General features: G+C 37.6%; 1 protein-coding gene across 3 annotated transcripts; it reads right to left on the bottom strand.

The window, feature by feature from the left end:
* Positions 1 to 1,973: 1,973 nt before the first annotated feature.
* On the bottom strand, positions 1,974 to 41,602 carry UPRT (uracil phosphoribosyltransferase homolog). Of its 3 annotated transcripts, none has more exons than XM_032251316.1 (7): positions 41,028 to 41,602; positions 19,836 to 19,878; positions 16,928 to 16,997; positions 15,802 to 15,864; positions 13,492 to 13,653; positions 12,395 to 12,543; positions 1,974 to 3,178 (listed from the first exon to the last, which is right to left on the bottom strand). In XM_032251316.1, exons 1-6 carry the CDS (start codon positions 41,411 to 41,413, stop codon positions 12,422 to 12,424), a joined length of 846 nt encoding a protein of 281 aa, XP_032107207.1. In that variant the 5' UTR covers positions 41,414 to 41,602; the 3' UTR covers positions 1,974 to 3,178; positions 12,395 to 12,421. The 3 variants fall into 3 exon arrangements, with proteins under 3 accessions (XP_032107207.1, XP_032107206.1, XP_032107208.1); XM_032251315.1 differs by having other exon boundaries at positions 12,445 to 12,543; positions 41,028 to 41,600; XM_032251317.1 differs by having other exon boundaries at positions 12,445 to 12,543; positions 41,270 to 41,597.
* Between the last annotated feature and the right edge of the window lie 20,196 nt (positions 41,603 to 61,798).

Here is a 61,798-nt window from a genome sequence, read left to right as displayed (position 1 = left end):
AAAAAAAAAAAAAAAAAAAAAAAAAAAAAAAAAAAAAAAAAAAAAAACCAGTAAAGTTGCCTTAGAAGGAGCAGACAAAAAAAGGGAAAGTCAGGAAAGTAGAAGACTTGAACAACACTATCAACCAACTTAACCTAATTGACATTCACAGAACACTCTATCCAAAAACAGCAGGATAAAACACACTTTTCAAGAACACATGGAAGATTTACCAAAAGATACTATATTCTGGGCCATAAAACAAGTCTCAATAAATTTTAAAGGATTCAAAGAAGAAGTATATTTTGTCACCACAATGGGATTAAATTAGGAAGCAATAACAGAAAGAAATCTGGAAAATCTTGTATTTGGAAATTAATTGGCATGCTTCTAAATAACCCTGGGACAAAGAAGAAATGAAATGAGAAATGAGCAAGTATTGTGATGTAAATGAAAATGAAACATACTATAACAAAACTTGTGAGGTACAGCTAAATCAATATTTATAGGAAAACATAACATTAAATGCTTCTATTATAAAAAAAAAAATGTCTGAAATCAAAATGTGGTCTCCAAAACATCAGCATTAGCATATCATGGGAAGCTGTTAGAAATGTAAATCCTTGGACCCTAACAGAGACCTACTGAATCAGAAGCTCTAAGGGTGGAGCCCAGCAATCTGTGGCCCTCTAGGTGATTCTGATGCACATCCAAGTTTTGAGAACCACTGCATATACTACTGGAGTGTTGTTTTCATTGTGCTAGGGTGTGTTCCCCAGTAAGGAATATACACAGTTTATACTGCTCTGAAGTTCAGATCACTTAAAAACAACAGAGGATTGTTGAAATCTCTGACTAAAACTTATATTTGTTTCTCCTTTTCAGTTCTATCAGTTTTTCTTTATGTGTTTTCAAGCTTTGTTGTTAGGAGCAAAACTTTTAGGACTGTTATGTTCTCTTGATAAGTTGACTCTTTATCATGAAACATTCCATTTTTCCCTGTTATTATTTTGAAGAGTCTGTTTTGAATAGTCTTATTTTGAATAGTATGTTAATCTTGTGTTAAATTTAGAATATTTAGAAAATGCCCAACGCTTGAAGAGTCCTGCAAGTGTTTAACCCTACAAATAATGCCTCATTTGCTATAAAGACCTAAATTTCAAAAGCCACAGGTATAATTTTCTTGAAATCTAAATAGGAATAGAAGAGAAACATCGGGGGGACTATGACTTCATTGCATACTTTCTACTGTTCATTCTAGGCCTTTCATGTGGGAACCAAATGTAGTCAACTAACTCTCTATCAAGGAACAAAGACATGTTAAACCTAAATGACTAGTAATACAAAAATAATTTGCTTAAAATATGGTTTTATATCTACGCTTGAATATAAATTGTCTGACGTCTTCGAAAGTCACCTTAAATGAAATACTGAAGCCCTAACATAAGCACTAATTTAAAAGCACTAACTCCTATAGTGGTAGGCATCATCTTTTCAACTAGCTCGATGCACTAATCTCAAGCGTATCTGTTCTTCATCTAAATTTGCTGGTTCATATCTGTCCTGGGAGGGGGAGTTGGAACTTTTGGCTTTAACGGGCTTTAGTTATAGCTTCTACTAGTCAGGAGTAAACAAAATCCACACTGTATTACGATAATTAACTGACAAGTATAGAAGAGAATTTCAGTAACAACTTGAAAGCAACATTTGCCATGGAAGAACTGTAATATGGGTAATCTACCTATTAATCTCAATTTATTATATGACAGTCTTCAAAAATAAAGGGAAAAATATACTGAAATTCTTCTAGTATTCTAGTCTCCAAAGAAAAAATATAACCCAATCTACACCAGGCTTCCTTCCTCTCCCCTAATCTTTGGTGATTTCATTGGCTTTGGTTTTTTCTAAGACATTTCCTTCTGTGCTTTTGAACAGAGGCCCACAACATGGCCTATAGGGCCATGGGAGCATAATTAATCAAGTACTCAGCTAGCCACCACTATTAAAATGTTTTAATCTCAACGTAAAATGAGATCAGAGTTTTACAAGAGATTTCAGAACACGAACATTGATTTCCAAAATTGTTTCTCTCCCTTTCAGAAGCATAAAGATGAACATACACAAATCTTAGGAGTTTTTATAAAAAGCATGGTATTTTTTCTATTTTAATACATCTACCATTGACAAACATGCAAAATAACTAATTCCAAATCAAAGGTCTCTAGCAGAAACATCCAAATTAAAAATGAAGCATTTAAATTTACTTGATGGCCATGAAATTCAGCAAGAAACCACCCTTTCTCCTACACTTCAGAAAAACCACCAATTCCTTCCTGGAGTATTGATGGCATCAACAGTGCTTGGCTCTCTCTCCCTTGTCAGCATCCAGACATACCTGGTTCAATCTTGTAAATTAATGTTATAGTTCCAGTTACCGAAAATGCCCCACCATCTTCTTCACTGCATTTCAGCTTAGCAAGGCACCTACCGACAATGCACAGCTTGGGAAATGAGCAATGAAGAACATAATGGCCTGAGAGTTACCCATACATCCTAGGTCTGCCAATTGAGTTAGAACATTAATAGGAATGTAAAATTCCAGGAGACATTCATTTATTCTCCTCTCCAAGTTACTAGAATAAACAGTATCAGAAAGAAAACAGTAGAAGAATGTGGCAATAGCCACATATATGAAATCTTACTAGAGCTAAAACCAAACTAAACAAAATGCAAAATACAATGGGACAAAGAACTGGCTCCCATTTGAGTTTTACTTGTGGCTTCAAGCAACCTCCAAACTAAGAGGCTCATAAATTAGGAAATAATTTTAATGCTCTGAGGGCTCAGTAATTTATATTAGGGTATTATTAAAATTTATGTTTTATAAGAATTGCATGTACTTCATTATTGAATTTGGTGCTAACAGTAAAGAAATAACTAAATGAGATATAACCTCCAATATACCCACTTCTAAAACTAAAAAGCATTTTAACACATTTTTTTCTGGCACCCTCAACTGAATCAGTAAAACAAATAGAAAATCAAAACATGATTGTAATATTACACGAGATAATTCATTTTACTTCAATAACTTAGTCTGTTCCAAAGTATTTCTGTCCAAAATGTGTAGGTGCAACAGGATGAACTTCAGTAGTTAAAATTGTGATCTCTGGAAACTCCTGAATGATTGATTTGGCACCTTCAAAAAAAAAAAAGAAAAGTTATTATGGTAGAATGTTTTGGTAATACCATTTGTAATTCAGGAATTTTGAAATTATTGTCACTAGGTCTAAAATTGACAGAAGACAGAGAGCAATGATCTTTGGATACCTAATCAGACTTGGTTAATCTCTTCCTCTTTATAAAGTCTGAAAAGCTTTGACAGTAGTCAGACTATGTCCTCTCCATCTCATTAATAAATTATTAGAATTATTATTTTATGCTCAAACTGAAAAATACAGTTATAGCAACTTTTCCCATGAAGAGTTTTTTTATTTTATTTTAAAGGTGACTGTAATAGAGTGAATATAGTCCTTTTTAAAATGAGGATCACAGGCCAGGCAGAGTGTCTGAAGCCTGTAATCCTAGAACTTTATAAGGCTGAGGCAGGAGGATCACTCAAGGTCAGGAGCTTGAGACCAGCCTGGGCCACAAAGCAACACTCTATCTCTATTAAAAAAAAATAAAGAGGATCACATATAAGATGATGGTTTCCCAACTGAAACTCTATGAAACAAGCGCAATGTTTCAAAGTGTCCTTGTTTTTCACAGAAAAAGCTGGAGTTGTCAGAGCATGCCAGCTTTTTAGAAGTTAGGACTCTAACTTCTGGAGAGGGGAATAGGTAGGGAAAGGAAACAAGGACTAGAATCTTCACTGTAGAGTAATTTGGCCTAAGAAGAAATATGAAAATATGTAAATGACTCACAATAACTGAATGGTTAAATAACATATAGTCAAAGGATATGATGTAACTGTTAAATCATGATTTTGGGAAATATTGAATGGCATCAAAAATACACATGGTAAATGTAAAAAAAGCACTAAAAATAACAGCATTAGAATCATGTAAAATGTTATCAACAAGCTTAGATATAACCGATACAAATGGTGAGTATTTTAATTACCCTGTCAAATTAAAAAGCCAAGCAAAGCTGCCACAGAATAAGATTTTTCAGCTAAAATGTCAAAGAATAGTACACCAGTCTCATGTATACTATTGGAATTTAAAAGAGTGCTTTTCTATTCCCAAAGGCAAAATTTTTTTAAATTATTGGATTCTCTCAATGTTGTCAATGCCACCTGCATTATACATATAAATGATAACTAAGCAAATCACCCTTTGTTACCAGCAACATTTGAATTACAAGTAATATTTGGTTATGAAACAGCAAAGTAGTCAAACAGGCCATAATTCCTATACAATAACAGACCAAAATAAGCTTTCCCAACTAAATATACTGTTGCCTCTTCAGAACTGGCTAAGATTTAGAAATTTTGAAATGAGAAAACACTTGACTAAAGAAGTCATATATTGACCTTTTTAAAAATTATGAATCAAATACAAATTCATTGTAGAACATTTGAAAAATACCAATTTAAAGCTTAAAAATAAAACAAAAAGCACTTAGAATCCCACCAGCCTAAGATAACAACTATTAATACTGTATGTGCATTTTGAAACCAGAATTCAAAAAACATTGTGTGTCTGTCTAGCCTCTCATGCTAAGAAAAGATTTATTAGGTACCATATTAAATCCAACTCTGATATTGTAATTAAAATAGTCATAATTTTTACTGATCGTCTCTAAACTTGGTGATAACACTTTATAATATTCTAATGCTGTTATTTTAATACTGCTTTTTCCAATTGTCATGTACATTTTTGATGCCATTCAGTATTTTCCAAAAACATGATTTAACAGTTACATAATAGTACATCCTTTGAATATATATTATTTATTTAACTATTTCCTTATTCTGAGTCATTTGTATGCTTTCACATTTGTTCTTATATGAAATAACTCTATAATAAACATCCAGAGCTAATGATCCTAAATATATACACACTCAATACAGGAACACCCAGATACATAAGACTTATAAAGAGACTTAGACTCCCACACAATAATAGTGGAACACTTCAACATCAATATTAGACAGATCAATGAGACAGAAAATTAACAAGGATATCCAGGACTTGAACTCAGATCCAGAACAAGTAAACTAAATAAACATTTATAGAACTCTCCACTTTAAATACACAAAATATACACTCTTATCAGCACCACATCATGCCTACTTACAGGTTTAAATGAAATATTGGTTGGCTGCTTGTTTGTTATTTTCTTCCCTCATTTTTTTTCTGTCTCCATTATTAAGCACAATTATTGGTATACAAGAGGTTTTCAATACCCATTTTTAGACTGCATTCTAGCCTGAGCAATAAAGCAACACTTCCGTTCTCTCTCCCTCTTCTCTTCCTCTTTCTTTCTCTCCTTCATTTTTTTTCTTTCTTTCTTTTTTCTAAAATAATAAACATCCTAGAAGGTAAATTTCTACATGTACCTATAATTATTTTCTTAAACCACATTCCCAATTGTTCTATAATGTATGGCACAAAAAAAAAAAAAAAAAAAAAACCTAGAATCTTAAGTTTTCCATTCCTTCTGGCAATGGAAAACACACAGTCTCACTGCCCTTTGAGCAGAAGGCTAACTTTAAAAACTTCTGCTTTTTGCTTCACACTGCAAAGGTTACTTGAGTAAGACTACAGGGCTAGCTAGAACCTCATGTTTCTTGCTGTTTGGGAGCAGTTCTCAGGCTCAGATGGGGAGCCAAAGTGAATAGGAAAGCTTCCGTCATTTGAAGGCCAAACCAGGAAAAAAAACATAATTCTTTTTTTTTTAATTTAATATTTTCAAATATATATTTTATTGTACTTTAGGTTCTGGGGTACATGTGAAGAAAATGCAGGATTGCTGCATAGGTACCTACATGGCAATGTGGTTTGCTGCCTCCACCCCCATCACTTACATCTGGCATTTCTTCCCATGTTATCTCTCCCCAACTCCCTATCCACCACTATCCCTCCCCTAGTTCCCCCCAACTAGGGAACTAGAGGACCCCAGTGTGTGACGCTCCCCTCTCTGTGTCCATGTGTTCTCATTGTTCAACACCCACCCATGAGTGAGAACATGCGGTGTTTGATTTTCTGTTCTTGTGTCAGTTTGCTGAGAATGATGGTTTCCAGGTTCATCCATGTCCCTACAAAGGACATAAACTCGTCCTTTTTTATGGCTGCATAGTATTCCGTGGTGTATATGTGCCATATTTTCCCTGTCCAGGCTATCATCAATGGGCATTTGGGCTGGTTCCAAGTATTTGCCATTGTAAACAGTGCCACGATGAATATACGTGTGCATGTGTCTTTATAATAGAATGATTTGTAATCCTTTGGATACATACCAAGCAATGGGATTGCTGGGTCAAATGGAATTTCTATTTCTAGGTCCTTGAGAAATCGCCACACTGTCTTCTACAATGGTTGAACTAATTTACACTCCCAACAACAGTGTAAAACTGTTCCTATTTCTCCACATCCACTCAAGCATCTGTCTTCAGATTTTTTAATGATCGCCATTCTAAATGGTGTGAGATGGTATCTCAATGTGGTTTTGATTTGCATATCTCTAATGACCAGTGATGATGAACATTTTTTCATATGTTTGTTGGCCTCAACTATGTCATCTTTTGAAAAGTGTCTGTCCATAACCTTCACCCACTTTGGAATGGGTTTGTTTTTTTCTTGTAAATCTGTTTTATTTCTTTGTAGATTCTGGATATTAGCCCTTGTCTGATGGGTAGATAGCAAAAATTTTTTCCCATTCTGTTGGTTGCCAGTTCACTTTAATGACTGTTTATTTTGCTGTGCAGAAACTCTGGAGTTTAATTAGATCCCATTTGTCTATTTCGGCTTTTGTTGCCAATGCTTTTGATGTTTTAGTCATGAAGTCCTTCCCTATGCCTATGTCCTGAAAGGTTTTGCCTAGGTTTTCTTCTAGGGATTTTATAGTGTTAGGTCTTATGTTAAACACTTTAATTCATCTGGAGTTAATGTTAGTGTCAGGTGTCAGGAAGGGGTCCAGTTTCTGATTTCTTCACATGGCTGGCCAATTTTCCCAACACCATTTATTAAACAGTGAACCTTTTACTCATTGCATGTTTTTGTCAGGTTTGTCAAAGATCAGATGGTTATAGATGTGTGGCATTGCCTCCGAGGCCTCTGTTCTGTCCCATTGGTCTGTATCTATGTTTTGGTACCAGTACTATGCTGTTTTGATTACTGTAGCCTTGTAATATAGTTTGAAGTCAGGTAGCATGCTGCTTCCATCTTTGTTCTTCTTGCTTAGAATTGATTTGGCTATGTGGGCTCTTGTTTGGTTCCATATGCAGTTTAAGGTGCCTTTTTCTAGTTCTGTGAAGAGGGTCATAGGTAGCTTGATGGGGATAGCATTAAATATATAAATTACTTTGGGCAGCATGGCCATTTTCATGATATTGATTCTTCCTATCCATAAGCATGGAATGTTTTTTCATCTGCTTGTATCCTCTCGTATTTCATTGAGCAGTGGTTTGTAGTTCCCCTTGAAAATGTCCTTTACATCCTTTGATAGCTGTATTCTTAGGTATTTTATTCTCTTTGTAGCAACTGTGAATGGCAGTTTGTTCTTGATTTGGCTCTCTTTAAGTCTATTATTGGTGTATAGGAATGCTTGTGATTTTTGCACATTGATTTTGTATCCTGAGACTTTGCTGAAGTTGCTTATCAGCTTAAGGAGGCTTTGGGCTGAGATGATGGGAACTTCTAAACACACAATCATGTCGTCTGCAAATAGAGACAATTTGACTTCCTCCTTTCCTAATTGAATACCCTTTATTTCTTTTTCTTGCCTGATTGCGCTGGCTAGAACTTCCAATATTATATTAAATATGAGTGGTGAGAGAGAGCATTCTTGTCTAGTGCTAGATTTAGAAGGGAATGCTTCCAGTTTTTGCCCATTCAGTATGATATTGGCTGTGGGTTTGTCATAAATAGCTTTTATTATTTTGAGATACATTGTGTCGATACCTAGTTTATAGAGTTTTTAGTATAACGGTCAGTTGAATTTTGTAGAAGGCCTTCTCTGCATCTATTGAGATAATCACGTGGTTTTTGTCTTTGGTTCTGTTTACGTGCTGGATTACATTTATAGACTTGTGTATGTTGAACCAGCCTTGCATCTCCAGGATGAAGCCTACTTGATTGTGATGGATAAGCTTTTTGATGTACTGTTGCAATCGGTTTGTCAGTATTTTATTGAAGATTTTTGCATCTACGTTCATCATGGAGATTGGCCTGAAGTTTTCTTTTCTTGTTGAGTCTCTGCCAGGTTTTGGAATCAGAATAATGTTGGTCTCATAAAATGATTAGGGAAGGATTCCCTCTTTTTGTGTTGTTTGGAATAGTTTCAGAAGGAATAGGACCAGCTCCTCTTTGTATGTCTGGTAGAATTCAGCTGTGAACCCATCTGGACCTAGCTTTATTTTGGTGGGTAGGCTATTAATTACTGCCTCAACTTCAGCCCTTGTTATCGGTCTATTCAGAATTTCATCTTCTTATGGTTTAGGCTTGGGAAGGTGCAAGTGTAAGTGTCCAGGAATTTATCCATTTCTTCCAGGTTTACTGGTTTATGTGAATAGAGTTGTTTGTAGTAATCTCTGATGGTAGTCTGCATTTCTGTAGAATCGGTGGTTACATACACTTTATCATTTTTTATTGCATCTTTTTGATGCTTCTCTCTTTTCTATTAATCTGGCTACTGCTCTATTTTGTTGACTTTTTCAAAAAACCAGCTCCTGGATTTATTAATTTTTTGAAGGGTTTTTTGTGTCTCTATCTCCTTCAGTTCTGCTCTGACCTTAGTTATTTTTTGTCTGCTGCTAGCTTCTGAGCTTATTTTGATCTTGCTCCTCTAGCTTTCAATTTTGATGATATCGTGTCAATTTTAGATCTTTCCTTGCTTCTCATGTGGGCATTTATTGCTATAAATTTTCCTCTAGACACTGCTTTGTGTCCCAGATATTATGGTACGTTGTGTATTTTTTCTCGTTATTTTGAAGAACATCTTTATTTCTGCCTTCATTTCATTGTTTATCCAGTCAACATTCAAGAGCCAGTTGTTCAGTTTTCATGAAGCTGTGTGGTTCTGAGTTAATTTTTAATCCTGAGTTCTAATTTGATTGCACTTTGCTTTGAGAGATGGTTTGTTATGATATCCATTCTTTTGCATTTGCTGATGAATTATTTTCTTCCAATTATGTGGTCTATTTTAGATTATGTGTGATGTGCTGCTGAGAAGAATGTATATTCTGTGGATTTGGGGTGGAGAGTTCTGTAAATGTCTATTAGGTTTGCTTGGACCTGATCTGCGTTCAAGTCTGGGATATCCTTGTTAATTTTGTCTCATTGATCTGTCTACTATTGACAGTGGAGTGTTAAAGTCTCCCACTATTATTGTGTGAGGGTCTCAGTCTCTTTGTAGGTCATTAAAAACTTGCTTTATGTATCTGGGTGCTCCTGTATTGGGTGCATATATATTTAGGATCAATAGGTCTTCTTGTTGCATTGATCCTTTTACCATTATGTAATGTCCTTCTTTGTCCCTTTTGAGTTTTGTTTAAAGTCTATTGTTTCAGAGACTAGGATTGCAATTCCTGCTTTTCTTTTTTTTTTTTTTTTTTTTCTCTCCATTTGCTTGGTCCATCTTCCTCCATCCCTTTATTTTGAGCCTATGTGTATCCTTGCATGTGAGATGGGTTTCCTGGATATAGCACACCAATGGGTTTTGGCTTTTTATCCAATTTGCCAGTCTGTGTCTTTTGATTGGGGCATTTAACCTATTTACATTTAGGGTTAATATTGTTATGTGTGAATTTGATCCTATTTTGATGCTAGCTGGATGTTTTGCCCATTAGTTGACACATTTTTTTCATTGCATCAATGGTCTTTACCATTTGGTACATTTTTGGAGTGGCTGCTACTGGTTGTTCCTTTCTATGTTTAGTGCTTCTTTCAGGAGCTCTTGTAAGGCAGGCCGGGTGGTGATGAAATCTCTGAGCAACTGCTTGTTCGTAAAGGATTTTATTTCTCCTTCGCTTATGAAGCTTAGTTTGGCTGGTAATGAAATTCTGGGTTAAAAATTCTTTTCTTTAAGGATGTTGAATATTGGCCCCCTCTCTCTTCTGGCTTGTATGGTTTCTGCTGAGAGATCTGCTGTGAGTCTGATGGGCTTCTCTCTGTGGGCAACCTGGGCTTTGCATTTTTTCCTTCATTTCAAACCCAGTGAATCTGACTATTATGTGCCTTGGGGTTGCTCTTCTTCAGGAATACCTTTGTGGTATTCTCTGTATTCCCTGTAATTGAATATTGGCCTGCCTTGCTAGGTTGAGGAAGTTCTCCTGGATAATATCCTAAAGAGCGTTTTTCAGCTTGGATTCATTCTCTCCGTCACATTCAGGTACACCTATCAAATGTAGATTAGGTCTTTTCACATAATCCCACATTTCTTGGAGGCTTTGTTCATTTCTTTTTACTCCTTTTTCTCTCATCTTGCCTTCTCTTTTCATTTCATTGAGTTGATCTTCAATCTCTGATATCCTTTCTTCTGCTTGGTTGATTCGGCTATTGAAACTTGTGTATGCTTCACGAAGTTCTCATGTTGTGTTTTTCAGCTCCGTCAATTCATTTATATTTTTCTCTAAGCTGTTTATTCTTGTTAGCATTTCCCTAAACGTTTTTTCAAGGTTCTTAGTTGTTTTTCATTGGGTTATAACATGTTCTTTTAGCTCAGAGAAGTGTTATTACCCACCTTCTGAAGCCTGTTTCTGTCAATTGATCAGACTCATTCTCCATCCAGCCTTGTTCCCTTGTTGGTGAGGAGTTGTGATCCCTTGGAGGAGGAGAGGCGTTCTGGTTTCCAGTGTTTTCATCCTTTTTGTGCTTGTTTCTTCCTATCTTTGTGCATTTACCTACCTGTGGTCTTTGTAGTTGGTGACTTTCAGATGGGGTCTCTGAGTGATGTCCTTTTTGTTGATGATGAAGTTATTTCTTTCTGCTTTTTAGTTTTCCTTCTAACAATCAGGCCCCTCTACTATAGGACTGCTGGAGGTCCACTTCAGACCCTACTTGCCTGGGGATCACCTGCAGCAGCTGTAGAACAGTAAGGGTTGCTGCCAGTTTCTTATTCTCTTTGTCCCAGAAGGATACCTGCCAGTTGTCAGCCTGAGCTCTCCTTCATGAGGTATCTCTTAGGGTACAGGGTGGTTGGGGAGCTGCTTGAGAAGGCAGTCTGTCCCTTATAGGAGCTCAAGTGCTGAGCTGTGAGCTCCATTGTTCCATTCAGAGCTGCTGGGCAGGTACATTTAAGTCTGCTTCAGTGGAATTCATAAGCACCTTTTTTTCCCAGGTGCTCTGTCCTGAGATGGTGGGGCTTTATTTATATGTCCCTGATGTGCTGCTGCCTTTCTTCAGAGATGCCCTGCCTAGCAAGGTAGCCTAGTCACAGTCTGCCAGCAGAGGCATTGCTGAGCTGCCGTGAGCTCTGCCCAGCTGCTGTGTGAACTTCCTTGTGGTTTTGTTTACAGAGGTATAGTTAGAACTGCCTCAGTAATGGTGATCTGCCTCAGTAATGGTGGACCGTCTCTGTAATGGTGGACTGCATTGGTAATGTCGGACTGCCTCGGTAATGGCGGGCTGCCTCGGTAATGGTGGATGTCCTTCCCCCCACAGAGCTGAACCACCCTGGGTCCAGCTGTGCTTGCTGTGAAACTCAATCCAGAGCGTTTCAGATTGTGGGTCTTTGTGGGGGTGGGACCCACCAAGCCAGATCACCTGGCTCCCTGTTTCAGCCCCCTTTTTTTCAGTTGAATGGGTGACTCTGTCTCCCAGTCATTCCAGGCATCAACTGAAACAGCACCCAGATTTTTGTGAGTTTTTGTGTGGAGACCCACTGCTCCAGCTGAAATAGCAGTACTAGAGACTTGTGGCACTTTTCCACCTGGGAATCTTCTGGTCTGTAGGCAGTAAAAATTCATTTGGAAATGCAGAGATCACTCACCCTCTGCATTCTCACTGGGAACTACACTCCAGAGCTGTTCCTATTCAGCCATCTTGGATCATCTCTCCCCTGCAATTCTTTTAAATGGGGTTAGCTCATACTTCTCCATTTGAATTTGAACAGTAGAATGGTATAAAATGTTATCACTCAGCTTAGAGATGACAAACACAAGATAAAATTACCGAAACTTGATTCAGATTTAATGTGAAAGCAGATTAAACTTTCCCTCAGGATATGAAACTAGAAAATGCATACTTACCCACCTCAGGACTATCTGAAGCCCTATTTACTGCCTTATGCTGAACTCACCATGAGGCGTAGAGAACAGGCTGAGTAGGATGATAACACTGGGTTGAACTCCATGTTCTATAAGAACCTTTACAGCTTCAATTACAGTATTTCCAGTGCCTGAAAGCAAAAGATAACCAAATGCATTAGCCACCTTACCATTTATTTTAAAATGTCTTTTTTGTTTTTTTGAGACAGAAAATCACTCTGTCACTCAGGCTGGAGTAGAGTGGTATGACCTTGGCCATCCTCCCACCTCAGCCTCCCAAGTAGCTGGGACTATAGGCATGTGCCACCACACTCAGCTGCTTTTTCTATTTATTGCAGAAATGAGGTCTCCATATGTTGCCCAGGCTGGTCATGAACTGGGCTCAAGTGATCCTTCCACCTCAACCTCCCAAAGTGCTGGGATTACAGGTGTGAGTCACAGTACCCAGTCACAAAATGTCTTTTAACAGTCTTTGAAGTAAGAGCAATATAGCAATATAATATAAGAAAACAGCATGCAAAACTTCATTAGAAGGTATTTGTTCTTTATCCATGCTATATTCAATAATGGACATGACACATACACTTCTCAGTTATCAAATACCAAGCCCTAAAATCATTTAGTATGTGAGGTATCAAATTTAACATATTCCCTCTCATCTGCCTTGAAGACTATGCCAAGTGTTGTCTGAGTAAGCTTAAGAAAGAAAACAGAATAGCAGGAAAAAATATTACCTACAGAGAGAATACATTCTAAAGGAAAATCCCTGCTGTACTCATTAAGCGAAAGAGGAGATATGTTTCAATATGTTTTCTGCCTTCCATATATTTTGCTTCATTAAATCCTTTGTTTTGATGTGTTCAAAACAGAAGGTTTTTGGGGCTAATAAAGTCTGACTACTGTATATTCTCTTATTATACAATAAAATCTCTACAGGGAACTTCCCAGGGCAGTTTTCTCAACTGAGAAAAACACGTTAAGAAACTATTTTTGCCTTTTATATAAGGGTACCTAGGAGGCAGGCACTACATTCAATTTAAACCCTAACCAAAGGTTACAAATAAATTGAAGCCACTCACTGAGAATTGGATACATCAGAAGGACTTTTCTCCGGTAAATGTCTGGGGGGAATTTGGCATAATACACTTTGGCTCTTTGTGTCTCCTCATCACTCTGAATCAGGATCTTTCCAATTCGTATGGATCGACAGCAGTCTCGTAAACCTTGTTCCATTGCCTCACCTTGAAGAATTAAAAAGAAAGAAAAATGATTAGGGGAAAGAGAGAGAAAGTCCAAGAATAGTCCAAAGTAGAGTTTGTCACTATTATTAATACAAAAAGGAAGGAAGAAGAAAGTAATTATTTTGAAGCTGACAGCTTTTATTTCCAATATGCTCATATTTCATACCTGGTGTATGTTAATTGAAACCAGGTTAAGGGCTGGTTTATGAAACTAGGATAAGCTGGTTTTATTGCTGGCTTACAAGTTTTAGAGCTGTCATGCTTCCATGATTATAGGAAATAAAGCATTTTGTTGAGTAGCTCCCTGAGCTTTTTTAATATCAGGAAGAATTTTATCTCTGTTATTTTAAATAGGCCTTTAAACCACCTAAATTTGTGACTTTGGGCTGAGAAAACACAAAAGATTTGTGGAAGAATAAAGGCTGTAGATCAAAACGTTTCATTTTAGGTCAAGGTAGCATCAGGGGACATCGCTTAGCTCAACAATGACTTCTCAACAGTATTTTGCTGCAAGTAGTGAAAAAGTTGTGTATTGTTCCCCCTCTCCAAGGTAAAAATAACTAGCACTACCATCCTTGGTTTCTGAACACAGAGCTATTTTTGAGTCTGAATTCCTTTAAGGAAGTGTTTGCCAAAAGGCAATCATTCTCATGTCATCTTCAAGATTTTAGGCCATATCAGAATTCTACCAATACTGGCATTTACTTAACATTTTTCTTAAATTAACTGTTTTCATTTAAATTTATTTTAAGAAGAAACTATATCACTAGTAAAAACATAATACCAGTTTCTAATATATATGAAAATCAACAAATGGCTATTAAGGTTATAAACAATTCTGTACATCACCACAAGTCATCTGGTATATAGTCGGGGTGCAAGGACCATGCTGGTGCCTTTAGGGAAGAAGCTGAACTGAAACAGAAGAAACTGTGCCTTAAAAGTCCATTTTCTTTACCAGTTTTTAAAAGCTGAACATCATTGTCCTGAAATGCTATCAATGTTTAAGAGCTGCCTCCTAGAAAAAAGGAGCTTAAAGTTCCTAGTTTACTTGAGGCATTTAATTGTTCACAAACAGAACTTCATAACCAGAAGAGGAAAGTGAATGTTTATACGTTAAAAAATTAAACTATATGTATTCAGTGCAAACAAGTGGAGCTTCTACCACTTATGCAAAAAATATAAATCTTATATAAAACAATTAAGTTTGCAGAATGAAATAACCCCACATAACAGGCATAGGTCTAATCACAGGCAAATGATTTTTCTATATTGGTTTAGAAGGAGACTAAAACATAAATACAACATTTGTAAGACCAGCAAATGGAAATACCTAGAGTTAATGACAGTAAAGCACTTTTGCCTATGTGGTCACATAGTCATCATATATAAAATTTAAAAGTATCAGGCCAGGTATAGCAGCTCATGTCCATAATCCCAGCACTTTAGGAGGCTGAGGTGGGAGTATCACTGGAGGCCAGAAGTTTTAGACAGCCTGGGCAACATAGCAAGACCTCACCTCTACCAAAAAAAAAAAAAAAAAAAAAAAATTCTTTTAAATTTGCTAGGTATAGTGGCACGTGCCTGTAGTCCTAGCTGCTCAGGAGGCTCAGGTGGGAGGGTTACTTGAACTCAGGGGTTTGAAGTTACAGTGAGCTATGATCACACCACCATACTCCAGCCTGGACAACAGAGTGAGGCCCTGTCTCAAAAAAAATTAAAAATATCAAATGAGTCAATTTAGTCCAACAACAGAAATAAAAACAGAAGAAATATTTTCTACAGTCAGGCATTCAAAGTTCTGCAGGCCTGAATTTACACCACATTCCCTCAGTCTTCAAACTACCCTGTTCTCCCCAAGATAGTATCATCACATCATCACATCTTCCTATCCTCCCCTGAATCTCTTTGAAAGCTGGCTTGCCCATGGGGACACTCTACTAGGGAATATGCTCTGTAGTTAAAATTAGCCAAACCTAGCATCACACAGGCCATGACTCCACAGCACCATGAGGATAGATAACACAGGTGGTGAGATTCAACTGAAGACAAGCTGCAATTATGACAGACAAGCCTGCCTCTCTTCTGGAAAACAGCAACCATTTCTATGCATACAAAGAAACAAAAATCACACACATGTGAACCTACCGCTTCTCATTATGCTGACCCCACAATTTCCCTTCTCAAATTTCACTCCTTCATACTTGTATCCTGTTAGGAAATAAAACCAAAGAATTTATCTTTCATCACTGGAGCAACCTGCTTATTTTAAAAAGTTTCTATGGTTTAAAGTAGATGGGCACAGAGCAACCCTTGTTCAGACACACTGTATAATGCCTGAGATTCCCTGTGGAAGTAATGAGATGAGCCATGATTTATCAGTTATTTCTTAATTCTTCATAAGAAACCTGTGGGGATAATTGGGAAAGGCAGACTTCATCGAATGGGAATAGGACTTATTATAACATGATATTCACATGCACATTCTTCAAACTGAATTCAAAGGAGAATCACTGCACTCCAAGAATACTAAACACCTCATCAATTCAAACTGGGACCCCACTGTGAGCCACAGCAGAAAGCCTCCTCATTCCTTTCTTCCTTATGAGCCTCCATTCTGCCTTAAAAGCAGAAGAAAGTGGCTGAAGTAGTTATCAAGACATGCTCAACCCTTGATCTCATCCAGAATTTATGTCAATTATGATGCAACAAGCTCAGTCCCCAACTTTCATAAAGTCAACCATTTGAATAGAACAGTTTTCCATTATTTACTAAAGAACCAAATCAGAATTTCAAATCCCTGAAACAGAGATCTTTGACTACTTTCTATTCAAGGGTAGAACAAAGTACCCTCTCCAATTCTTATCATCTTTAGTTTTCTTTTTACTTTCTGTTCCTTTTTAACGTGGAATTTCAATGCCAAGACAGACTTGCCCATTTGTGCACACCAGCAGCTTCCCCATAGAGATGAAGATATGCTGCCAGCAATTCTTAACTCTGGTCCCAATGGGCCGTCATCAGAGGCAACACCTGCATGCTGAAGAGTATTTATTAACATTTAACTTGAATTGACAAGCAAGCCATTAATAAAAAGTCATCTACACAGATTTCTTTCTTAAATGCCTGAGTGTTTTTTAAAGATGTTTTAAAAAACAGCTCCACCTAGGCTTCTCATTTTGCATATTTATTTTACTTAGACTGCTTTACTTCTATATTTCCCCATTCTACCTCAAAATTTTTATGAGTAAAATTTGAGAATAACAGCCCTAGTTACCTGTTGGAGTGGTCACCATGCATTCTTTATATGGCAGCTGATTCAATCCCTCTTCCACAACAAGTCTGATCTAGAGGGTCAAAGGAAGAAGAAGTTGAGAACCTGCTGGGAATCTCCTGTTAGCTGTCAGCTTCAGGAGCTGAACAGTAGGCAGAGTCATGAACACACTAGGCAAAGGTTACACTTATGAAGGCAGGAAGGGGTCCCCTATCATGTGTTAGATACAGGGATAGATCCAAATGCCATGCTACTTGCTGCTAGGTATCCAACCTCAGATAGGCACATGACTGGCACCAAAAGGCTCCAATATGCCTTTGGATTCTCATTCTGTCAGTCAAGAATATGAGGGACACAAAACTCCAGCAAGTGATAACAGTCATGGCAGGCACTCTTAAAAGTAATATACTTCTGGTTATTCTGGAAATAGTGCCCACTGGGAATTTCTCTGCTTTGTTCAGTATCTTGGAAATCGTTAAGTCAGATTATTTTTAACAAAGCCCCACCATAATGTAAATAAAGCCTGAAACTTCTTTAGAGGAAATAAATGAGTGCCTGGGCTGAACCAATTTACTGAGCTTGAAGGGGAATCCAGTAAAATGCACTGGGTCTTCTCAGCTAAAGAAAAGGCTCATATCAATTGTAATGTGTGGTACAAAGGAAAGCATCACTCAGAACTACTGGAAGAGCCTCCAAAAACAAGATATAGTAATCCTATTAACAACCAGAGACAACTACAATAAAAGTAGTGCTGAGTCTGCAATGCACATTTTATCCAATCAATATTACATTACTGATTGAGAATCTGCAACAGCAGGCAGAAGCACCAGGCCCCATGTTCTGTTATCACAACATATAATAACACCCTGCTGCCATTAAAAGAATCAATTCTAAATAAGCCAAGATATTATCAGCCTGCAGCATCAGACAGAGGGCACAGGGACCTCATGAATACTCCATATGTGTGCATACTCACCCCCAGCCACCACCTTCTGTGGAGATTTATGGTTTCTTTAATGACAAATTACAATGGTAAAAGAGGATTCTTTTCTTTGTAGAGCCTAGACGTTTTCCTCCTAGTAACAGTCCTGTAATGAGTCTTACTTCCTATCCACATCCCCTCCAACACTAGGACAGAAATTAATCTTCCCAAGTCTTACAGGAGAGCATAAAATCAGAATAGTGACTAAAATATTAAGAACTTAAGGATGTGAGGGCCAAGGAAGCCAACCCTGACAAATTCAGGATAAAATTCATGTTCACTATGATGGGACCCTTGTGCTGTAGGAGACAGCGTACTAGAAATCCTCAAGAAGGTAAACCTAAAGAGCTCTAGTCTCTACCACAACCACAACAGACCCTTTTTCACCCCATATCAGGACCTTCAAAGCTACCTGCAGAGAACAGAGAGAGGTACAAATCGTCGTCCCCTCAGGCGAATTATGCCATTGGTCCTTGCTATTTCAATGGGCTAAGATTATGCTTGCCCTTTCAGGGAAGCATCCTACAATCACTATGAACTTAATTCCTACTTTCTATAGAAAAAGAGCATAAGAACAGCAAAAGAAAGAGGAACCATTTTCTACCAGTAAATACCAAAACAGCAGCCATTAAGATACAAGTTCTTCAAGACTGTTCTTTTGGTTTGATAAAAGCATAAAAGACAGAATAACCTAACTTTTGCTCCAGGAATGTCAACCACATTTATCTTGGTACTATCCAAGGGTTATTACTGCCACTGAAAACTCAAATAATTTTAAATAAAATTGGTCTCTGAACCAAGAATATTTATGGCCAAAAGCAGAACAGGAGTTCTCTATACTCTTTTGGAATAAATTCCTTAGGCAAAACCTAAATAAAAAGTTTCATGCCTTTTTTTCATATTCCTTTTAATCATCTCTTTTAATCTGTTTATAACTTTGAGGCTAAGAAGCCATGTTCATTCCTTTCTTTCCCAAATTCGTACTTAGTTTGTAAATCTAATATTTAGATTGTAAACACCATGAGATTAGGGACCATGCCTACATTCTTCACTATTGTATCTCATCTCTCCAGACACAGCCTAGCACAGTGCCCGATTCACGTAAGTTTAGTGAAATAGATTCATGAAATATATATTCGTAAAATATACACTAAACTTCATGAACATACACTACACATAAATATACATTATATTTATATGAATATAAATATACACTAAACTTTCCTGAATGTAATATATTTTCTGCTCTGGATTAAAACTAATAACCACAGTGGAAAACGTGTCAACCTCACTCCCAAGCACTGAGCATGCTTAGATCTTAATACAAGAAGAAAACACAGTGCTTACCCTGAAGACAAACCAATTTGGGATGAGACCCTCCCAGATCACACTAGCTAAACAGAATTGGGCTTTGTCAATCCTTAACAGGAAGTCCCTGAGGAAAGCATAGACAGTCAAATGTACTATTTCACATGTGAAGCATAGTTCAGTAAAGATGAGGCAAAATAAGCACCACCTCCCTGCCCACATAAACTATAAGAAATGTATTAGTTTTTGTACATTCACTGAATACCACAAGTGTAACTCTAAGTTCTTCTTACATTTTTGGTTTTCTTTTAATGTATTTCACTGACCTAAGAGAAGGCACTTAACAATTGCTGAGAATCAAATTACCAAGATCCAGTTGAGAGGCAATGGTAACTCAGAAATACAGGAAATTAGTTCATGGGCAATGTTTTTAGGTAAAAGGTATTGAAGCAGATCTTTAATGCAACAGTAAAACAACACTTCATAAGCCTAGCAAGATGATGGTTACTTAGTACAATCTCTTTCAGTCCCAGAATGCTCTAGAACAAAAATACTCCTTGGTCTACCATGATTATATCACTAGGCAAAACAACAAAATGAAAATGAAAAGCCTCCACCTACCAAACGATCCGCAGAAAACATGAAGTCCCCTCTACTGGCTGTCCTAAAAAAAATAGTACAAGTTTTAGTCTAAATTAGAGCTTTAAGGTAAAATTTTATTTAATATGTACAGTAACACTGATATTAAGACCTATAACATACTAACGGTTTAAATGCTTACATGTACAGACTATTACTGAGGCAGGATACTTTTTACTAGGATATAGGCACCTAAATGAGATGACTTGATAAATAATGAAAATGCTTACTTGATACAAACATTAGAGACTGGAGCTGAAAAGATCATGCAGTCCCCCACTGAGCTGCCCAAGTACATATTATTCAACCAAGAGATGAACAAGTTACCCCTGGAGGGTGAGAGCAAGCCCAGAGCTCAAGTTTAGAGGAACCTTTGCAGTAAGAAAAGCAGGTTCTCCCCATCGTCCCCCTCAATTCACCTTGATCTAAAACCCATATTACCAAGATAAGTAACCCATCTACTTTGTAATCCTTTTTGTAACTAGAGTGGTACAAATAAATAAATCGTCTACTTTTGCTACTGCTTTCAAAAACATATAACCTAATTTCTGAGATCTCATTCTCAAATAATTGATAATTTGTTCTTTTTGACTGTTTTCTCAAATGAGTACTCCATTCCCTAGGTCTCTCTGCCGTTTCCCTGTCCAATTCCTTCTGGTCAATATCCTAAGGTAAGCAAGTAATAATAATCCAGGGCTACATCTACCCACAAGCTGTTAACAAGCCAAAAAGGAAATGTTAAACAACTGAGGTTATTTCTGTACATTAAAATGTAGTATTGTTCCTCATCCTTTTTCCATATAAGTTAAATGATCTGACTGAATGGATTGATTTACAGCTTATGTACTTAAAAATCCCCATCTGCCTACCTATGGACTATCTAAGGCATTCTCCAAAATAGCATCAAAATGATATATGAAAATACATATTATTTCAGTATATCATTAATTTCCACTCTTTTTATCCTCAAGCTGCATTTGATTTCTCTGACATGGAAAAGCAATGAAATAGCCCTGACACAGATGGCATGAGATATCTTAGAGTAACCACAGTTCTATCATATTACAGATATTAGCTCTCTAAAATATAAATCACAATTGAACAATAGCAAGAATATAGGTCTGTGTTGTTTATGTACACAAATTCTTTAAATTCAGAAAACTCTATCCACACATACCTACACACACAGAGCCCCTTTAAAGCAGCCTCAATTTCATGGACTGTGGTTGTCAGATGAGACTATACGAATACACCAGCACCTTTCATATCTATAATTAATCTTCACTACATGTTTGTCAAGGAAGTAAAAAGCAGTGAACTACAAAAAATACTGAAACCTACTGCTCTGTTTGCTAGGTCTATACAAACTTACCTAGGCAGCCAGAACATAGTTATGCAATAAGGAAGAAGTCTGGATTTGACTTAAAGACATATATAGTGATATACATTGGGAGACATCTGAAATGTCTGTTTTAATTTCTGAACAGTTATACATCACTTTATTACAGAGAAACAATATATTAGGTTATCAGAGTTGCCCAAATTTGTTATTTTACTTTGGAATCAAACATTTTAACACCTTTCACATTCTCCCCAACACCACCACCAACAACAACCAAAAAAAAAAAAAAAAACTTCAGCTGACAACTTTTGCATAAGCACCAACTTTGTCCACAATCCAAAAAAGGTAAACACGGGCTGGGCATGGTGGCTCACGCCTGTAATCCCAGCACTTTGGGAGGCCGAGGCGGGTAGATCACGAGATCAAGAGATCGAGACCATCCTGGTCAACATGGTGAAACCCCGTCTCTACTAAAAATACAAAAAATTAGCTGGGCATGGTGGCGCGTGCCTGTAATCCCAGCTCAGGAGGCTGAGGCAGGAGAATTGCCTGAACCCAGGAGGTGGAGGCTGCGGTGAGCTGAGATCGCGCCATTGCACTCCAGCCTGGGTAACAAGAGTGAAACTCCGTCTCAGAAAAAGTAAACACTATGAGATCCTAACATGAGCTGTCCTCTCTTGACAGATATTCCACCTCCAATAAAATCATTTACCACTCCAAGTAACTCTTCTACAAGCTGTAATTACTTACCTATTTCCTGCTGTATAGACAGAGTTCAGATCCATACTATTCATTTATTCATTTTAAATCAATTTAGGAATTAAAGTATATCATAATATAATAAGTTCACCATATTTTTTAATTCCACAATGGCCTTCAATATCATATTTAATTCTTTAACATTGTTAAGACTAGAGTTTCATAAAGCAGGTATTTACTTGTTGGATCAATGAAGCTCAATGTATTCTCTGAGGCTCTATTTTGGAAACAACACTAGGCTGAATTATTTCTTAATAGGGATGTTTAATATGAACCAGACTCCAGGTCTTTTTCATTCCACATATTTCATTTTAAATCATAACTGTAATTGCTCCTACTGGAAACAAAGCTTTGAAAAACATATTTGTTATCTTCTATCTGATAATAGTTCCAAATAAAGTCTAATATAAAACTATCACAATGTTAAAAACACACAGTCACACATTCCCTGGAATATTTTTAAATATATCTAAATAATCAAATATCAAATATTTAAACAGATAATGTCATCCAAGCACTCGTAATCCAAAGTACAGAAATCTAATTAATGTTAAGCTGAACAACTTTTAAATTGTACAAAACCCAAACAGGCTTAGCAATGCAGATCTAACCATATCTGGGAACCCACTTTTCTTGACATCTCCTCACATGGACAAATGTGTCACACACCTGTAGCAACAAGATGAATGCCAAAGGCAGTCATTTTAAAAAGTGATCTTCACACTGAAACAACAACAACAAAAAAATGAGATTCATACTGGAAGCCAAATCTTCATTTTTAAATTTAATTTCTTTTTTTTTTCCTCCATTTATTTTATTGCATTTTAGGTTTTGGGGTACATGTGAAGAACATGCAAAATTGTTGCATAGGTACACACGTGGCAGTGTGATTTGTTGCCTTCCTCCCCATCACCTACATCTAGTATTTCTCCCCTTGCTATCTCTCCCCAGCTCCCCACCCCCCCCCCGTCCCTCCCCTATTTCCCCCCAACTGACCCCAGTGTGTAGTGCTCACCTCCCTGTGTCCATGTGTTCTCATTGTTCAACACCTGCCTATGAGTGAGAACATGCGGTGTTTGATCTTCTGCTCTTCTGTCAGTTTGCTGAGAATGATGGTTTCCAGGTTCATCCATGTCCCTACAAAGGACCCAAACCCATCGTTTTTGATGGCTGCATAATATTCCATGGTGTATATGTGCCACATTTTCCCTATCCCGTCTATCGTCGATGGGCATTTGGGTTGGTTCCAGGTCTTTGCTATTGTAAACAGTGATGCTTTTATTTTAGATTCAGGGGGTACATGTGCAGGTTTTTTAACCTGGGTATATTGCATGTTGCTGAGGTTTGGAGTACAAATGATCCTATTACCCAGGTACTTAGCATAGTACACAACAGTTAGTTTCCCAACCCTTGTCCCCCTCCAACATTTCCCCATTTAGTAGTCCCAAGTGTGTACCATTGCTGTCTTCATGTCCATGAGAACCCAGTGTTTAGTTCCCATTTATAAGTGAGAACATGCAGCATTTGATTTTCTGTTCCTGCATTAATTTGCTTAGGATTATGGCCTCCACCTGAATCTATGTTACTGCAAAGGACATGATTTCATTCTTTCCTATGGCTGCATAGAATTCCATCATACATATTTACCACACTTTCTTTATCCAATCCACTGCTGATGGGCACCTATGTTGATCCCATGTCTTTGGTATTGTGAATACTGTTGTGATGAACATACAAGTGTGTGTGTCTTTTTGGTAGAACAATTTGTTTTCATTTGAATATATACCCAGCAATGGGATTCCTGTGTCAAACAGTTTCTAGTAATTTGAGAAATCTTGAAACAGCTTTCCACAATGACTGAACTAATTTACGTTCTCACCGACAGTGTATACGCATCTCCTTTTCTCCACAGCCTTGCCAATATCTGTTGTTTTTTGACTTTTGAATAATCACTATTCTAACTGGTGTGAGATGGTATTTCATTGTGGTTTTGATTTGCATTTATCTGATAATTAGTGATGATGAGCATTTTTTCATCTGTTTGTTGGCTGTTTGTATGTCTTCTTTTGAAAAGTATCTCTTCATGTCTTTTGCACACTTTTTAATGGGGTTTTTTTTTTTTTTTTTTTTTTTTGCTTGTTAAGTGTGTTTAAATTCACTATAGATTTCTGGATATTACACCTTTGTCAGAGTCAGAGTTTCTGAATATTTTCTTCCATTCTGTAGTTTTTCTGTTTACTTTGTTGATTGTTTCTTTTGCGGAAAAGAAGCTATTTAGTTTAATTAGGTCCCACTTGTCAGTTTTTGTTTTTGCTGCAGTTGCTTTTGAGGGTTTTGTCATAAATTCCCAAGGCCAATGTCAAGAAGGGTAATTCCCAGGTTTTCTTCTACAATTCTTGTAGTTTGAGGTCTGACATTTAAATATTTAATCCATCTTAAATTTTGAACATGGTGAAAAGTGGGGGTCTAATTTCATTCTGCTGCATATTGATAGCCAGCTAGCCTCACACCATTTATTAAGTCAGGTAACGTGATGCCTCCAGCTTTGTTCTTTTTGTTTAGGATTGCTTTGGCTATTCTGGCTCTTTTGGGGTTCCATATGAATTTTAGAATCGTTTTTGTTGAATTCTGAGAAAAATAATGTTGGTAGTTTGAGAGGAATATCATTGAATCTATAGAGTGCTTTGCACAGTGTGTTCATTTTCCAAAACTGATTCTTCCAATTCATTAGCATGAAATGTTTTTACACTTGTTTGTGTCATCTAAGATTTCTTTTAGCCATATTTTATAGATCTACTTGTAGAGATATTTCACATCCTTGGTCAGATGTATTCCTAGGTATTTTGTTGCAGCTATTGTAGTGGAACTTTTATTCATTTATTTACTTTATAGATATGGAGTCTCAGTATGTGGCCCAGGCTGGTTTGAACTCCTCAGCTCAAGTGATCCTCCTGCTTTGGCCTCCCAGTATGCTGGAATTACTGGCATGAGCCACCATGTCCAGTCCTGTAAATATGATTTTGTTCTTGATTTGGCTCTCAGCTTGAATATCATTGGTGTATAAAAATGCTTGATTTTGGTACATTGATTTTGTATTCTGAAACATTACTGAAATCATTTATCAGTTTCAGGAGCCTTTTGGTGGAGTCTACAGAGTTTTCTATGTATAGAATCATATTGTCCATGAAGAGAATAGTTTGACAACTTCTTTTCCTATTTGGTTGCCTTTTATTTATTTCCCTTGCCTGATTGCTCTGGCTAGCACTTCCAGTACTGTGTTGAAAAGGAGTGGTGAGAATGAGCATCCTTGTCTTCTTCCAGTTTTCAAGGGAAATGCTTCCAGTTTTTGCCCATTAAGTACAGTGTTGGCTGTAGGTTTGTCATAGATATATGACTCTGATTATTTTCAGATATTTTCCTTTGATGCCTAGGAAATAATGTTTTTTTGAGGGGTTTTATAATGAATGGATGGTAGATTTTATCAAAAGCTTTTATGCAGCTGTTGAGTGATCATATATTGATTTGCATATGTTGAATCTTTGCATCCCAGTAATGGCACCTACTTGATCATGGCAAATTAACTTTTTGATGTGCTGTTGAATTTGGTTTGCTAGTATTTTTTTGAGGACTTTTGCATCTATATACATCATAAGTGGCTTGTAGTTTTCTTTTTTCATTGTGTCTTTGCCAGATTTTGTTATCAGGAATGATGCTGGATTCACTGGATTCATAGAATCAGTTAGAGGGAAATCCTTCCTCCTTGATTTTTTGGAATAGTTTCAGTAGACTTGGTATCAGCTCTTCTTGTATGTCTGCTAGAATTCAGCTATGAATCCATCTGGCCCAGGGCTTTTTCTTAGGCTGGTAGGTTTTTTATTACTTGTTCAATTTTCGAAATCAATGTTGGTCTGTTCAGAGCTTCAATTTCTTCACCAATCAATCTTGGAAAACTGTTTGCTTCCAGGAATGTATCCATTTCCTCTAGATCTTCCAGTTTTTGCATCTAGAGTTGTGTCTCTGTTTCATTTCAAAGATGTTTTTGCAAACCCTCATTTTAATGTGGACTTGTTAAACCTGACTCTTTCCTGTATGTTAAGTGAGACTGTCCATAAAGCACTTTAAAAATTTCTGGGTCTGTAGCAATTGTGTATATTTAAAAATATGCACATCTCATAGTAGACCCAAACCAACATGAAACCTTTTAAGAGTTTCACTGAGCTTTCTTTCTTTTGTTTTTTTCTTTGATATGGAGTCTCACTCTGTTGCTCAGGTTGGAGTGCAGTGGTGATCATGGCTCACTGCAACCTCCACCTCCTGGGTTCAAGTGATTCTCCTGCCTCAGCATCCTGAGGAGCTGTGACTACAGGTGCGCATCACCACACCCAGCTAACTTTTGTATTTTTAGTAGAGATTGGGTTTCACCATGTTGGCCAGGATGGTCTCAGTCTCTTAACCTCAGGATCTGCCTGCCTCAGCCTCCCAAAGTGCTGGGATTACAGGCATGAGCCACCTCGCCCAGCACTGAGCTTTCTTTCAATAAACTAATATTTACTTATCCACAAGATATAGAAATATTAAAAAGAAGAATATTTTTATAATATTAAAAAATTAAGATGGGGAGCTTCTCCCCTCTTCTTACTAGGCCTCACTACTAATATTACTATTACTACGACTTCTAAACGGAAGGATTCTCTAACATGTCAGAGGACATCCTCCCCTGGGAGAATTACGACTTCAATTCTCACAGCAGATATTCACATTTTATCACTCATTCTGTTTCTTCTCTCTATTCAGGATAAACTTAACAACCTCCCACCTTTTTTTTAACAAAAATCAATATAACAACTACATATATATATATATATATATATATATATCCTAAATCACAAACACTTAATTATATGACTCTTCTTAAAATGGTCCATAAATTACAGGAGGTACCTAATGTTATACAAATATTACTAACTTCTTTTCCAGAAGACATCATTTATTAAAAGCTTCCTTGGTGACAAGTAGTAACCGCTTTTAGCATATTATTTTATCTAATCCTCACACAATTTAAGAAGTACATTGTTTTCAATATTTTATTTTTTAATAAATAATTTTACATATTCAAGGGGTACATATCTTGATATGTATAATGTAGAGTGATCAGATAAGAGTAATTAGCATGTCCATCATCTCAAACTTTTTTTTTAGACTTTAAGTTCTTGGGTCCATGTGCAGATCATGCAGGTTTGTTACATAGGTATACATGTGCCATGAAGTAGATTTTATTATCAACACCAGTTTATCAATGAGAACAGTGAGGCTTCTAAAGTAAAGTAATGTTCTTTCCAGCTTGGAGCTCTCCAATTCCAAGTCTTTGAGAAAAGCCATGATTTATATTTTTCCCTAATAAGTGAATGCTTACTACTAATAGGTAGTCAATTTTTTTTTTTTTTTGAGATGGAGTTTTGCTCTTGTTACCCAGGTTGGAGTGCAATCGTGTGATCTTGGCTCACCGCAATCTCCACCTCCTGGGTTCAAGCAATTCTCCTGTCTCAGCCTCCCGAGTATCTGGGACTACAGGCATGAGCCAACATACCCAGGTAATTTTTGTATTTTTAATAGAGACAGGGTTTCACCATGTTGACCAGGATGGTCTCGATCTCTTGACCTCGTGATTCACCTGCCTCGGCCTCCCAAAGTGCTGGGATTACAGGCGTGAGCCATCACGCCCAGCCAAGGTAGCCAATTTTTTAGAGGTATCTTTATGATACTTCTCTTCCTGTGAATTAGATTGACATGTATATACAATGCAAACAACAAAACAATAAATAGTCTTGCAGGCAAAGAAAACATCATTAAAATATTCCTTCTGAAGAGGAAAAAGTTTTTATAACATGGCTTGTAAAAAGTATGTACTAAGCACACCCTTTACAACAATGACTAAAGCAAAATCTTCTGACTCATCTGACTCCACAGGGAGAAGGAAATCTCTAGCTGAACTTTGTAACAATTTCAATGGGGTGAGAAACCTCCTGGCTAGAACTGAAGGGAGGGCACAAATCCTGTGCACAGACTCTAACAGGCGGGGGCAGAACCAAGCCCTTTTCTTTTGCAACTTGGAGTTGGTTAGCTTGGGGCAATTTTTCAAGCCAGTCTTGCCCGCTGCCTGGAAACAGACTTGGAGTTATTGAAGGGGGCACAGTGGGAGTGAGAATGGCACTTTAGTTTGCATAGGAGCTGGGTGAGGCCTGTGACTGCTGGTTTTTCCCTACTTCCCTGACAACCTGCATGACTCAGCAGAGACAGCCATAATCCTCTCCTCCTACTTACACAACTCCAGTGACCTGAGAATCTCAACCCTATCCCCCACAGCAGCCACAGCAAGAATGGCCCAAGGAGAGTCTGAGCTCAGACACACCTAGCCCTGCCCCCACCTGATATTCCTTCCTTATATGCGCTCGTAGCAGAAGACAAAGGACATATAATCTTGGGATTTCTAGGGCCCCACCCACCACCAGTCCCTCTCCATACTACTATAGGTGGTGATCTCTAGAAAGTGCCACCTCCTGGCAGGAGACCAACCAGCACAAAAATAGAACATCAAACCACCAAAACTAAGAACACTTACAGAGTCAATTGCACCCCCCTGCCACCTCAACTGGAACAAGCACTGGTATCCATGGCTGACAGACCCATAGATGGTTCACATCACAGAACTCCATGCAGACAACACCCAGTACAAGCCCAGAGACAGTTAGACTTGCTGGGTGGCTGGACCCAGAAGAGGGAAAACAATCACAGCAATTTGGCTCACAGGAAGCCACATACATAGCAAAAGGGGGAGAGTACTATATCAAGGGAACACCCCATGGGACAAAAGAATCTGAACAACAGCCTTTGGTCCTAGACCTTCCCTCTGAAAGAGCATACCCAAATGAGAAGAAATCAGAAAACAAATCCTGGTAATATGACAAAACAAGGCTCTTTAACACCCCCCAGAAATTCCACTAGTTCACCAGCAATAGATCCAAACGAAGGAGAAATCCCTGATTCACCTGAAGAAGAATTCAGGAGGTTAGTTATTAAGCTAATCAAGGAGGCACTAGAGAAAGGCAAGGCCCAATGCAAGGAAATCCAAAAACGATACAAGAAGTGAAGGGAGACACAGTCAAGGAAATATATGATTCAAAGTAAAAAAAATCAAAAATTCAGGAAACTTTGGACACACTTTTAGATATGGGAAATTCTCAGCAATATAATTGAACAAGTAGGGGACAGAAATTTAGAGCTCGAACACAAGGTCTTTGAATTAACCTAATCTAACAAACACAAAGAAAAAAGAATAAGAAAATGTGAATAAAGCATCCAAGAAGTCTGGGATTATGTTAAACAACTAAACCTAAGAATAATCAGTGGTCTTGAAAAAGAAGAGAATTTTAAAAGTGTAGAAAACATATTTGGGGGAATAATTGAGAAAAACTTCCCCAGCCTTGCTAGAGACATAGACATCCAAATACAGGAAGCACAAAGAACACCTGGGAAATGCATCGCAAAACGATCATCATCTAGGCACACTGTCATCAGGCTATCCAAAGTTAAGTTGAAGGAAAAAATACTAAGAGCTATAAGACAAAAGCATCAGGTAACCTATAAAGGAAAACCTATCAGATTAACAGCAGATTTCTCAGCAGAAGCCCTACAAGCTAGAAGGAATTGGAGCCCTATCTTCAGCCTCCTTAAACAAATATATATATATATTTGTTTATATATATATATAAACAAATATATATATATATATATCAGCCAAAAATTGTGTATGCAGTGAAACTAAGCTTCATATATGAAGGAAAGACACAAAGGCTGAGAGAATTCACCATTATCAAGCCACCACTACAAGAACTGCTAAAAGGAGCTCTAAATTTTGAAAGAAATCCTGAAAACACATCAAAACAGAACCTCTTTAAAGCATAAATAACATAGGAACTATTAAACAAAAATACAGGTTAAAGAGCAAAACTAAAAATAAAAAAAAACAAAGTACACAGGCAACAAAGAGAATAATCAGTGCAAGAGAACCTCACATTTCAATACTACCATTAAATATAAATAACCTAAATGCTCCACTTAAGAAATACAAAACTGCAGAATGGATTAGAACTCACCAACCAACTATCTGCTGCCTTCAGGAGACTCACCTAACACATAAGGACTCACATAAACTAATGATAAAGGAGTAGAAAGAGACATTTTATGCAAATGGACACCAAAAGCAAGCTGGAGTAGCTATTCTTGTACCAGACAAAGCAAACCTGAAGGTAACAACAGTTAAAAAGACAAAAAGGGACATTATATTATAGGAAAAGGGCTTGTCCAACAGAAAACTATAACAATCCTAAACATATATGCACCTAACACTGGACCTCCCAAATTTATAAAACAATTACTAACAGACCTAAGAAATGAGTTAGACAGCAACACAGTAATGGTGGGGGACTTCAATACTCCACTGACAGTACTGGACAGGTCAAGACAGAAAGTCAACAAAGAAACAAATTTAAACTATACCTTGGAACAAATGGACTTAACAGATATACACAGAACATTTCATCCAACAATTGCAGAATACACATTCCATTCAACAGTGCATGGAACTTTTCCAAACTGACCATATAACGGGCCAGAAAAGGAGCCTCAATAAATTTAAGAAAACTGAAATTATACCAAAAACTCTCTCAGACTGCAGTAGAATAAAACTGGAAATCAACTCCAAAAGTAACCTTCAAAACCATGCAAATACATGAAATTGAATAACCTGCTCCTGAATGATCACTGGGTCAAAAACAAAATCAAGATGAAAATTTAAAAATTCTTCAAACTGAATGACAATAATGACACAACCTACCAAAACCTCTGGGTTAGAGCAAAGGCAGTGCTAAAAAGAAAGTTCATAGCCCTAAACACCAAAAGACTGAAAGAGCACAAACTGACATTATAAGGTCACACCTCAAGGAACTAGAGAAACAAGAACAAACCAAACCCAAACCCAGCAGAACAAAGGAAAACACCAAGATCAGAGCAGAACTAAATGAAATTGAAACAAACAAACAAAAAAGATAAATGAAATAAAAAGCTGGTTCTCTGAAAAGATAAATTAAATTGATGCAAGATTAACCAAGGAAAGAAAAGAGAAAATCCAAATTACCTCACTAAGAAATGAAACAGGAGATATTACAATCAATGCCACAGAAACACAAAAGATCATTCAGGGCAATTATGAACATACTTACACATATAAACTAGAAAATCTACAAGAGATAGATACATTCCTGGAAAATATACAACCCTCCTAGCCTAAATCAGGAAGAATTTGATACCCTGAACAGATGAATAACAACCAGCAAGACTGAAATGGTAATTTAAAAATTACCAACAAAAAAATTCCAGGACCAGACAGATTTACAGCAGAATTCTATGAGACATTCAAAGAAGAATCAGTAACATTCCTTTTGATCCTATTCCACAAGACAAAGAAAGAGAGAACCATCTCTAATTCATTCAATGAAGCCAGTATTACCATAATACCAAAACCAGGGAAGGATATGACCAAAAAATGAAAACTACATACCAATATCCTTGATGGACATAGATGCTAAAATCCTAACAAATTCCAACATGATAAAAAGATAATCCACTATGATCAAGTGGGTTTCATAACAGAGATGCAGGGATGGTTTAACATATGCAAGTCAATAAATGTGACACACCACATAAACAGAATTAAAAACAAACATCACATGATCATCTCAATAGATGCAGAAAAAGTATTCAACAAAATGCAGTATCCCTTCATGATTAAAACTCTCAGCAAAATCGGCATACAAGGAACATAATTTAATGTAATAAAAGCCATCTACGACAAACCCACAGCCAACATAATACTGAATGGGGAAAAGTTGAAAGCATTCCCTCTGAGAACTGGAACAAGATAAGGATGCTCACTCTCACCATTCCTCTTCAACATAGTATTGGAAGTCTTAACCAGAGCAATTAGACAAAAGAAAGAAATAAGGGGCATTGAAATTGGTAAAAGTGGAAGTCAAACTGTCACTATTTGCTGATGATATGATCGTTTACCTTGAAAACCCTAAAGACTCCTCCAGAACGCTGCTAGAACTGATAAACGAATTCAGCACAATGGTTGAACTAATTGTGTGGTGATTCCTCAAGGACCTAGAAATAGAAATTCCATTTGGCCCAGCAATCCCATTACTGGGTATATATCCAAAGGATTACAAATCGTTCTACTATAAGGACACATGCACACGAATGTTCATTGCAGCACTGTTTACAATAGCAAAGACCTGGAGCCAACCCAAATGCCCATCGATGATAGACTGGACAGGGAAAATGTGGCACATATACACCATGGAATATTATGCAGCCATCAAAAACGATGAGTTTGGGTCCTTTGTAGGGACATGGATGAACCTGGAAACCATCATTCTCAGCAAACTGACAGAAGAGCAGAAGATCAAACACTGCATGTTCTTACTCATAGGCGGGTGTTGAACAATGAGAACACATGGACACAGGGAGGTGAGCACTACACACTGGGTTCAGTCAGGGGGAAGTAGGGGAGGGACGGTGGGGGGTGGGGACCTGGGGAGAGATAGCAAGGGGAGAGATGCCAGATGTAGGTGATGGGGAGGAAGGCAGCAAATCACACTGCCACGTGTGTACCTATGCAACAATCTTGCATGTTCTTCACATGTACCCCAAAACCTAAAATGCAATAAAATAAATAAATGGGGAAAAAAAAGAATTCAGCAAAATTACCAGAACAAGATTAATGTACACAAATCAGTAGCTCTTCCATACACCAGCAGTGACCAAGCTGAGAATCAAATCAAGGACTCAACCCTTTTACAATAGCTGAAAAAAAAAAATTCTTAGGAATATATCCAACCAAGGAGGTTAAAGACCTCTACAAGGAAAACTGCAAAACATTGCTGAAAAAAATCATAGATGACACAAACAAATGGAAACACTTCCCATGCTCATGGATAGGTAGAATCAATAATGTGAAAACGACCATACTGCCAAAAGCAATCTACAAATCCAATGCAATTACCACCAATATACCACCATCATTCTTCACAATATTAGAAAAAACAATTCTAAACCACATATGGAAGCAAAAAGAGGCCACATAGCCAAAGCAAGACTAAGCAAAAAGAAGAAATTTGGAAGCATCACACTACCTGATTTCAAACTATAGTATAAGGCCACAGTCATCAAAACAGAATGGCACTGGTATAAAAATCGGCACACAAACCAATGGAACAGAATAGAGAATCCGGAAAAAAAGCCCAATACATACAACCAACTGATCTTCAACAAAGCAAACAAAAATATAAAGTGGGGAAAGGACACCCTTTTCAACTAGTGGTGCTGGGATAACTGGCTAGCCACATGTAGGAGAATGAAACGAGATCCTTATCTCTCACTTATACAAAAATCAATGCAAGATGGATTAAGGACTGAAATCTAAGACCTGAAACTATAAAAGTTCTAGAAGATAGCATTGGAAAAACCCTCTCTAGACATTCGATTAGTCAAGGATTTCTTGACCAGGAACACAAATGCTAATGCAAGAAAAACAAAGATAAATAGCTGGGACTTAATTAAACTAAACAGCTTTTGCACAGCAAAAGCAACAGTCAGCAGAGTAAATATACAACCCAGAGAGTGGGAGAACATCTTCACAATCTATACAACTTACAAAGGAGTAATATCCAGAATCTACAAGAAACTCAAACAAATTAGCAAGAAAAAAACAAACAATCCCTTCAAAATGTGGGCTAAGGACATAAATAGACAATTCTCAAAAGAAGATACACAAACATATGAAAACATACTCAACATCACTAATTATCAGAGAAATGACAATGCAGTACCACCTTACTCTGCAAGAATGGCCATAAAAAAATCAAAAAAATAATAGGTGTTGGCATGGATGCAGCAAACAGAAAACACTTCTACACTGCTTGTAGGAAAGTCAACTAATGAAAAACAGTGTGGAGATTCCTTAAAGAAATAAAGGCAGAACTACCATTTGATCCAGCAATCCCACTACTGGGTATCTACACAGAGGAAAAGAAGTCATTATGTGAAAATGATACTTGCACAGAGGAAAAGAAGTCATTATACAACAAAGATATTTGAACACATATCTTTATAGCAGCACAATTCACAATTGCAAAAATGTGGAACCAACTTAAATGCCCACCAATCAATGAGTGAATAAAGAAACTGTAGTGCATATATATGATGGAATACTACTCAGTCCAGCTCAGTGGGGGGAAGGGCATCTGCCACTACCTAGGCAGTCCGCCAATACGAAGGCAGTTCTAAATGCACCTCTATAAACAACACCTCAAGGAAGTTCACACAGTAGCTGAGCAGAGCCTGTGGCAGCTCAGCAATGTCTCTGCTGGCAGACTGTGACAAGACTAACTCTGTGCTGGGCAGGGCATCTATGAAAAAAGGTGGGAGCATGTGAGGAACTTAAGAAATAAAGCTTGACCTTCCTAGGACAGAGCACCTGGGAAAAGAGGTGGTTATGAGTTCCGCTGTAGCAGACTTAAATGTACCTGCCCAGCAGCTCTACAGGGAACAACAGAGCTCCCAGCACAGCACTGAATGGAACAATGAAGCTCACAGCTCAGCACTTGAGCTCCAATAAGGGACAGACTGTCTCCTCAAGAATCTCCCTGACCCCTGTATACCCAAAGAGACACCTGCTAAAGGAGAGCTCAGGCCAACATCTGGCGGGTACCCTTCTGGGATGAAGATAACAGAAGAAGAAACAGGCAGCAACCCTTACTGTTCTGAAGCACCCACGGGTGACCCCAAGCAAGCAGGGTCTGGAGTGGGCCTCCTGCAGTCCTGCAGAAGAGGGGACTGACGGTTAGAAGGAAAACTGAGAAACAGAAAGAAATAGTTTCAACATCAACAAAAAGGGCATCCACACAGAGACTCCATCCGAAAGTCACCAACTACAAAGACCACAGGTAGATAAAGCCATGAAGATGGAAAGAAACGAGTGCAAAAGGGATGAAAACACCAAAGACCAGAATGCCTCTTCTCCTCCAAGGGATCACAACTCCTCACCAGCTAGAGAACAAAGCTGGATGGAGAATGAATCTGACAAATTGACAGAAATAGGCTTCAGAAGATGGGTAATAACAAACTGCTCAGAGCGAAAAGAACATCTTCTAGTCCAATGCAAAGAAACTAAGAACCTTGAAAAAAGGTTAAATGAAATGCTAACAAGAATAAAGAGCTTAGAGAAGAATACAACCGACCTAATGGAACTGAAAAACACATCACAAGAACTTCATGAAGCATACACAAGTTTCAATAGCCGAATCAACCAAGCAGAAGAAAGTATATTGGAGATTGAAGATCAACTCAATGAAATAAAATGAGAGACAAAATTAGAGAAAAAAAGTGAAAAGAAATTAACAAAGCCTCCAATAAATATGGGATTATGTGAAAAGACCTAATCTACATTTGATAGATGTACCTGAATGTGACGGAGAGAATGAATCCAAGCTGGAAAACACTCTTCAGGATATTATCCAGGAGAACTGCCCCAACTTAGCAAGGAAGGCAACCCATTCAATTCCAGGAAATACAGGGAACATCACAAAAATATTCCTCAAGAAGAGCAACCCCAAGGCACATAATCGTCAGATTCACCAGGGTGGAAATGAAGGAAAAAATGCTAAGGGCATCCAGAGAGAAAGCTCAGGCTACCCACAAAGGGAAGCCCATCAGACTCACAGCATATCTCTCAGCAGAAACACTACAAGCCAGAAGAGAGTGGGGACCAATATTCAACATCATTAAAAAAAAGAATTTTTAACCTAGAATTTCATTACCAGCCAATCTAAGCTTCATAAGCGAAGGAGGAATAAAATCTTTCATGAACAAGCAATTGCTCAGAGATTTCATCACAACCAGGCCTGCCTTACCAAAGCTCCTGAAAGATGCACTAAACATAGAAAGGAACAACCAGTAACAGCCACTCTAAAAATGTACTAAATGGTAAAGAGCATCAACACAATGAAGAAACTGCATCAACTAACGGGCAAAACATCCAGCTAGCATCAAAATGGCAGGATCAAATTCACACATAACAATATTAACCTTAAACATAAATGGGCTAAATGCCCCAAACAAAAGACACAGACTGACAAATTGCATAAAAAGTCAAAACCCATCAGTGTGCTATATTCGGGAAACCCATCGCATGTGCAAGGACACAAAGAGACTCAAAATAAAGGTATGGAAGAAGATTTACCAAGCAAATCGAGAGCAAAAAGAGGCAGGACTTGGAATCCTAGTCTCTGATAAAACAGACTTTAAACCAACAAAGATCAAAAGAGACAAAGAAGGGTATTACCTAATGGTAAAAGGATCAATGGAACAAGAAGAGCTAACTATCCTAAATATATATGAACTCAACACAGGAGCACCCAGATACATAAAGCAAGTTCTTAATGACCTACAAAGAGACTTAGACTACCACACAATAACAGTGGGAGATTTTAACACTCCACTCTCAATACTAGACAGATCAACAAGACAGAAAATTAACAAGATTATCCAGGACCTGAAGTCAGATCTGGACCAAGCAAACCTAATAGACATCTACAGAACAATCCACCCCAAATCCATAGAACATACATTCTTCTCAACACTATATCGCACCTACTCTAAAATTGACCACATAATTGGAAGCAAATCACTCAGCAAATGCCAAAGAATGGAAATCATAACAAACAGTCTCTCAGACCGCAGTGCAATCAATTAGAACTTAGGATTAAGAAACTAACTCAGAACCACACAACTTCATGGAAACTGAACAACTGGCTCATGAATGTTGACTGGATAAACAATGAAATGAAGGCAGAAATAAAGGTGTTCGTTGAAACCAACAAGAACGAATACACAATGTACCATAATATCTGGGACACATTTAAAGCAGTGTCTAGAGGAAAATTTATAGCAATAAATGCCCACATGAGAAGCAAGGAAAGATCTAAAATCAACAGCCTATCATCAAAATTGAAAAAAAAAAAAAAAAAAAACTCAAAAGCTAGAGAAGAAGAAATGACTAAGATCAGAGCAGAACTGAAGGAGATAGAGACACAAAAAAACCCTTCAAAAAAGCAATAAATACAGGAGCTGTTTCTTGAAAAGATTAATAAATGGACAGGCCATTAGCTAGATTAATAAAAAGGAAAAGAGAGAAGAATCAAATAGATGCAATAAAAAACGATAAAGGGGATATCACCACAGATTCCATAGAAATACAAACTACCATTGGAGATTACCACAAACAACTTTATGCACATAAACCATTAAACCTGGAAGAAATGGATACATTCCTGGACGTTGTACCCTCCCTAGCCTAAACCAGGAAGAAGTTGGAATCCTGAATAGACCAATAACAATGGCTGAAGGTGAAGCAGCAATTAATAGTCTACCAACCAAAAAAAGCCCAGGTCTAGATGGGTTCACAGCCGAATTCTACCAGACATACAAAGAGTAGCTGTTACCATTCCTTCTGAAACTATTCCAAACAATATAAAAAGAGGGAATGCTTCCCAAATCATTTTATCAGACCAATATCATCCCGATATCAAAAGCTGGCAGAGACTAAACAAAAAAAGAAAACTTCAGGCCAATATCCATGATGAACATAGATGCAAAAATCTTCAATAAAATACTGGCAAACCAATTGCAACAGCACATCAAAAAAACTTACCCATCACGATTAAATAGGCTTCATCCCTGGGATGCAAGGCTGGTTCAACATTCACAAGTCTATAAACATAATCTACCACATAAACCGAACCAAAGACAAAAACCACATGATCATAGATGTGATAGGTGCTGAAAAGGCCTTCAACAAAATTCAACAGCCCTTTATGCTAAAAACTCTCAATAAACTAGGTATAGATGGAACATATCTCAAAACAATAAAAGCTATTTATGACAAACCCACATTGAATATCATACTAAATGTGCAAAAACTGGAAGCATTCCATTTGAAATCTGGCACTAGACAAGGATGCCCGCTCTCACCACTCATATTCAATATAGTATTGGAAGTTCTAGCCAGAGCAATCAGGCAGGAAAAAGAAATAATGGGTTTTCAATTAGGAAAGGAGGAGGTCAAATTGTCTCTATTTGCAGACGACATGATTGTATATTTAGAAGACCCCATTGTCTAAGCCCAAAGTCTTCTTAAACTGATAAGCAACTTCAGCAAAGTCTCGGGATACAAAATCAATGTGCAGAAATCACAAGCATTCCTATACACCAACAACAGACTAAAAAAGAACCAAATCAAGAGCAAATTCCCATTCACAATTGCTACAAAGTGAATAAAATACCTAGAAATACAACTAACAAAGGATGCAATGGAACTCCTCAAGGAGAACTACAAACCACTGCTCAAGGAAATAAGAGAGCACACAAACAGATGGAAAAACATTCCATGGGCATGATTTGGAAGAATCAATAATGTGAAAATGGCCATACTCCTCCTAGTAATTTATAGATTCAGTGCTATCCCCATCAATCTACCTATGATGCTCTTCACAGAACTGGAAAAAAACACCTTAAACTTCATACAGAATCAAAAGAGAGCCCACATAGCCAAGACAATCCTAAGCACAAAGAACAAAGCTGGAGACATCACGCTACCTGACTTCAAACTATACTACAAGTCTACAGTAATCAAAACAACATGGTACTGGTACCAAAACAGAGATAAAGACGAATGGAGTAGAACAGAGGCCCTGGAGGCAACACCACAAATCTACAACCATCTTATCTTTGACAAACCTGATAAAAACAAGCAATGGGGAAAGGATTCCCTGTTAAATAAATGGTGTTGGGATAACTGGCTAGCCATGTGCAGAAAACAGAAACCAGACCACTTCCTGACACCTTACACTAAAATTAACCCCAGATGAATTAAAGACTTAAACATAAGACCTAACACCATAAAAACCCTATAAGAAAATCTAGGCAAAACCATTCAGGACATAGGCATATGCAAGGACTTCATGACTAAAACACCAAAAGCACTGGGAACCAAAGCCAAAATAGACAAATGGGATCTAATTAAACTCCAGAGCTTCTGTACAGCAAAAGAAATAATTATTAGAGTGAACCGGCAACCAAGAAATGGGAAAAACTTTTTGCAATCTATCCATCTGACAAAGGGCTAATATCCAGAATCTACAAAGAACTAAAACAGATTTACAAGAAAAAAACAAACAACCCTTTCAAAAGTGGGCAAAGGATATGAACAGACACTTTTCAAAAGAAGACATATATGAGGCCAACAGGCATATGAGAAAATGCTCATCATCACTGGTCATTAGAGAAAGGCAAATCAAAACTACATTGAGATACCATCTCATGCCGGTTAGAATTGTGATCATTAAAAAATCTGGAGACAACAGATGCTGGAGAGGATATGGAGAAATAGGAACACTTGTACACTGTTGGTGGGAGTGTATATTAGTTCAACCATTGTGGAATACAGTGTGGCGTTTCCTCCAGGACCTAGAAATTGAAATTCCATTTGACCCAGCAATCCCATTACTGGGTAGATATCCAAACGACTTAAATCATTCTATTATAAAGACACATGTACGCGTATGTTAATTGCAGCACTGTTTACAATAGCAAAGACCTGGAAGCAACCCAAATGCCCATCGATGATAGACTGGACAGGGAAAATGTGGCACATACACACCATGGAATACTATGCAGCCATAAAAAATGATGAGTCTGTGTCCTTTGCAGGGACATGGATGAAACTGGAAACCATCAATCTCAGCAAACTGACACAAGAATAGAAAATCAAACACCACATGTTCTCACTCATAGGCGAGTGTTGAACAATGAGAACACATGGACACAGGGAAGGGAGCATCACACACTGGGGTCTGTTGTGAGGGACTAGGGGAAGGATAGTGGGGGATAGGGAGGTTAGGGAGGGATGACATGGAGAGAAATGCCAAATACAGGTGACCAGGGGTAGAGGCAGCAAGCCACATTGCCATGTACCTATGCAACAATCCTGCATGATCTGCACATGTACCCCAGAATCTAAAGTATAATAATATATATATATATAAATAAAGAAATGAATAAATAAAGTAGAATGATAGATTTTTAAAAATTTATATATTAACAAGTAAATAATAAAACCAAAACATACACACACAAAAAATAAATAAAGTGCTGCCAGTAAAGAAAACAGTTGTAGGTCATCTCGGTACATATTTCCCTGAAGAAAATCCATTTACAACATAGGTTTAGAAATTTCAAAATAACATTTTAACATGACGCTCTGGCTACATTGGTTCGTGGGATTAGGAGGTGCCAAAGGTTCCTTTAGGCTCCCTTTGATCCAGTAACTATGTTCCGTGAGTTTACAGTAAAAAAAAAACTTGATAAGAGTTGGATGATAAGCTTTCATGTGACCAAGTAAACCTGAACTCCAAGACTAAAAGACCTTATTTGCAGTAGCAAATACTAAAGGGTCAGGGCCTGTGGAGCACAATAGAATTTCCTTGAAATTGCTTTATTTCTATTTATGAGCCTGAGGCGATTGGTGGTGCATAACCTTGGGTAGTAACCATTTCTGGGTTACAGGTTTACCATGTGGACGATCACTGGGCAAAAAGAATAGGGGAGTTTACCTGCCTGGAATGGCCAAGGAGTTGTCTTCCCTGGGAGAGACAAAGAGCCCAGAGGCTACCTAGTCTTCCTCCCTACCCAAAGTGATGTTAAACACCGGAACTAGGAAAGAAAATGTTGGCGTTTGAGTCACACGAGACACACACACAAGCACGCATGCACGCACACCAAATAAAAGGTCTTATCCCAATCTCCAAAGTTTGCCAAGGCCCAGAACACTATCTCTGAGCCCCGCCCACAGCCTAGGAGACTCTCCACTTCCCTTTCCCCTCCCGCTCTCGGCTTACTTGTCCCGGATGATGGTCTGCAGCTCCCGGATCTGATCATTCATAGGCAGCAGCTTAAGCTGCGCCCCGATCTGCCGGGAGAGTTCGCAGTCCCCTAGGAAGGAGTCGCCAGCTGGTGCGTCATAGCTGCTACTGTCACCACTACCACTGTTGCTCTCTAAGATGAGGCTGGAGCCGCCACAGGCCCCGGTGTCCTGCTCGGCCGGCAGACTAGAATGTGCGTGCCCCGTGAGAAGAGTCACCTTGGCCCTGGGGGCTCTGTTTCCCCCTGCATGGTCCGGGATCGGGTCGCCAGGTCGCAGCTGCTCAGGACTTGGGGTTGAGGCAGAGTTTACTTGCTGGTTGTGACAGGGCATGGAGTCCGGACACTGTAACTCCGTGGCCATACACCGGCCCTGGGCTATCCCCGCTGCTACCGAACACTAAGGCTAAAGACAGACGGGTAAAAGGACAAATGCTCACGGACTCTCTCGGTTGCCCACGCTTCCCGAGAACATCAAACCCTGGCTGTCCTTTCACCCCTAGGCCGCTGTTGGTTTCCTTTAGCACACTTTGTCTCATTCCCGCCCACATCAGACGTACTGCCTGCCTAGACACCCTATTGGCTTTATACTCTGCCACTCTGCGGCGCCACTGATTGTTAACCCTTTGAGTCACCCCTGCTGCGTGGGTTCTCACAGGTAGCTAAGCCCCCCGAGGGTGGCCAGGGATGCCAGCTTGAAGGGGAGCCCTAAGGCTTCTGCATTCAGAACTTTGGGTGATAGAGCCAGGAGAAACTGGGGGTGGCAAGTGATGATACACAGTTATACACATAAGGCCCATGTTTTCAGACTTTGTGACCTAGCAAAGAAATTATACCTCAGTAACCATATCTTCAGTTAGCTTGTCTGCATAATGGAAGGAAGAAGTAAAAAATGCCTAGCAGGCTGCTGAAGAGCCTGTCCTCTACCAGACTGTTCTAGAAACTGCAGCTTCCCAAGTGTGCTCGACCGCCAAAGCTTTTCGTTTCTTTATTGGTTTGGCCTTACAATGTACACGTTGTCATGGGGATTCAGGCCGCATTTCAGATCCACTGTCATTTTGTATCTTTTAAGTACTTGGAAAGACGCTTATTTTTAAGTGTGGACTCACTATAATGGCCTGAAGTAAGAGTGTCAAGGGCAGTACTTTTCAAACATCAGTATGTACCACAATAATTGTAGAGCTTGTTAAAATGCAGGCAGGTTCTTATGGCTCATTTTTGAAATTCTGATTCTGTAGGTCTGAGATGGAACACAATAATCTTTTTTTTTTAACTTTCAGGTTCAGGGGTATATGTGCAGGTTTGTTACATAGATAAACTGGTGTCATGGTGTTTTGTTGTAAAGATTATTTCATCGCCCAGTTATTAAGCCTAGTACCCACTAGTTATCTTTCCTGATCCTCTCTCTCCTCACACCATGCACTCTTCAGTAGGCTCCAGTGTGTGTTGCTTCCTGCTATGTGTCCATGTGTTCTCATCATTTAGCTCCCACTTATAAGTGAGCACATGTGATATTTGGTTTTCTGTTCCTGTGTTAGCCTACTAAGGATAATGGACTCCAGCTCCATCCTTGTCCCTGGAAAGGACACGATCTCATAATTTTTATGGCTACATAGTATTCCATGGTGTCTATGTAACAAATTTTCTTTATCCATTCTATCATTGATGGGAAGTTAGGTTGATTCCATGTCTTTGTTATTGTAAATAGTGCTGGAGGGAACATATGTGTGTATGTGTCTTTAATAATACAATGATTTATGTTCCTTTAGGTATATACCCAGTAATGGGATTGCTGAGTCCAATGGTATGTCTGTCTTTACTGTTTTTTAACTTGCCTATAGAGATTTTTTTTAATTTTTTCTATTTCCATAGGTTACTGGGGAACAGGAGGTGTTTAGTTAGATAACTAAGTTCTTCAGTGTTGATTTGTGAGATTTTGGTGCACCCATCACCCAAGTAGTATACACTGCACTCTATTTGTAGTCTTTTATCTCTCACCCTCTTCCTACCCTTTTGCCCCAAGACTCCAAAGTCCATTGTATCATTCTTATGCCTTTGCAGCCATCATAGCTAAGGTCCCACTTATGAGTGAGAACACACAATGTTCGGTTTTCCATTCCTGGGTTACTTCATTTAGAATAACAGTCTCCAATTTCATCCAGGTCGCTGCAAAAACCATTAATTCATTCCTTTTTATGGCTGAGAAGTATCCCATTATATCTATATACATCTCACAACTTCTTTATCCGCTCATTGATTGATGGGCATTTCGGTTGGCTCCACATTTTTCAAATTGCAAATTATGTGCTATAAACATGCGTGTGCAAGTTTTTTTTTGTATAATGACTTATTTTCCTCTGGGTAGATACCCAGTAGTAGGATTGCTGGATCAAATGGTAGTTCTGCTTTTAGTTCTTTAAGGAATCTCCACACTGTTTTCCATTAGTTGACATTTCCACCAGCACTGCAGAAGTGTTCTCTGTTTATTGCATCCATGCCAACATCTACTATTTTTTGATTTTTTGATTATGGCCATTCTTGCAGGAGTAAGTGGTATTTATTTGTGGTTTTAATTTGCATCTCACTGATAATTAGTGATGATGAGCATTTTTTTTCATATGTTTGTTGGCCATTTGTATATCTTCTTTTGAGAATTGTCTATTCATGTTCTTAGCCCACTTTTTGATGGGATTTTTTTTTCTTGCTAATTTGTTTGAGTTCCTTGTAGATTCTGGATATTACTCGTTTGTCAGATGTATAGATTGTAAAGATTTTCTCCCACTCTGTGGGTTGTCTATTTACTCTACTGACTGTTCCTTTTGCTGTGCAAAAGCTCTTTAGTTTAATTAAGTTCCAGCAATTTATCTTTGTTTTTCTTGCATTTGCTTTCGTGTTCCTGGTCAAGAAATCCGTGGCTAAGCCAATGTCTAGAGAGGGTTTTTCCAATGTTATCTTCTAGAACTTTTATAGTTTCAGGTCTTAGATTTCAGTCCTTAATCCATCTTGCATTGATTTTTGTATAAGTTGAGAGATGAGGATCCGGTTTTATTCTCCTACATGTGGCTAGCCAATTATCCCAGCACCACTAGTTGAAAAGGGTGTCCTTTCCCCATTTTATATTTTTGTTTGCTTTGTTGAAGAGCAGTTGGATGTGTTTGAGATTATTTCAGATTTCTGCATTTTGTTCCATTGGTCTATGTGCCTATTTTAATACCAATACCATGCTGTATTGGTGACCATTGCCTTATAGTGTAGTTTGAAATCAGGTAATGTGATGCCTCCAGATTTACTCTTTTTGGCTATATGGGCTATTCTCCTTCCATATGAACTTTAGAATTGTTTTTTCTAATACTGTGAAGAATGATGGTGGTATTTTGACGGGAATTGCATTGGATTTGTAGATTGCTTTTGGCAGTGCGGTCATTTCCACAATATTGAATCTACATTTCCATGAGCATGAGATATGTTTCCATTTGTTTGTGTCATCTATAATTTCTTTCAGCAGTATTTTGTAGTTTTCCTTATAGAGGTCTTTAACCCCCTCAGTTAGGTATATTCCTAAGGATTTTATCTTTATTTTTTGAAGTGATTGTAAAAGGGTTGAATTCTTGATTTGATTCTCAATTTGGTTGCTGTTACTGTATAGAGGAGATACTGATTTGTGTACATTAATCTTGTTTCCAGAAAATTTGCTGAATCCTTTTATTAGTTCTAGGAGCTTTCTGGAGGAATCTTTAGGGTTTTCTAGGTAAACAATTATATCATCAACAAACAGTGACAATTTGACTTTCTCTTTACTGATGGGATGCCTTTTATTTCTACATCTTGTCTGATTGCTCTGGATAGGACTTCCAGTACTATGTTGAAGAGGAGTGTGAGAGTGAGCATCCTTGTCTTGTTCCAGTTTCCAGGGGGAATGCTTTCAACTTTTGCCATTCATTATTATGGGTTTGTGATAGATGGCTTTTATTACTTTAAGGTATATCCCCTTTGTGCCAATTTTGATGAGCATTTCAATCATGAAGGGATGCTGGATTTGTTGAATGCTTTTTTTGCAACTATTGAGATGATTATGTGATTTTTTAAAAATATACTTTAAGTTCTGGGGTACATGTGCAGAACGTGCAGGTTACGTAGGTATGTACATGCAATGGTGGTTAGCTGCAGCCATCAACCTGTCATCTATATTGGGTATTTCTCCTGATGCTATCCCTCACCTAATCCCCCAACTTGTGACAGGCCCTGGTGTGTGATGTTCCCCTCCCTGTGTCCGTGTGTTTTTATTGTTCATCTCCCACTTATGAGTGAGAACATGTGGTGTTTGGTTTTCCGTTCTTGTATTAGTTTGCCGAGTGATGGTTTCCAGCTTCATCCATGTCTCTGCAAAAGACATGAACTCATCCTTTTTTTGGCCACATAGTGTTCCACAGTGTACATGTGCCACATTTTCTTTGTCCAGTCTATCATCGATGGGCATTTGGGTTGATTCCAACTCTTTGCTACTGTGAACAGTGCTGCAATAAACCTACGTGTTCATGTGTCATTATAGTAGAATGATTTATAATCCTTTCAGTATATATCCAGTAATGAGATTGCTGGGTCAAATGGTATTTCTGATTCTAGATCCTTGAGGAATTGCCACACTGTCTTCCACAATGGTTGAACTAATTTACACTCCCACCAACAGTGTAAAAACATTCCTATTTCTCCACATCCTCTCCAGCAACTGTCATTTCCTGACTTTTTAATGATCACCATTCTAACTGGCATGAGATGATATCTCATTATAGTTTGATTTGCATTTCTCTAATGACCAGTAATGATGAGCTTTGTTTCATGTGTTTGTTAGCTGCATAAATGTCTTCTTTTGAGCAGTGTCTGTTCATATCCTTCACTCACTTTTTGATGGGGTTGTTTTTTTTTCTTGTAAATTTGTTTAAGTTCTTTGTAGATTCTGGATATTAGCCCTTTGTCAGATGGATAGATTGCAAAAAAAAATTTCCCATTCCGTAGGTTACCTGTTCACTCCGATGATAGTTTCTTTTGCTGTGCAGAAGTTCTTTAGTTTTATCAGCTCTCATTTGTCAATTTTGGCTTTTGCTGCCATTGCTTTTGATGTTTTAATCATGAAGACTTTGCCCATGCCTATTTTCTGAATGGTATTGCCTAGGTTTCCTTCTAGGGTTTTTATGGTTTTAGGTCTTACATTTAAGTTTTTAATACATCTTTAGTTAATTTTTGTATAAGATATAAGGAAAGGATCCAGTTTTAGTTTTCTGCATATGGCTAGCCAGTTGTTCCAACATCATTTATTAAATAGGGAATCGGATTTTTGTTTTTGATTCTGTTTATATAGTGTATCACATGTTTTGGCTTGCATATGTTAAACCATCCCTACATCCCTGGTGTGAAACCTACTTGATCATGATGGATCATTTTTTTGATACATTGTTGGATTTGGTTAGCTAGTATTTTGTTAAGGATTTTAGCATCTATGTACATCAAGGATATTGTCTGTAGTTTTCTTTTTTTCGTTATGTTCTTTCCTGGCTTTGGCATTAAAGCGATATTGGCTTCACAAAATCATTTAGGGAGGGTTCCCTCTTTCTTTATCTTGTGGAATGGTGTCAGTAGGATTGGTAGCAATTCTTTGAATGTCTGGTAGAATTCTGCCGTGAATCCTTCTGGTCCTGGACTTTTTTCTTTTGGTCATTTTAAAATTACCATTTCAATCTTGCTGCTTGTTATTGTTCTGATCAGGGTATCTAATTTGTCCTGATTCAAGCTGGTAGGGTTATATCTTTCCAGGAATTTATCCATCTCTTCTAGGTTTTCTAGTTTATTCACATAAAAGTGTTCATAGTATCCTTGAATGATCTTTTATATTTCTGTGGTGTCAGTTGTAATATCTCCCATTTCATTTCTTCGTGAGGTTATTTGGATTTTCTCTTTTCTTTTCTTGGCTAATCTTGCTAATAATCTATCTATTTTATTTATCTTTTCAAAGAACCAGCTTTTCATTTCATTTTTCTTTTGTATTTTTGTTGTTGTTTTTTCAATTTCATTTAGTTCTGCTCTGATCTTTGTTATTTCCTTTCTTCTGCTGGGTTTGGGTTTGGTTGGTTCTTGTTTCTCTAGTTCCTTGAGATGTGACCTTAGATTGTCTGTTTGTATTCTTTCAGTCTTTTTGATATAGATGTTTAAGGCTATGAACTTTCCTCTTAGCACCACCTTTGCTGTAACCAGCGGATTTGATAGGTTCAGTCACTATTGTCATTCAGTTTGAAAATTTTTTTTGATTTCCATCATGATTTCATTTTTGACCTAATGATCATTCAAAAAGCAGATTATTTAATTTTCATTTGTTTGCATGGTTTCAAAGGTTACTTTTGGAGTTGATATCCAGTTTTATTCCACTGTGGTCTGAGAGAGAGATTGATATAATTTCAATTTTCTTAAATTTATTGAGGCTTCTTTTTTGGCCTATCATATGGTCTATCTTGGAGAAAGTTCCATGCACTGTTGAATAGAATGTATGTTGTTGGATGAAATGTTCTGAATATATCTGTTAAGTCCATTTGTTCCAAGGTACAGTTTAAATCCATTGTTTCTTTGTTGACTTTCTGTCTTGATGACCTGTATAGTGCTGTCAGTGGAGCATTAAATTCATCCACTATTATTGTGTTGCTGTCTATGTCATTTCTTAGGTCTATTAGTAATTGTTTTATACGTTTAAGAGCTGCAGTGTTAGGTGCATATATGTTTAGGATTATGATAGTTTTCTGTTAGAGAAGGCCTTTTACCTTTATGTAATGTCCCTCTTCGTCTTTTTAAACTGCTGTTGCTTTCAAGTTTTTTTGTCTAATATAAGAATAGCTACTCCAGCTTGCATTTGGTGTCCATTTGAATGAAATGTTACCCCTTTACCCTAATTTTATGTGAGTACTTGTGTGTTAGGCGAGTCTCTTGAAGGCAGCAGATGGTTGGTGAGTTCTTCATTCTGCAGTTCTGTATCTTTTAAGTAGAGCATTTAGGTCACTTAGATTCAATATTAGTATTGAGATGTGGGGTATCATTCCATTCATTGTGCTGTTTGTTGCCTATATACTTTTATTTAAATTGTATTTTTTTAACAGATTATGTGAGATTTATGCTTTAAAGAGGTTCTGTGTTGATGTTTTTCCAGGATTTGTTTCAAGATTTAGAGCTCCTTTTAGCAGATCTTATTGTGGTGGCTTGGTTGTGGCAAATTCTCTCGGCATTTATTTGTCTGAAAAATACTGTATCTTTCCTTCATACATAAAGCTTAGTTTCACTGCTTACAAAATTCTTGAATGATAATTTTTTGTTTGAGGAGGCTGAAGATAGAGTCTCAATCCCTTCTAGCTTGTAGGGTTTCTGCTGAGAAATCTGCTGTTAATCTGATAGGCTTTCCTTTATAGGTTACCTGGTGCTTTTGTCTCACAAATCTTAAGATTCTTTTCTTTGTTTTAACTTTATATAACCTGATGAAAACATGCCTAGGCAATGATATTTTTGAGGTGAATTTCCCAGATGTTCTTTATGCTTTTGTATTTGGATGTGTAGGCCCCTAACAAGGCCTGGGAAATTTTCCTCAATTATTCCCCCAAATATGTTTTCTAAACATTTAGATTTCTCTTCTTCCTCAAGAATGCCAATTATTCTTAGGTTTGGTTGTTTAACATAATCCCCACCTCCTTGGAGACTTTGTTTATGTTTTCTAATTTTTTTTTTTTTTTTGTCTTTTTTGGATTGGATTAATTCAAAGACCTTGACTTCAAGCTCTGAATTTCTTTCTTTTACTTGTTCAATTCTACTGCTGAGACTTCCCAGAACATTTTGCATTTCTATAAGTGTGTTCATTGTTTCCTGAAGTTTTTATTATTTTTTATTTGTACTATTGATTTCATTGGCTATTTCTCGCTTCACTTCTTGTATCATTTCTTTTTTCCTTACAAGAGCTTGAACTTTCTCTGGATTCATTGCTGATGAACTAGTGTGATTTTTGGGGGTTGTTAAAGAATCTTGTTTTGTGGTATTACCAGAGTTGGTTTTCTGGTTCCTTCTCATTTAGGTAGGCTCTGTCACAGGGAAAGTCTAGGGCTGGAGGCTGGTGTTTAGAGTCTTTTGTCCCACGAGATGTTCCCCTGATGTAGTATTCTCTCCTGGATGTGGTTTCCTGAGAGCCAAGCTGTAGTGATTGTTATCTCTCTTCTAGATCTAGCCACCCAGCAAGCCTACCAGGCTCCAGGCTGGTACTGGGGGGTGTCGGCACAGAGTCCTGTGATGTTCACTGTCTGTGGGTCTCTCAGCCATGGATATAAGCACCTATGCTGGTGGAGATGGCAGGGGGGTGAAATGGACTCTGTGAGGGTTCTTACCTTTGGTGGTTTAATGCACTGGATTTGTTTTTTTTTGTTTTTGTTTTGTTTTTTTTTGCTGGTTGGCCTCCTGCCAGGAGGTGTTGCTTTCCAGAGAGCATCGGCTGTGGTAGTATGGGGAGAAACAGATGGTGGGTGGGGCCCAAAACTCTCCCAAAAGTATATGCCCTTTCTCTTCAGGTACCAGGGTTTTTAGGAAAGGACCATTGTTTGGGGGCAGGACTAGGCATGTTTTCACTCAGACTCTCCTTGCACAGGTCTTGCTGTGGCTGCTGTGGGGGATGGGGATGAGGTTCCCAGGTCAATGAAGTTATGTTCCTAGGAGGATTATGGCTGTCTCTTTTGTGTCATACAGGTTGTCAGGGAAGTGGGGGAAAGCTGGCAATCACAGGCCTCACCCAGCTCCCTCACAATTCGAAGGGTTGTTCTCGCTCCCACCAGGCCCCTCTACAACAGTACTGAGTCTGGAGTTTGTGTTCCAGGCAGCGGGTGAGCAGGGCTGAGAACTTGTCCCATGCTACCCTCCTCCCAGGTGTGAAAGCAAGTATGGCTTTCTTTTTTCCCCACCTGTGGAGTCTGCACACTGATTCGCACCCTCCCCCGAGTTCTGGCCAGGAGACATCTCAATGAGTCCAAATTGTTACGAAGATATCCTTCTGGATATGCTGGAGATATCCTTCTCCCGGTGGCCTTTTCCCAGTGCCTCTGGCTGCCCTCCGGAAGAACCCCTGTGAGGCCAGGCAGAGATGGCTTGCTATGGAACCCAGGGAGCTCACAGGACTTTCTCTGCTGCATCCTCAAAATACAGCTGAGCTGTATTTTGCTCAGCTCTCTAAATTGAGTCAACTCCAGGTAAGGTCAGAATCTCCCATAATCTAGATATTCAGTTTCCCCAGTGGGGGTTTGTGTTTGGAAACAGACAATTTCCCTTTCCCACTTTCAGTTTGGGCACTCACAGTATTTGCATTGTCTCTCAGGTCCTGCAGGAGCAATCTGATTCTTTTAGAGGGTCTGTGGGTCCTCTTGGGCTTCCTGATTTATTCCTATAGTCATCCTGGGGCAAAATTTATGATGTGAGCCTCCACACACTGCTCTGTCCATCGGGGTCAGCACTGCAATCTAGTCCTGCCTCCTGTCTGCCATGATCTTCTAAAGACATTTTTCAGTTTTTCTGTTTTTAATTATTTGAGGAATAACCACACTATCTTCCACAATGGCTGAACTAACGTACACTTCCACTCACAGTGTATAAGCATTCCATTTCCTCCACAACCTTGCCAGCATCTGTTATTTTTTGACATTTTGGTAATAGACATTCTTACTGGTTTGAGATGGTATCTCATTGTGCTTTTCATTTGCATTTCTCTAATGACCAGTGATGTTGAACATTTTTTGATATAATTGTTGGCTGCATGTATGTCTTCTTTTGAAAAGTGACTGTTCATGTCTTTTGCACATGTTTTAATGGGGTTGTTTTTATTCTTAACAAGCCACTCAGCCATTCTGGTTTTCAAAAATGATACCCTTTGACAAAGAGTGACTTACAGGCTCCCTTTTAAAAGAGATATAACTTGAAAATTAGAGACCAGCTAATTCTGCTAAAAAATTGAGTGACATATGACAAGTTTCTTCTCCTCTCTGCACTTCACTTTCCCTGTCTATAAAATGACATGCTTATTCTCAGTCAAGGTGATTATCTTGAAAATAAATAAATAATTTAAAATATACAATGAGATACATTTAGTATTTGATATGTAAATTTTCTTCCAATGTTGACATTCTCTATTTTGCCTTCTGCAAAGCCAATTCTTTTTTTCTTTATTCAGTTTAAATTTTATTTATTAATTTTTTAACACATTTTAGGTTCAAGGGTACATGTGCAGGTTTCTTATTCAGGTAAATTACATGTCACAGGTGTTGGTATACAGATTATTTCATTATTCAGGTGATATGCACAGTACCTGGTAGGTAGTGTTTTGATCCTCACCCTCCTCCTTTCCTCCACCCTCAACTAGGCTGCCGTGTCTGTTGTTCTCCTCTTTGTGTCCATACGTACTCAATGTTTAGCTCCTACTTATAAGTGAGAACATGTGGTATTTGGGTTTTTGTTCCTGCTAAGGGTAGTGGCCTCCATGTCCATTCATGTTGCTGCAAAGCACGTGATTTCATTCTATTTTATGGCTGCATAGTAGTCCATGGTGTATATGTGCCACACTTTCTTTATCCAGTCTACTGCTGATGGGCATTTAGGTTGATTCCATGTCTTTGAGACTGTGAAAAGTGCTGCAGTGAACATACATGTGTATGTGTCTTTATGGTAGAATAATTTATATTTCTTTGGATATCTACCCAGTAATGGGATTTCTGGGTCAAATGATAATTATGCTTTGACTTCTTTGAGAAAACGCCAAACTGCTTTCCACAATGGTTGAACTAATTTACATTCCCACCAGCAGTGTGTTCCCTTTTCCCTTCAATCTCTCTAGCATCTGTTTTTTACTTTTTAATAATAACCATTCTGACTAGTGTGACATGGTATCTCATTACGGTTTTGATTTGCATTTATCTAATGATTAGTGATGTTGAGAATTTTTTTATATGCTTGTTGGCCATATGTATTCTTCCTTTGAAAAGTGTCTGTTCATGTCCTTTGCCCACATTTTAATGGGGTTGTTTGCTTTTTTCTTGTTGATTTGTTCAGGTTTTTTATAGATTCTGGATATTAGACCTTTGTTGTATGTATAGTTTGCAAATACTTTCTCCCATTCTGTAGGTTGTCTGTTTACTCTGTTGATAGTTTCTTTTTCTGTGTAGAATCTCTTCAGTTTAATTAGATCCTATTTGTCAATTTTTGTTTTTATTGAAATTGCTTTTGGTGTTTTCATCATGAAACCTTTGCCAGGTCCTATTTCCACAATGGTATTTCATCATTATCTTTGGGGTTTTTTTTGGTTGTAGGTTTTCTATTTAAGTCTTTAATCCTTTTTGAGTTAATTTTTGTATATGGTGTAAGGAAGGGGTCCAGTTTTAATCTTTGGTATATGACTAACCAGGTATCTTTGCACCATTTACTGAAGAGGGAATTTTTTCTCTGTTGCTCATTGTTGTCAATTTTGTCAAAACTCAGATAATTATTGGTGTGTGGTGTTATTTACGGGCTCTCTATTGTGTTCCATTGGTATATGTGTCTATTTTTGTACTAGCATCATGCTATTTTGGTAACCATAGCCTTTTAGTGTAGTTTGAAGTCCAATAATGTGATGCCTTTGTTCTTTTTGCTTAAGATCGCCTTGGCTACTCTGGCTCTTTTTCAATTCCACATGAAACTTAAAATAGTTTCTTCTATTTCTGTAAAGAATGTCATTGGTAGTTTGACAGGAATAGCATTGAATCTGTAAATTGCTTTGAGCAGTATGCCGAAAAGTCAATTCTTGAAATTCTTTTTCCATACAGGAATCTTACCAATACATGCAGAGATTCAAAGAAATATGAGTAACATGTAACAGGAATATCCGAGCCTTTGGTGGGATTTGAGCCTTAGTCTGGCTCTCTGTTTTTCATTGTTTGTTTGTTGTTTTAGCATTAGTATCAGTGGTCTTTTTCTCCCTTTATTTTTCTGCTTTGTGCCTGATTTTCCAGGTCAGTACACTGTTAGCTATAATTACAATGTAGAGAGGTAAAATTGGATTGGATGATACAAATTGCAACCTAGAATTGTACTCACTCTTGAAAGCCTGTGCATCTTCTCACCTAGCACATAATGCAAATTAAACGGTCTCTGGGTTGAAAAGCGGCATCAGCTAATTTGAAATGGGCAGAAACAATTGAATGGCTACTTTGCCCATGAATACTCTAAGGAAAAACACTGAAACAAAGTATTGTATTATTAGGAGTAATTTAAATGAAGTAATGAATTTTAAATGGTATTGTCGGGCATTCCAGGATGAAAGCTACTGTATAGTTTTGTTCAGTGTCTCAACAGGCAAATAGCCTTATTCTCAATGCCACAGAATATGAATTAGAATAGTACAATTGCCTTTGTGCCTTGTTTTTACTCTCATAGAAAGCACTTATGCATACATTTGTCAATATTAGCCAACAAGCATTCGGTTTATTCATCCTGCCAATGTAATTATTTAAGGATCTATTAAAGCAAAATTAACTAATGACTAATCATAACACTTTAAATTTGATGTTTTATAATTTACAAAACAATTTCATATATGTTCTCTCATTTAATTCTCCAAAAATCTTGAGGATTGCCAATCCTCATTTACAGACAATATTTGTGTAATTCTCTTTCCTTAAGTGACTTGCCCATGGTTAGATATCCAAAAGGCATCACATCCAAGACAGAAACCCTAGTCTTTTGACTCTAAATCCAGTCTTCTTTATACATGCCCAAAGATTTATGAAATAATTTAGTTTTAAAATACTGGTCAAGCCCTTACTATTTGCCAGGCATGTTGCTAGGTGCTAGAACAGACACAAGAAAAAATAAGAGAAGATCTTGAACTTCTCCATAGTTATAGAGGTCATGGATAGCATGATTTTTTGAAAATTAAAGGATTAATGTTAGACAGCATGGAAACCTTACCATAGATACTAACAGCAGAATTGACAAATTTGAGTTTAACTCTCTTGCTTCCCACATTTTGCTGAAGGCACAAAGCCAAATAAAGAAAAAAAATGAGAAATTTCTCCTGAAATAATTAAGATGATTATAAACTTCATTTTAGATTTGGAGCTGTTAATTTGACATGATCCCTAAAAATCACTGAAAACAGCAAACCATTTGCATGCACTAATAGGAATACTTCATATTTATCTATACAGTGCCTTTGCAATACGCTTTTATATAGGTTATCTCACTCGACATTGTGGAATAATTAGGCCCACAATTATTATTCCTGTTTTACAGGTGAGAAAATCTAACTTAAGTTCCTAATTTTAAGTCACATCATAAGGAGTGGAGACAAGACAAAAGATAATTAATATTAAACCCTATTTTCCATGCAATATGCTTTATCTCTTTTAACCCTTCCAACAACCCTAGGAGGTGGGATCTATTGTTATTTCCATTTTACAGATGAGAGAACAGACCTAGTGAGATTAAGTGACTTGATAATGGCATACAAGCAATAAGTGCAGAAGCAGACAATGGAAACTAAGCTTGATCACGTCGATATGACTTTCTAGAACCCAGGTCCTCAAATTAGTGCAGATTATATTCTTCTACTTATATCACACCTTATTTTTGTACTAGATGGTATCTCACATGCAATACTAGATTTAGCCTGTGAACCAAAAATTGTACTCTATAGCTGAGAATGGGAAGTCTGATATGATTGATTTTCTATTAATTCTTAGTCCTCTGATGAACACTTTGGCACTCTTTTTTTGCAGCAAGCTCCCAGAATCCCTTAATTGAAGTTGACATTGGTGCTGCTTAAGCCACTGCACTGTAACTTTAAATTTCTTATGAACAATAATTTCTTAACTAAAATGATAGCCAGTGTTTTGAACAAATGCTGTTGTTTCACATTTCTTCCAAATGATTATTTGTATCACCTTGCATGTGTATACTTTGCCTTAGTTCTTAGATATCAAAATGTCTATTCAATATATTTTCTTTTGTGTTGTGCTTATTATTATTATTATTATTTCATTCCTTTTGGGAAACAGGTGGTGTTTCATTACATGGATAAATTCTTTAGGTGTGATTTCTGAGATTTGGTGCACCCATCACCTGAGCAGTGTCGACTGCATCCAGTGTGTAGTCTCGTCTCCCGCAGCCTCCTCCCATCCTTCCCCCCAAGTCCCCAGAGTCCATTATGTCATTCTTATGCCTTTGTATCCTCATAGCTTAGCTCCAAATGGTAAGTTAGAATATATGATGTTTGAATTTCCGTTCCTGAGTTACTTCACTTAGAATAATGGTCTCCAACTCCATCTAGGTTGCTGTGAATGCCATTAATTTATTCCTTTTTATGGCTCAGAAGTATTCCATGATATATATGCACATTTTCTTTATCCGCTCTTTGGTTGATGGGCATTTAGGCTGGTTTCATATTTTCACAATTTTAAATTGTGCTGCTATAAACATGCCTGTGCAAGTGTCTTTTTCATATAAAGACTTCATTTGCTCTGGATTGATATCCAGAAGTGGGATTCCTGGATCAAATGGTAGATCTACTTTTAGTTATTTTGGGAATCTCTATACTGTTTTCCATAGCGGTTATACTAGTTTACATTCCCAACAGCAGTATAAAAGTGTTCCCTTTTCGCCACATTCATGCCATCATGTATTATTTTTTTAATTTTTAATTATGGCCATTCTTGCAGGAGTAAGGTGGTATCACATTGTGGTTCTGATTTTCATTTTTCTGATCATTAGTGATGTTGAGCATTTTTTCTTGTTTGCTGGCCATTTGTATATCTTCTTTTGAGAATTGTCTATTCACGTCCTTAGCCCACTGTTTGATGAGATTGTTCATTTTATTCTTGCTGATCAGTTTGAGTTCCTTGTAGATTCTGGATAGTAGTACTTTGTTGGATGCATAGGTTGCAAAGATTTTCTCCCACTCTGTGGGTTGTCTATAAACCCTGCTGCTGATTATAATTATTATTATTAGTGCTGTGCAGAAGGCTTTATTTTAATTAAGTCCCCTCTATTTATCTTTATTTTTGTTGCATTTGCTTTTAGGTTCTTGGTCATGAAGTCTTTGCCTAGATCACTGTTTAGAAGAGTTTTTCCGAAGTTACCTTCTAGAATTTTTATAGTGTCAAGTCTTAGATTTATGTTTTTTATCCACCTTGGGTTGATTTTTAGGTTAGAAATGAAAATCCAGTTTCATGCTTCTACTTTTGAATTGTGAATTATCCCAGCACCATTTTTTGAATAGGGTGTCCTTTCCCCCACTTTAGTTTTTGTTTGCTTTGTTAAATATGAGTTGACTGTGAGCAGTTGGCTTTATTTCTGGGTTCTCTATTCTGCTGCATTGGTCTATGTGCCTATTTTTAAACCAGTGCCACGTTGTTCTGGCAATTACAGCCTTTCAGTATACTTTGAAGTCAGGTAATGTGATGCCTCCACATTTGTTCTTTTTGCTTAGTCTTGCTTTGTCTATGTGGGCTCTTTTTTTGTTCCATATGAATTTTAGAATTGTTTCTAGCTCTGTGAAGAATGATGATAGCATTTAGATAGGAATTGCATTGAATTTATAGCTTGCTTTTGGCAGTATTCTACCCATCCATGAGTATGGGATGTGTTTCCATTTGTTTGTATCATCTATAGTTTCTTTCATCAGTGCTTTGTAGTTTTTCTTGTCGATATCTTTTACCTCTTTGGTTAGGTGTATTCCTAAGAATTTTGTTTATATATATGTATATATATATATATATATATATATATATTTTTTGCAGCTGTTGTAAAACGGGTTGAGTTGCTGACTTGACTCTCAGCGTGGGTGTTGCTGGTGTATAGCAGTGCTACTTATTTGGGTACATTAATTTTGTATCCTGAAAGATTACTGAATTCAGTTATTGAATCTCTGAGCTTTTCAGATGAGTCTTCAGGGTTTTCAGGTATATGATCATGTCATCAGCAAACAGCAACAGTTTGATTTTCTCATTACCAATGTGGATGCCCTTTGTTTCTTCACTTGTCTGATTGCTCTGGCTAGGACTTCTGGTACTATGTTTAATAGAAGTGGTGAAAGTAGGCATCTTTGTCTTGTTTCAATTCTCAGGGGAAATGCTTTAACTTTTCCTCATTCAATATAATGTTATCTGTGGATTTGTCATAGGTACCTTCTATTATTTTAAGGTATGTCCCTTTTATGTCAGTTTTGCTGATAATTTTAATCATAAAGGGATGCTACATTTTGTCAAATTATTTTCTGCATCTATTGAGATGATCATATGATTTTTGCTTTTACTTATGTTTATGCAGTGTATCTCATTTATTGACTTGCATATGTTAAACTAACCCTGCATCCCGGGTGTGAAACCCACTTAATCATGGTGTATTATCTTTTTGATATGCTGTTGAATTCATTTAGCTAGTATTTTGTCGAAAATATTTACATCTATGTTCATCAGGGACATTGGTCTGTAGTATTATTTTTGTTGTTATGTCCTTTCCTGGTTTAGATATTAAGGTGATAATGGCTTCATAAAATGATTTAGGGAGGATTCCCTCTTTCTCTATCCTTTGGAATAGTTATAATAGGATTGATACCAATGCTTCTTTGAAGGCCTGCTGGAATTCAGCTGTGAATGCATCTGGTACTGGACATTTTTGTTGTTGGCAATTTTTTGTTACTGTTTCAATGTTTAACCTAGGGGGGGTTGTATATTTTAAGAAATTTATTCCTCTTCTCTACATTTCTTAATTTTTACACATAAAGTAATTCATAGCAACCTTGAATGATCCTTTGTATTTCTGTGCTATTGGTTGTAGTATCTCCCATTTTGTTTCTAATTAAGCGTATTAGGAAGTTTTTCCTTCTTTTCTGGTTAATCTTGCTAAGGATCTATCGATTTTGTTTATCTTTAAAAAGAGCCATCTTTCTGTTTCATTTATCTTTTGTATTTGTTTCAATATCACTTAGTTCTGCTCTGATCTTTGTTACTTCTTTTCTTCTGCTGGGTTTGGGTTTGACTTGTTCTTGTTTCTCTAGTTCATTGATGTGTGAGCTTAGTTGTCTGTTTGTGCTCTTTCAGGCTTTTTAATGTAGGCATTTAATACTATGAACTTTTCTGTTAGCACTGCTTTTGCTATATCCCAGAGGTTTTGACTGGCTGTGTCACTATTATTGTTTAGTTCAAAGAATTTTTTAATTTCCTTCTTGATTTCATCGTTGATCCAAGGATTATCCAGAGTATTATTTAATTTTTATGTATTTGTATAATTTTGAGGGTTCCTATTGAAGTTGATTTCTAATTTTATTCCACTGTGGCATTCAAGAATATTTGATATAATTTTGATTTTCTTAAATTTATTTAGTCACTTTTTGTGGCCTATTATATGGTGTACCTTGGAGAATGTTCCATGTACTGATGAAAAGAATGTATATTCTGCAGTTGTTGGGTAGAATGTTCTGTATATATCCGTTAAGTCTATTTCTTCTAAAGGTATAGTTTAAGTCAATTGTTTCTTTGTTGGCTTTCTGTCTTCATGACCTATATAGTGCTGTCAGTGGAGTATTCAAATTTCCCACTATTATTGTCTTGCCATTTATCACATTTCTTACGTCTGGTAGTAATTGTTTTATAAATTTGGGAGCTCCAGTGTTAGGTGCATATATATTTAGGATAGTGATATTTTTCCTATTGGACTAATCCTTTTGTCATAATATAATATCTCTCTTTACCTGTTTTAACTGTTGTTGCTTTAATGTCTGTTTTGTCTGATATAATAATAGCTACTCCTGCTTGCTTTTGGTATCTATTTGAATGGAATATCTTTTCCCCCCACCTTTACCTTAAGTTTATGTGAGTCCTTAGGTGTGTTAGGTGAATCCCTTAAAGATGGTAGATACTTGGTTGGTGGATTTTTATCCATTCTGCATCTTTTACAAAGAACATTTAGGCCATTTATATTCAATATTAGTATTGAAATGTGAGGTACTATTCTATTCATCATGCTAGTTGTTACCTGAATACCTTGCTTTTCTTATTGTGTTATTGTTTTATAGGTCCTGTGAGATTTATGCTTTAAGGAGATTCTTTTTTGGTGTATTTAGAGGTTCCATTTCAAGATCTAGGATTCCTTTTAGCATTTCTTTTAGTGCTGGCTTGGTGGTGGCAGATTCTCTCAGCATTTGTATGTCTGAGAAAGACTTTATCTCTCCTTCATTTATGAAACTTAGTTTCACTGGATACAAAATTCTTGACTGATAATTTGTTTAAGGAGGTTATTGATAGGACCTAAATCCGTTCTGGCTTGCAGAGTTTCTGCTGAGAAATCTGCTGTTATTCTTATAGGTTTTTCTTTATAGGTGAACTGATGCTTTTGCCTCATAGTCTTAAGATTCTTTTCTTTGTCTTGACTTTAGATAACCTGATGACTATGTTTCTAGGTGATGATCTTTTTGCAATGAATTTCCTGGGTGTTCTTTGAGTTTCTTGTATTTGGAAGTCTATATCTCTAGCAACACCAGGGAAGTTTTTCTCAATTATTCCCTCAAATAAGTTTTCTAAAGTTTAGATTTGTCTTTTCCTCAGGAACAACAACTATTCTTATGTTTGGTCATCTAACATAATCTCAAATATCTTGGAGACTTTGTTCATTTATTTATTTATTCTTCTTTGCCTTTGTTGGATTGGGTTAATTCAAACACCTTTTCTTCAAGCATGCAAGTTATTTCTTCTACTTGTTTTATTTTATTGTTAAATGTTTCAAGTGTATTTTGCATTTCTCTAAGTGTGTCTTTCATTTCCAGAAGCTGTGATTGTCTTTTCTTTATGATATCCATTACTCTGGAGACTTTTTTGTCCATATTTTGGCTTTTTTTTTTTAAATTTCTTTAAGTTGGTTCTCACCTTTCTCTGGCATCTCCTTGAGTAGCTTAATAATCAACCTTCTGAATTCTTTATCTGCAATTCAGAGAGTTCTTCTTGGTTTGGATCTGCTGCTGGAGAGCTAGTATGATCTTTTGGGGATTTTACAGATCTTTATTTTGTCATATTACCAGAATTACTTTTCTGATTTCTTCTTATTTAGATAGACTGTTTCAGTGGAAAGTTCTGGAACTCAAGAGCTGCTGTTCAGATTCTTTTGTCCCATGGGGTGATTCCTTTATGTGGTGCTCTCCCTCTTCATCTAGGAATAGGGCTTCCTAAGAGCCAGACTGCACTGATTGTTATTGCCTTCCTTCATCTAGCCACCCAGTGGGGGTACTGGGATTTAGGCTGGTGCTGGGGAATGTCTGCAAAGAGTTTTGGGATGTGATTCATCTTCAGGTCTCCCAGCCATGGATACTAGCACTTGCTCCAGTGGAGGTGGTAGGGGGTGAAGTGGACTTTATGGGAGTCCTTGGCTGTAGTTTTGTTTAGTGCATTGGTTTTCTCAAATGCTGGTTATGCTAGCAGTGAAGTTGTCATGTGGACAGACTCAGGACCTCTGGCTAGCCAGTGTGCTGCAAGTGGTAAAATTAGTTGTTGTTTTCTCTTTCTTTGGAGCAGAGTTGTTCTGTTATGAGTTGATGCAATGGCTTGAGTTTTTGGTTATGGGTGGAGCCATAGATCTCCCAATAGCTTATGTCTTTTGTCTTAGGCTACCAGCGAAGGTAGAGAAAAACCATCAAGTAGGGGCAGGGCAAGGCAGGTCTGAGATCAGACTATCCTTGCGGGGGGTGCTGTGGCTACTTTTTAGTATTGAGGGGGTTCTGAGACCAATGGAGTTATATTCCCAGGCCAATTATGGTTGCCTTTCCTGTGTCAGACAGGTCATCAGGAACATGGGAGGAAAGCCTGCAGTGATAGACCTCACCTAGCTCTCATGCAGCCAGCAAGGCCAGTATCACTCCCACTGTGCCCCACAAATAGCAGAGTTTATATCCAGGCAGCTGGAGAGCAGAGCTGTGATCTTGCCCCAGGTCACAAGCTTCCCAGCTGAGAAAGCAAGCAGAGATTTCAGGCTTCACCTCCCACCTGCCTGCAACTTCAGCTGTGGCTTCTGCACTCATATCTGCACTTCTTTTCACCTCTCCCTGATCCTGGATTCTTCTCAGGAAAGTTTGTGCTCAGTCAAAATTATTACAGAATTTCAGCTAGGAGCTTCTTTTACCCTGTGTCCCCTCCCCAGTTCTGCTGGCTGCCTTCCCTTCCCCCAGGACATCTTCAAGATAAGACCAGGAATGGCTTCCCTGGGGCTCAAGCTGAGGACTGGGAGTGCATACAAGGCTATACCCACTGCTTTTTCTACTTTTATATTTCACTGAGTTCTCTAAATCTGTTTCAGCTCTAGGTAAGGTTAAATCCTTCTCCCACTATCTGGATTTTCAGGTTTTCCAGTGGGGATGGGTGTTCAGAAGCTGAATTTTTCTCACTCACACTTTGGGAATTAGTTTTTCAGCTGCCTCAGAGTGTTTGCAGTAGCAAGCTACTTCTTCCAAAGGGTCTATGAATTATTTCAGTTTTCCTGATATGTTCCTGTGATGGTTCTTGGAACAAGAGTTGGGTATATTTTTCAATGTATATCCCATTTTCTTTACTATTTACTCTCTTGGCTTTCAAAATTTTTTCTTTAATACCTGATCCTATTATTCTGTTTGTTTATTTGCTTATTTACAGCTTTATTGAGTCATAATGAACAAATAAAATTATATATACTCAAAGTA

This window comes from Sapajus apella, unplaced genomic scaffold, assembly GCF_009761245.1.
Source record: "Sapajus apella isolate SASKATOON/1434 unplaced genomic scaffold, GSC_monkey_1.0 scaffold75, whole genome shotgun sequence".
NCBI lineage: Eukaryota > Metazoa > Chordata > Mammalia > Primates > Cebidae > Sapajus > Sapajus apella.
Note: the sequence above shows the minus strand (reverse complement) of the source record. Positions and strands in the feature narration are given on the sequence as shown.

What these genes read in the sequence shown, in the direction of transcription:
- UPRT (XM_032251315.1), bottom strand. Translation starts at nt 41,413, where the DNA reads ATGGCCACGGAGTTACAGTGTCCGGACTCCATGCCCTGTCACAACCAG. An exon ending in TCTGATGTATCCAATTCTCA is followed by an intron (nt 12,544 to 13,491) that starts GTGAGTGGCTTC and finishes TTTTGCTTTCAG; the next exon opens with GCACTGGAAATACTGTAATT. An exon ending in CCTGTTCTCTACGCCTCATG is followed by an intron (nt 3,179 to 12,444) that starts GTGAGTTCAGCA and finishes TTTTTTTTGAAG; the next exon opens with GTGCCAAATCAATCATTCAG.